We start from the raw sequence: 72,089 nt of genomic DNA, 5'->3' as shown, positions 1-72,089 counted from the left end.
ACAAATTTAATTGGTCCTTAGGGGACCTAGGACCTCTAAGGACATATAATAGAATGAAATGCATCAAAAGGGGTCATAGGTTATCCTATGATCCCTTTTGACCTATTCAAACAAATGGAATAAGTCCCTAGGGGTCCTAGGACCCCTATGGACATGTGTTGTCATGAAATGCATTGAAAGGGGTCATAGATTATCTTATTACCCCTTCCAACACATTCAAACAAATAAAATAGGTCCCTAGGGGTTCTAGGACCCTAAAAGACATGTTATCATGAAAAATGTTGAAAGGGGTCATAGGGCACTCTATGACCCCTTTCGATTCATTTGAATACATGATATATGCTCCTATTGGTCCTAGGACCCTTGGAAACATATGCTATCGTTTAATGGGTCAAAATAGGTCATAGGTTACCCTAGGGCCCCTTTCAACTCATTTAAACACATGATTTATGGCCCTAGAGCTCCTAGGACCCCTAAGAACACATATTGTCATATAATGTGTTGAAAGTGGTCATGGGGTACTCTATGACCCCTTTCGATTCATTTGAACATGTGATATATTTTCTTAGGGGTTCTAGGACCCCTATAAATGTATGTTATCATTTAATAGGTCAAAAGGGGTCATAGGGAACCCTATGACTCCTTTTGGCCCATTCAAACACATGGTGTATGTCCCTAGGGGACCTAGGACCCCTAGGGACATACACAATATTTTCTAGAATGTATGTTGTCATGTAATAGGTCAAAAGGGTCATAAGATACTCTATGACCCCTTTTGACCCATTGGAACACAACATATATTTCTATAAGGGTCCTAGGACCCCTAGGAATATATGTTATCATGTAATAGGTTGAAAGGGGTCATAGGATACTCCATAACCCCTTTCTACCCATTGAAACACAAGATGTATATCCCTGGGCATCCTTTGACCCTTGGGAAGATATGTTGTCATATAATGGGTCATAGGGTATTCCATGACCTATTTGGAATCATTGGAACACATGTATGTCCCTAGTAAGAACCCTAGGAACATACATTATCATATAGTTTATTAACTTAGGTTACTAATATATATAATATCTAATAATAATATATATGATATATGATTAGGGTATCCCATGACCCATTTGGACTCATGGGAACACATCTATGTCCCTAGGGGGACCCCTAGGAACATAAATCATCATATAGTTTAGTAACTTAGGTTAGTAATATATACAATATATAATAATAATATATATGATATATACTTATATACTTATATAATAATATATAATAAGTATAAGTAATAACTATATATAAAATAATTATATAATAAATTATTATTATTAATAATTAATCCTATATAATAAATTTTAATAACTATATATAATAATTGGTCCCCCCCCCCCCCAATTATGCTATAGCTATATTATACTAGGACTTGATATAACTTTTAAATTGGTCCCCCCTTTTAGTTTGGTAAAAAAAAAGCAATATTTATCTTAAAAATTGGTCCCCACTCCCTTTACATTTGAATTTGGTTCCATGATTTAGGAACATAGATTGGGTACCCATTCTCAAATCAGATACTCATTCCCAAATTGGATACCCATTCTCAAATCAGATACTCGTTCTCAAATCAGATACCCGATTAGGCAAGGTATTACATTTTTGGTTTGGTACTAGGATGGGTGGGAAAAAAGTCAAAGTGCATTTTGAAACACTTTTAGGCATTTCAAAACTACATGTTTTTCACATCGCCACTTTTTAGCACACCATGATCATGTACATACCCTGCTATAATTCGACATTAACTTGCTTTTGATGCTCAACACATACTATGTTTATTGGCACCCACTATCAGATCACTTGACATGAACTAAAGTCTACTTAGCTTGGCACTATCTACAATTCACTTGGCATACACTAAAATTCAACTTTGCTCGGCTCCAATTGATTTTATGCTTGGCTTACACTATCATTGCTCGACACCTACTATGCAAATTGTTAAGCTTAGTAGACTTAATTCATTTTACTTGTTCTTCTGAAATTAATCAATGTATCCATCCTTTGCAACCTTAAGTAGATAATCAATCCACTACATTATCACTATCTCAACTTATCTTTATACTTCTTTTACATATCATAACTCAACCTTTCCATTAGGTGCTCTTGTTACCTCATTTGATCAAATCCTCTTCATCAATCAAACAAATGATAGTACTTTGATCAACTAAGAAATTGTCTCTCCAACAAATAGCAAGTTTGACATTAGTGACAAAACAATAATTGAAACACATTCTCATACTTGTATCAATCTTTGATCAACAATCTCCCTCTTTGGCATTGATGGAAAACCATTACCAAAAACAATATCAAAAACAATTCTCCCTTTATCAGCAACTTCAATCTTCTATATAGGTTACAAAACTTTGTTCTGAACAACAAAAATCAATTCTTCCTCTCGACTGTCTTCAACTGTCATTTTGTAGGACTTCTCCCTCTATCTGATATTCAAACATCTGTATATTTAGGGACTACTCTTTTCTTTTCTTTTTATTTTTCCCTCTTAGATTATTTCTCTATTTCTCCTTTTTTTTGTTCTTTGAGCAGTTTTGTTCTTTGAGTTGGTAGTACTTCATTTAGCTCTCTTCATTCTCCCTATAGATATTCCTTTGTTACTTCATCTCCCTTTGTTGGTAGTACTTCATTCTCCCTCTTTGACAATAATGCTAAAGACTTGTCATCTTATTCATGCAGATGTTTGACAATATTAGGTTCTCCCTCTGTCACCTTACTTGTGACTAATCTTTGTTCTAGCTCTTGATTACTTTAGGCAGCCCCTAAAGTAAATTCCACTACATCAATGTGTAACATATGTCATTCATCTTAGTTGATGCAGGGCACATCTCCAATTTCTTAAACATCTTTCGATAGGGGTATCACCCCTAGTTTACCTCTTAGATACTCATGAACATCCTTAGGTAAATTTTTTGTGAATATATTAGCAATCCGTTCTTTTGTATTCACATATTCCATCTTCATTTCTTTGTCTTGAACCATATCTCTCAAGTAATGATACTTGATAGCTATATGTTTAGTCTTTGTGTGCATCACAAGGTTCTTAGATATATCTATAGCAATTGTGTTATCACAGTAAAGTGTAATGGGTTATGTGATTTCCTCCTTCATTCCTTTGAGTAGCTATTTGATCCTTACAATGTTTGTACAATTTACTGCAGCAACAACATATTCAGCTTCAATTGTAGATTGAGATAGGTAATTTTGCTTCTTACTAGTCCAAGTAACTAGTCTCTTTCTTAATAAAAATGCTCCTTCAATTGTGCTTTTTCTGTCATCAACATTTCTAGCCCAATCAACATCTGTATAGGCTATCAATTCAAATTTCTCATTTTTCTTGGAGTATAGACCAAAATCTCATGTTCCTTTCAAATAATTCATTATTCTTTTAACAACCATCAAATGATTCTCCTTATGATTTGCAGAGAATCTTGCAACAATCCCAACAACTAACACAACGTTAGGCCTACTATGCACTACATATTGCAATTTTCCAATCATAGACCTAAACAAAGTTTAGTTCACATCAATAGAATCATCATTCTTCAATAGTTTGTGTCCTTTCACCATAAGTGTAATAATATATTTGAATCTTCTTATGCAATTTTTTTGAATATTTCCTTTGCATACTTAGATTGAGTGATGTAAATACCATATTGCATTTGATATGCTTGCAAGCCAACAAAGAATTTAATTTCTCCAAACATGGACATTTCAAATTCTTGCTTCATTTGATAAGCAATTGTCTTGCAAAGAACACTTTCTCCTCCAAATATGATATCATCAACAAAAAATTTAGCTAGTAAAATACCTTTACCACCTTCAGTCTTTAAGTATAAATTGTTGTTGTTATTAGTTCTCTCAAAAACCAATTTTCACAAGATAAGTATGAAGTCTTTCATACCATGCTCTAGGTGCTTGCTTTAAACCATATAAATCTTTTTGCAATCTACATACCATGTTCTTGTTGTTAGTATCAAAAAATCCTTTTGGTTGCTCAACGTAAACCTCTTCCTCTACTATACCATTCAAAAATGCAGACTTCACATCCATTTGGTAAACTTTGAAATAGTATGCAGAGTAAGCAAGTAGACTTCTTACTCCTTCCAGTCTTGCAACAAGGGAAAATATTTCTCCATAGTGTATTCCTTCTTCTTGAGCATACCCTTTGCAAACTAGCCTTTCCTTATTTCTTGTAACTTCACCATTTTCATCTAACTTGTTCTTGAACACCTGCTTGGTACCAATAACATTCTTGTTCTTTGGTCTAGGTACAAGTAACCAAGTTTTGTCCTTCTCTATTTGCTCAACCTCTTCTTTTATGGCTTTACTCCAGTCATCATTCTCTAGTGCATCCCTAACTATCTTAGGTTCATACATGCTCAACACACATGTATCATTTCTTATTTTATTTCTTGTCATAGATCTGGTCTCTTTATCTCCAACAATCTGTGTAGTCGGGTGATGTCTTTTGATAGACTTTGACAATCTTGGTTTTGCTATGTTTTCTTCAATAGGTCTTTCAACTTTAGTATCAATGTGAGATTCTCTATGAGGTAATTCAACATATATTTCATGTGTATTGATCTCATTGTCAGAATGTATCTCAACTTCATTCTGCAACTTGATTGTAACTTGGTTCCTAGATGCAACTCGACATTCACTACCTATGACTCGACAACCACTGAGACCTGTTTTTTATTTGCAACTTGATTCACAAGAAAATCCTCAATCATGTCATCATAGAAGTATACAAATATTTATAATCTTTAGGTTCTTTTTCTGATTTGGCTTCATGTACTTCTGTGTATTCATCAAATTTCACATTTTCACTTTCCACAACTATGTTAGTGTTAGAATTTAAACACTTATAAGCTTTGCTCCTTGTGGAATAGCCTAGGAATATAACTTCTTCACTTTTAGCATCAAGTTTTCCATTTCTATTATCCTTAAGAATATAACACTTGCTTCTAAATACCTTAAAATATTTTACATTAGGTGAGTATCCATACCATAATTCAAAAGGTATTGAATAAGTACCTTTCTTGACTCGTACACGGTTTAGGTATAGATAGCTATACTTATGACCTCTCTCCAGTATTTCAAATAAAATTTCTTTTCCATCATCAATGTTCTAGCACAATCCATTACAATTTTTTTTCTCCTTTCAACAATCCCATTTTGTGGAGGGGTTCTAGGTGCATAAGTTTGTATTTTGGTTCCTCTATCATTACAAAACTTTTCAAACTCATTTGATGTAAATTCTCCACCTCTGTGAGATCTTAGAAATTTCAAGCTTTTTTTTAGTTTCCTTTTCCACTCTATCCAAGTACCGTTAAACATTTGAAATGCATCAATTTTTTGTTTAAAAACATAACTATCATCACCGTAGAATAGTCATCAACAAATAGGATAATGAACTTGTCACCTTTATAACCTTGCAAATTGATTTTTCCACATAAATCAGTATGAACTAACTCAAGTATACCTTTTGAAGTATAAGTTTTACTTTTAAAACTTGACTTAGTCATCTTGCCTAACTGACATTGTTTACATACAACATTTTCTGGTTTCTTCAGTTTTGGCAAAACTCTTACTTTCTTCATCTTACTGATGCTAACCAAATTTTCAAAGTTAACATGACATAGCATTTTGTGCCACAACCACACATCATCAAACAGTACCACTACACAAGTAGCATCATTCATATCAAGATAGAATAGATTACCTCTAGTCTGATCACCAATGCTAATTAAATCTCCATTAGCATCATAAATCTTGGCTTTTCTTCTTTCAAATTCAACCTTACAACCAACACTATTTAGTTTTGAAACACTCAACAAAATGCAATCCTATAACATAATAAGCATTATCACAAATGATCTCATTTGTCAACTTAATTGATCATTTTCCTCTGATAAGACATGGTGAATCATTCCCAAATCTAACACTATTTCCATCATAATGCACAAGGGAATTGAATTGAATTTTATCTCCAATCATGTGTTTGGAACATCCACTATCAATGATCCATCTTTCACTCTTATTCACATTAGATACAAGTGGTTGTCTCATCTTCATTAGATTCATCTTTCATTTCAACATAGAAAACTTCATCCTCATGTTCATCAAATTCTTCATTTGATTATTTTTCAACAACATAACAAGATTTATTTCCTTTTTCCTTGTAGTTTTTTTTATTCTCATCTCTTCTTTTGAATTTGTCTCCACTTCTGTGGTTATTCTTTTCTAGACATCTAGCAGCAATATGACCAACTTCATTGCAATTAAAACATATGATAGGTATCTTACCTTTGTATTTTCTTTTGCCTCTATGAAATATCTTAGCCAACAATGCTTCAAGTTGATCAACATATTCTTCATCTATATAACTATCACTGCAAACATATTTTACATTTTTCTTCTTCTTCACACTAAATTCTTTTTGTGACAACTTGACTTTAAAAGAAGATTCAACATTTTCATATTTGAAATTATCAAAATTAGAGAGTTCAAAAGCAGTAAACCTACCTACCAAACCTTCAAGAGTTAGATCGTTGTTAGGTGCACATCTCAGCTCTTGTATAGTAGAAACTCTAATAGTATAGATGGGTAGCAATGTCCTCAATACTTTACTCAATATAGTATCATCATCAATCTTACCAGTAGATCCTCTTATGGCATTCACAACTTATTTTATTCTAAAAAAATACTGAGCAATATTCTCACCTTCTTCCATTTTCATATCATCAAACTTACCGCTGAGACTTTCAAATTTCTCTCTTAAAATATTTTTTTCTCCTCCATAGATGGTCTGAGGAGAATCCCACATCTTCTTTGTAGTGTCACAACCTTTGATTTCATCAAAACTAGAGTAACTTAGGGCAGATGCAATCTCCAACATTGTCTGATTGTGTTCTTTCTTCTTTTTCAGATCTTCAATAGAGAGGGCTCCAAAAAAGTCGACATGTTCAACAAAAATGGTATCATGTGCATGATCTCCAAGTCCTCCAAGGTGTAGCTTCATCAAACTTTTCCATGAAGGAAATTTTTTTCTATTAAGCTTGGGTACCTCTCTCTTAGGAATTTTGATCTTTGATTTATAGTACCTTGAAACTATCTCTCACAAGCAATTAGGATCTGATACCAATTATTGGAATAGTTTAGAATAACTGAGAGGGGGGGGTGAATTAGTTATCCAAGGTCCAAAACTACCAATTAAACTTTTTAGTGTTTAACAAAACTCATGCATATACCATCTTCTTATAAACCTTGCATGCATCCATTAGATCATTCATCACATAAAATTGTCGGTTATTGTCCTAGGTCAAAACGACTTTGCAAAGATGTAAACATGAAACATAACAAAATCATTCACACATATGACACAAGGATTTTATGTGGAAACCCAATTTGGGAAAAACCACTAGTAACATACTACTAATTCTCATTCTTCTAAAGTGATGCCTTGTGAAAGGCCAACCCTATAAAAGGTTACAATACACACTATTAAATGTGACCCGATTAAAGGATTTCAATCACCCTGTTAGGACTAAGCCTTTTTAGAGGACTTTAGGCCATTCCATTAGAATGCCACCTAGTTAAAGAATTTACAAATTACTATTAGGTAAATCTTAATCCAAAGGATTTTACCTAAACTAATATAATTATTAGAGAGTAAGAAAAAGGCTTGATCTAATAACAAAATACAACTCACTTTGTAGATTTATAGATCTATGTTCAGTCCTCCATTCTGCTTGGCTTGATTCACTTTAGCTATGATAGCTTGTTCACCCTTCAAGCATTCATCCTCTTAAGTTTTTCTACTTTTCCTACCAATTGTAGACTCTATAGTTTGGCCACCATATGAAACAACACCCTACACTCATTGTCTTTCTTGGGTTCTCGCACATGCCAACTATTGTTTCATGCCTTGTATCCCCTTATAAAGAGATTTTAGATATTTTGTTGCTCAACCAAAGTCATCCAATTTAATATAACCATCTTTTTATTTTAGCTTCCTCTAGAAACTTCCTTGATAATCTTCTTTAAATTCATCTCAAAATAGTTCATCTTGAATTTTGTGCCACTAGCTCATCAAGCTTATCTTCCATGCAGTTCACACAATCTAAGAAATCAAACTTATGGATTCATCAAATTCCCAATCTTTCTCATAATGTTGTGATGAAGTGTGCTCCCCTTAATTCCCTAAACCCATAACAGAAACAAAGAAACAACAAAAAATATGAGAACAAAATATGAACTTATTATTGCTGTAAATGCAGAATTACAAAATTCACAAGTATAGTATGCTAACCCACATGGGCACCTTCATTATTATAGTAATGTGCAAGACTAAGCTATAAACTACCACCCAAAGTTGTCCTAGACAATGTTCAGGCCTTTCTTAAATAGATAATTTTATGCCACCTAGGAAGGTTCTGGACAATGAAACTTAATACTAGGGCCGATAGACCCTAACAATACATATAGAGTTGGCTAAATACATCTTTGACAATTATTTTAGATATTTTAGGTAGCCCAACTTTGAAAGGCCATAACTCTCGAACTGTTGCTATGATTGGCTATTGTAACCACTTTTCAAAAATGCTAGCTCTTGATCTATAGGCTCGGAACCCCACAAGCGCCCTTCCATCAAGTTTTCAGACCTCATCCGAGCACTCTAAGGCCTCCAACAGTGAACCTAAATATTTTTTTACAAATTTTTCTACCAAAAATCCACAATAACTTCTCTGATACTTAAGCTAGAGCAATGAGATTTTTATGGTAGGCTTATAACTCTAAAATAAAACTTCATGTAGAAAATGAGAACTTTCCAAGCTTGTATGGAAAAATTACTAAAAATAGAAAGCTCCCATAAATAGTAACCACGCTGTCTACTAGTTCTTATTAAAATGGAAAAGACTGAAAATATAAAAAAAATTGGGTGATCCAAGATTGCTCTAACACCCAGGATGTTCTTGCATCATGTTTTCACTCGGCATTAAAACTTTCTTCTAATGCTCAGCACATACTGCATTGCTCGACATCCACTATCAAATCACTTGGCATGAAATAAAGTTTACTTAGCTCACCAGTATCTACAATTCACTCAACATACATTGAAATTCAATTTTTCTTAGATCCAACTAATTTTCTACTTGGCTTACACTAACATTGCTTGGCACCTACTATGCAGATTGTTAAGCTTGGTAGACTCCATTCACTTTACTTTTTTCTTCTGAACTTAATCAGTGTATCCATCCTTTGCAACCCTAAGTAGATAATTAATGCACCGTGTTATCACTATCTCAACTGATCTTTATACTTCTTTTTACATATCATAACTCAACCTTTTCTCTAGATGCTCTTGTTACCTCATTTGATCAAATCATCTTCATCAATCAAACAAATGATAGTACTATGATCAACTAAGCAATAGTCTCTCTATCAAATATCAGGCTTGACATCAGTGACAATAAAAAATTGAAATACATTCTCATACTTGTATCAATCTTTGATCAACACAGTCATGGTGGAGAATTGAGATTGATTATTTTATGCTAAAAGGTTAGACACATTGAGAGTTAGTTTATAGGTTCATGGATGTAATCATGGTGCCTTAGATTTTGGCATGATGTGATTGGATATATAGGTACATCCTTGATGGTCATTGGTTTGGATTTCTGATTTAGTTATGGTGGTATATCTTCTTGGTTGAGAATCATGGTTATTTGGTTTCTTTTAAGGAGCTCATAATGTGTACTTTGAGTTCTTTGATGGTTTGATGCCTTGGTTGATTCTCATGGTTAGAGGATGGATTTTTCATCATGATGTTATAGACAGATTGGATACATGGTTTAGTGGGAGCTTGTGGTAGTGATGGAGTGAAAATATAGGATTAGCTCCTGGTTTGGTTTATATCTTCTTAGGTTTGGAGATCTTGGTTTCACTTGGTACTAATACTTTGGTTGTATGAGTGTAGACCTGGAGGATCTTCATGTAGGAGATGGATGTTATGTTTCCACGGGTGACTCAGTACCACGGTTGAGTGGGATTTCATGGCATTAATATATTTATTAAGTGTTTGCAGATGTTGGAGGTTCGCCTTAGATCTTTTTGCTGTAGAAGTGTCTTAGAAATTTGCATGGTGCACTTGTTATCTTCATGGTGTATGGAGATGGTTCTTCATGGTATGTGGAGATGGTTTTCTTCATAGTGTGTGGAGATGGTTTCATCTTGATAACTCATGGGGTTCTTAGTAAAGGTGTGATTTATGCTTTCATTTGACATATTATCCTTAGTGTTAGGATGGTTTCATTTTTATGTCATGGTATACTCTTGATACATGTTTAGAGTTTTTTGACATGTTATAGTATGTTCATATGGAGCATGTTATCTCTTTGGTTGAGATGGTTAGATCATGTTGTCATGTTTATGTTCCTAAGGCCATTGTTGGAATTTTGACATTGATCTTGGTTTAGTTTCTTTGTATTGAGTACATTGATCATTTGTTGGACACTTCATGATATATTGCTATGTTGTATTTGGAGTTGGAATGGATTTATTATTTATAGGTGCTCATGGATACTTAGAGATGTATTTTTTGGGAGAGCTTATGGTTTTAGTAGGAAGTTTGAGGGGCATTCACCTGATATGGTTGAGAAGAGATTTTTCTTAGAAAATTCTTGATTGGAGACCTAGATATCTTAATGAGCATTCTCATTCCCCACTCTTGGTCTTCAACATTTTTCTACTTGAGAGGTATAGCCCATTGTTTCTCTCAGGTGCATTATGTTTATGCTTGTCTTTCATGGATATGGATCTTGAGCTATGATACATGAGTAAGTTTTGGAGGGTTCATTTGAGAGATGGTTTAGTGTTGGTTATCTCCATTTGCATATGTTGTTATGCCAGTTAAGTTTGGGAGATGGTTTTATATTGGGCATATTCCTTGGATTAGGAATGGCTATTCCTTGGTTTAGGAATAGTTTATGAGTTTTATTTTCTTATGAGAGGCTTACATCCATGATTAGTTATATGGTATGGTTTGGGTGTTGTTGAGGCTTCTTGGTTGGGGTTTTATGGAGGAGATCATACTTGCATAGTTTACACCTAGAGGTGTGTACAGAAGAACATGTTACATGTTATGATTTGCATAATTTCTCTTTGGTCTTGGTTATCTTCCTAGATGTTTGGCTTTTCTTACATTGGATTTGAGATTGGTTAGAGATTGTGATCACTAGTTTTTTCTCATGTATGTCATTTGAGAGATGACATGGTTATTTCTCTATCTTTTTCCTCTGTTGGTTGTGGAAAACTTGGGAGAGCATTGGAGATTGGTTATGAGAGTTGTTCTTGCAGGTTATTGGTTAATGTATTGTGGATGTCCTTGATACTACATGGATTCACTTCTTTGAGATGGTGTGAGTGGATTGGTTATAAATTTGGCATTATCTTTTGTAGTGAGAGCTTCTTGGTATATATGTGGCAAGTATTGCTCTTGAGGCTCGTGATTGCAAGTTACATATTGGATATGTTGATGATGTGAGATTCACTTGGTATACCTTTGAAGGTATGGATAGTTGAATGGGTTGGAACTTGTTGTGGATGCAATTTCAGCTATGGATATTTTGGCAACTATAGATACATATGATTACCTTTGGATCAAGTTTTTGTGCTTGGCATTTCAGTTAGTACACAATTTTATGATCTTCTAATGTGACAGGTTGGGGGGTTTTGTTCTTTGGATGACTTCTATATATGTTTGGTGGCAGTGCCATAATATGAGGTGAGATTATTCATGTTTGAGATGCTGGATACTTTGATTTTGTTGCAAGTACTAGGATAGATCACTTGGTGTACTTTTGATCCATGATGGTGGATGTACTAGGAGGGATTGTTTCCTTATTCATTTATGTGGTTATAGATTGACCTTATGCAATGTATACAACAAGTGGGAGATTGTTGAAATAATGAGTGTTGCACACATTGAATAATATTGTTATATCATTTTGTTTTATTTTGTTATGTAATGTTGCACCTAGATGGACATGCAACATGTAAAGATTCCCATGGGATATACTTGATGAGTTGTATTGTAACATTGTGATAATATTTGATGTAATTTTTTAATATTGGAGAAAAGAAATTAAATATCTAATATTAAATGTGGGGTTAGTGGGTTAGGTAGCACATAGTTTTAGCACATGGTTTATGTAATACCACTTGGTGGTTTTGTGAGACTTGCTACTAGATAAGAAGCGATAAGGGTAGTTGCAGAGACAAGATAGAAAGGGAAAAATGACAAGAGTCAAGCAGGAAAAGGCTTGAAAGTTTAGCCAAGGGAGTATTTGTGAAGGTTGGAAGCATGGCATGGGATGTGTGGATTCATGCTTGTTTACATGGATTGCTTGGTAGTGGCTATGACTTTGAAGGCTTCCATGGTTGTATTGCAATGGTATTTTTGCTGAATAATACATAGTGATGAATGCTTTCGAAGGCTAGGTTTTTTGTTGGTATGTTGTCTATTCTCTTGCATGTGGATTTCTAATTACATATTTATTGCAGATCTATTATGGGATATGTTGGCCTGGTTCTTCACTCTATATATTTTTGCTACACTCTATAGTGAAAAAACCATTAGTCCTATGTTTTAAAATTATGAAATGTGTCAAAAAACCATAAGTGAAGTTACTAAAATCTTGTCATAACCTTGTCACGTGCCCTAGTTTTTCAAAATTTCAAAAAGTAGGTTTTATAAAAAATTATGTAGGATGATTGTTACCCTGAGGTATCATTTTTATCCTTTTCCCATTTTTATTTTAAGTTATTTTTTCAAAATTTAGAAACCCTTCATTGTATACCTTTCCCTAACCATGGTTTCACCTTTGTTATTTCCTTAATACTCTGCAAAATATTTTAACCACTACAGTTTACCTCTATTGACCATTGATCTTTAGAAGATCAATGATGAGCACATGCCCTTATTGAAAATTTTCTTGACTTTTAGCAAATGTAGTCAAGCAGTTATGTGCCAGATAGTACTTCATGACTCTGAGCTCTTTAATGCACCGCAAAGAACTGGAGGATGTCAAAACTTTTCAAACTTGTTAGAGCACATTGGAATTTCCAAAAATTTCATTGGTTGAGCTGATTAGTGGGGTGATCTTTTGGTATCATATCATTGAGTTGTTGATCTTGGGAAGATCTATGGTAGACATATTACCACTTCATAAAGATGTGCAAACTTTAAATAATGCAGTAAAGTGCCCACTTTCCACATGTACTCAGTGATGTCATGCCTTTTAGTTTAAAAGGGTGTTACATTAGTTGGCAACTATCAAAACACACTAGATAAAGTATATCATTATATTGGTTGACTTTTCTAACTGGGTTGTAGAAAAGGTAAAATGTATCACACCATTGATCTTAGAAAGATCAACAAAAGGCACTCGACCGCAATATGAAAATGACTGAACTTTAACTAATGTGGTAAAGTGCTTGCTTGCCATGTGGACAAGTGGGGCTGGTTACTTAGAAGGTTGCCTAGTCATGCTAGGGTGGAGGAGCATGGTGATATAGAAAAAATTATTGGTGGGATGGTCCATGTATTTTTCAAGCTGGATAGTGATTGTAATAGTGGGCCTGTAATTTTGAAGCCTAAATTATAAACTTAGAAGGATTTTTCATGATTGTCGATCTTTGGAAGATCAATGATCAATGCTTCACCACTTTGTGAAAGTGCTCAAACTTTATGAAATGGGAGAATACACCTTGTTGATGTGTGGAAATTTCTAAAAGGGAGTTAATGCAGCTTTTTTTATTTTAAACCAAGTCATCTAGTGCTGGATGATCAACAATTAAATTTCAAACTTCATGGTATGGCACAAAACTTTGACTGTTAGAGCATTAATTCTTATCAATGCCACTTTTTGTGAGCTTAATGTTAAAATGAGTTACATAAAGAAAAGGGAAAGAAAAGGCGGGTAAGTCATTTGAACTTCTGAAAATTAAGAAATTGTAATTACATTAGGGTAAACTGCAAAAAATGCCTCCACACAAGAATTTTTCTAGAAAGGTAGATTACTTAAAGAGAGCAGTTCATGATGATTTTCTGAAACAATTGCCACAATCAATAAATGAATTGGCTAAGGGTACAGAACTTATTCCAAAAAGCCCTAGGTTACTACTTAGTGAGGGTTTCTATGACAAAGCAAATTGGTTAAGGGATGTAGAAGTGTCTATGGGAGGATTACAACCTTTTAGGAAATCGTTTGCAGAAAGGAAATTGGATACTCCAGTAAGAAATGTTTGGGAATTTGACATAGATAGATTGATTGTCCTTGGAGTCTTCTTCAATGATGATCTACTGGCAGACATGGCAAAGAAGTATGATCCAATTACTAGAGTGGTAAAGAATCATGTAGGAGATAACCTTTTTAAGGTTTCAACTTAACTAATTAGAGAGGTTTTCAAGCTAAACCCTAATCACACTATTCATGAGAAAATTAACATGGAAGACCTCCAAGACAAATATGATGCACAAAGGATTATCTAAGAGGAGGGCCATTATAGCAGCATTTTGTTAAAATTGGATCATTTCCCTTAGCCACACAAAATACCCCCAAGCCCTTATTGAAAAAGTACTTTAACCCTAGGGCACAAGCCTTGTACTTTTCTCTTTGCAACATTTTTGGTATGGATGAACAAAATCACATTCTAGGCTCTATTGTCCTTATTATTGCTCAAACTCTTCAAAATGGAATGAGTTCAATCCTTGAATTTGCTTCTTTTGTGGCTGAAGAAATTCATAATGGCTTGATTGGAATAGCAAAGGCTAAAGTTGACAAGCCCTTTTGTTGGTATTCTATGTTAATGTATATATGCTTATATAAAGGAGTTACTTTTTTCTCCAAGGAGATGAAATTGGAATTAGAAAGAGATGGAGACAAACTTCCTATTCAGTTATGGAGTGAAGACATGACATGAGAGGTAACTGATGCCAGCTTTGTCAAATTTGATAGATACATTGCCTCTAGGCTCATAATTTTGTTAGTAGGGGATAGCCCTAGAATAGGTGTCTCTATTAGAGTTGATAAGACCTAAGTACCATGCTAAAGGATTGTTGGTGAGCCACAATTGGAGTGATATTTTTCCCTATGTCATCTCTACTATTTTCAAAGTTTATGGATTTTTGGGAAAATCACATGTGTTATACCTTTGAAAGTAGGGATTGTTGAATTGTTATGGCAAATAGGATCAGTTGAGGAGAGGGATTTTCTAGGAAAAACTAAAGGTACTTTCTTTCCAATGATTACTATTATTCATAATTTTGTGTTTGTTAAAAAGGGCTAGAGAAACCTGGGGAAATTTTTAGATAAATATAAGATGGCTCAATCTCATGCCCACTTTATAGACCTAGAGGGATTTTATGACCTCCTTAGAGAAAGGAGTAAGGCTAAGGTTCAGATGCAAACTATATATTTTCCTAAGGACATAATCAAAAATAAGTTCTCTTTAAAAGGACAAGAGGTTAGAAAAGAAAAGTGGATAGTTTATAGTAAAGTCTTGGATTTTACAAATGCTTTTGAGCCACAATATGATCCCTTAGCAAATAAAAAATATTGGGGCATGAAGATAGAAATGTTAATGAATAACTTTGTTGGGATCATGCAAACATTGAATGAGAAGAAATAAATCATAACAAAAGCATACCCAGACAAGGCTAATGAGGTGTAGAGAAGGCTAGCGAGTAGAATGATTGTAACCCAGGGCAATATATATTGCAAAAAAAGAGTCAGGTATGTAGTGGCCTAGAATATACAATATGTTCCCCCATACAAGAGGCCAAGGTCTGAAAGCCCATCTAACACAAATGCTCCCAAGAAGTAGAAATTGGAGCAAGGATCATCTTCCCATGTTGAAGAATATCCACCCACCTAAACTCCACTCAGAATAGATGATGAAGCATCTTTGAGAGAATAGTTGAGGCGAATTGGAGGGGAAAGAGATGTTGTGGTCACAATTATAGACATTGAAAGAGGAGCACCTAAAGAGCCTCCTATGCCATCTTTTGACCTTACTATTGGAGATTATAGAGGTAAGGAAATAGACCCTGTGATAGCATAGGTTGCCCAAAAATTTGTTGATGATGAAAATTTTGTAAAGACTAGAGCTTTTGCCCACTTCTTATGAAGAAAAAATATTGGTAATTTTGAAAATAAAAATAAATTGATAAAAGAAAAGCAACCTAATAAGTTGGACTCTAAAATTGAAGAAGAAGTTAAGGCTAATTTCATGGAGGAATTTGCACAATTAACCCCTAAAGGGGGAAGGCAATTATTGAAAGACTCAGGAGTTTTAATCTTGCCTAAATGGGACATAGAAAATGCTATGATTTTTTATTCTATTGGGAAGGAAAATGATACTTAGTTTAAGACTAAAGATGAAATCCTGTAGGTACATAAAGGATTAAAATACAACAATGATCACCAGACATTGGTGATATGGTTTATTGAAAAGAGGGATACAACTAGGCTACAGGAAGTTTCAAGTGTTGAGCATACTGGTAGCCTCATGTTGTGCACAGTAGATGAGGTTGATAGTGGAAAGGTATCTAAAATGACTACGGAAATGATGGATTTTGGGGTGGTGGTGGCTAAAAAGGATAAAAACAAGTTCTTGGAGCTCAATGTCAAGTTTGAAGAAATATTGAAAGCATATGAAGAGAGAGGGAATATGATACATTAGTTTGAAACTTGGGTAACCCATATGGATAAGTAACTAGGGAAGAGAAAAGTGGGAGAGTCAAGCCAGGCTCGAATTACTTATCCTCACCCCCCAGTTGAACCATTCAAGTCAACTCCCTTGGTAGAATTACCTAATACTCCACAAAGGACTGAATTCTATACTACTGAAGAATTTGAGGAAGAAAAGAATAAACTCTGGGCCTTACATGTTGAGTTGAATGATTTAAATATGAAGATAAAATCAGGAAAACAATCTTGTATTTGATAGATAAGATTGAATGGACAACATTCCATGAACAATTGACAAAAATAATGGAAATGTGGAAAGAAATAAAAGGTGGTAAGGATGCTTTAAAGCCTATTGTTAGTAAATGGGGTAGTAGAGATAAGGACACCACCCTCTTATATGTTTCAATTATTACTTTATCTTGTGAATAGATAGAGAAAACCTTTTATATGACTAATGATCTATCTAACTTTGATGAAAAAAGGGTTGTAGTCCAAAGAAGGATAATAAATTATTTTTCAAAATATCTTGCTAAGAAATTTGAACCCTTTCCCCATGCACTTAGAGAAATAGATGAATTGAACGAAAAGGAGGAGTCGAGTAAAGAATTAGATGACTTGTTGTGTCTCAGAATAAATGGAATTATGAGTGAAAAGGGGCATGTGCTATGGGCAATGCCAGTGGAAGAAATTGTTAAAGTGAAATTATTTTATAATTCTAGATTAAAGAGGAATTTTTTGAGATTAATAAATTAGGAGATCATGTGATCAAGAAGCAATGAGAGGTTTTAAGTTTGGATTGGCTAGATGACACAATTTTCAATAAATGGATGGGGGATTTTGTGCAATCAAAGTAGATAGTGATTGGAGAAACTGATCAAGAAGAAATGGACCAAGATGAGGTGCAACTAACTAACACATCAGTTCAAGAAGAAGAAGACAAAGAAGAACAATCAGCTACAGTGATAAGCACAATGGTTCAAAATGATGAGATGGTAACTGAAGAATTGTATATAACTATTATTTTAATAGCACATGATGATGTGGATGGGGAGCCTAAAGTTAAAGTGAAATTAAAAAAATCAAAGCCAGGTTCATCACAATCAGTTCCATTGGCTACATCTTCCAAGGAGCTACAACAACATCAAAGCCAATCATGAAATCCTCAGCAATGAAAAGTGTAACAGAAAGTGGTCCTCACAAAAGAATATTTATGATGTAAAGTTTTTTCTACTACACAATTTTTGGCCTTTTATGATAGTAACAATGTAAATATCTTTCTGTCTTAAGGACAACTGTTAGTATTCTCTATGCCTAAAGATTGTTGCATCTCACACTAATTATCAACTCCAGATAATTATCATTCAAGACTATGTAATATGGTTAATACACCAATATTTAAAAATCTCTCTTCTTTGTGCCATTTAAAAAAAAAAAACTCTATAAATGTTTATTTCCAAAAAAAATTCATTGGATAAGTAGTAAGAGAGCCATACAAAATAAAATTTTGGTAGTTTTCATTGAGTTGGGGCATAGTTTGTTGGGAAACTATTCTTAGGAAATTTCTATTTATTTTTAGATGGAGATTTCATTTTAGAAATTTTTTGATAACATTTTTTTGCATTTTTTTAATTGTTTGACCATTTGTGTTTACCAATGTTTCCTCTTTGAGAACAAATATAAAGAAAGATATATCTTGTGGAAAAATCTCATGGTTGTTAAGAGTACATGATGTGATACTTATGATAATTTACAACTTAAATGAGAACATAACGATTTTCTTTTTTGATTTTATAAGATTTAGTTTTGGAGATATTTTTTTTACAATGCTTTATTACTTTTTCTTTTCTATAGAGTATTATGTTTAAATTATTTTTTGAGGATCAAATATTTCATAAGGAATACCATTTGCTATACCTTCCACTATGATTATTGAGAGCAATTTTAGGGTGATATTTGTATTGAATACTATTCACTTAATACCCTAATGATGTGGTGAAAAAGTTATTAATTGTGGAGATTTATTTATTATTTAATGAATATAGAAATGGTAAATAACTACTAAAAAATTAAATGAAATAATATTTTATGAGCTTGTACTTCACATTTTCCCTTTTCTATGCATATCAATGAAATTGTGTGATTTGCAAATATTTGTGATAAATGAATGTGGGTAGAAAATAGATATAGTAATCTAGTAGAATGTTACATCATTGTCAGAATATGATAAAGTTTTGTTATATTATAATGGTATAAGAGATTTTTTTCATCTTATGAATTTTTAAGCTATTAATGAGGACAAATAACAACGAACTATATAAACCTTGTCTCATTCCTCTAAATATTTAATGAATTTATGCATATGTGATATCCATAAATCTATATAATCTATTGATTTGAATGTAATTTTATGTGTTTCTATTATTAATTTATTTATCACACTAAGATACATATACATGGACAATATATTTAATCATGTACATGAATTTAATTATAAAGCTATATGAAACAAAACAAAAAAATTACAAAACAAACATCACTGTATAACAAACATCACTATATTTATTTGAAAGTATTTTCCACCATCCAACTACATATCACCAATAGTAATATTATGTTGGGTGGTCCTTTTATTTAATACTATGAGGACATAGAGGCCAGGAAAAAGACTGGAGGAAGAGAGAAATGAGGATACTATATAATAAGAAGTGGTGATGAGAGATGAAGAGATTGAAGATCACTAGGCACACTTGACAGAGGAGACAGCGAGGTTATATTTGTTAGTTTGTGAATAGATGAAGGATACGGAGCCTCCACCCTTTATTGGATTGCCATTGTTGACCAGACAGTCACCATTGCTCAAACGCCTGAAAATATTTGGATCTACTTGTTCTGCAGAGCTGAAATCTCCACGACACGTGGATTTGTGAAATTGAACATTGTGTGGGGCAAGCATTAACTATATTCACAGACCATTGAGGAAGTCCATTTCCAGGAAAGCCAGCGGCCTACTGACTTAATGATATGTCCTCTTTCCTACAACCACTCTGCCCTGCACACATGCACATACACACAATCAATTTTATTCATTTTATAATTATTCAGTTTTAAAAATTAAAAGTTATATATGATCACTTAATCACAATCAATCTACAAGCCAGTATGATAATAAAAAAACAAAGCTTAAACTTATAGAAACATATTTGCATAGGTAATATTCCGACCTGCGACAGCATTGAAGAATATGCAGAGGGCAAAGAATGTGATCAAGAACGTCTCATTGTTATTAATGCTGTTCTCTGCTCTTTTGAACTTTGCAGTGAGTATAAATATAAGCAATCACCTCAACCGCTATTTATATATGAATCCACCACCTTAACAGCATAAATTTAGTGGGGTTGTTAATGTTGACAGTCTCTACCATTCAATGTAACGCAAACCACAGATTTTGACAATGCATGTAATTTGTTGGGTGTGTATTTCTCATAAGACCATTCTTTATAGTCCACCAAATACCAAGACTGGAATGATTGAAAGGCCTGCAACTGACTCAATTTAGACTTAATTCACATTCTTGGAATCATTGCATTCAAAGCACCTCAAAAAACCTTTTTACTCGATGATTTTCGATTTTGGAAACAAAGGGAATCTACTATTTCTGATTTTTTGCTGAGTAAATAGAAACAACAATTCAAGAACAGATCGACTAGTGGGTATTGCTAAATTCTCACTTTCCAATTTTCTTAGCTTTTATATATATTTAATACTATATATACATAAAATATTTCAAATGGCGTTTAGGGTTTTTGCAAGTGTGACGTGTTTGATGGTTAGAAATGATGCACGACTTTGCATGTATAATATTATTGTAATGTTCTTCTTTGTGTTTGTTGCTTCTGGGCTGTTCGTCTTCTGTGAAACAGTTTCTAGGCTTGAATTTATGCCAACTTTTGTCAAATTCGGTGGTAAGTCGTTTTGCATAATTTTTTTCCCCCTTTTCTACGATGCCCTCCAATCGCGTTTTTCTATCATTACCATCTTATCTGAATAAAACTGTGTCAAAGGTTAAAGTTTCGTGTTAGCAATGTTTCCTCAGAATAACATCTTATCACGACCAAAACAATTGTACAGTTTTCATCTTTTTTGTGTGGGAGACAATGGAAAGAATCTTATAAAACGTTTAATAGAAGCATAGACAACTTGGCCCTTCAGAATATTCATGGAAGAAGAGACCAGGCAATAAAATAATTTTTGTGAGCCATTTGTTATATTATATATAAAAATAGAAGTTCAAATTTATTTTCTCCAATCAGACAAAAACAAATTTGGTTCGTTCTTTGTGAAAGATTATGAGAAACTCTAGAAATCCAATATAATAACAATAATAAGCATGTGTAGAGCCAAAGACTTGTCACTCAAAAGAGCATATAGAGAGCTTTTAAATTTAGTCGAATAGTTGCTTTGTTTAACTCAAACTTGTGTTTTTTTGTGGTACAAATCCATCTTTGTCAATATATGACTATTGGAACACAATAATGTATTTTGGTACTAAGTGGAAGCCTGGGTGGGTGTTCTATCTTCAACAGAGGGAAGGGTCTTTCTTTTTATTGAGGGCCTTTTTACCCTTTTCAAAATCCATTATCATAGAGAGTTGAAGAACAAGCCACTCCTCTATTGGCAAACAATTCATACTAATAATCTTCTATGTAAACAATTATATCGATATGTAAACTGAGCATACAATCACGAGCAAGGCAAGTCAATATGATCATCTACGCTTGTGTATCAGTTTCTTTTTATTATAAACTTATGCACCCAACCCATATTTGATTATAGGCATTGCATATTTGCCGGAGGCGCCATCTTTAGCAGTTGGGTGAGTGGAATCTCTTATTAGTCCCTGCCGTTTAAGGCGCGGACTATAGTTTTCGAAGCACTATTTTGTATTAGTTTTGGTTTTGGACTCCGTGCAAAGTGAATAATACATGCTACATACTAAGTTCGACATAATATTGTTTATTAACCTCAATTTTGTGTTACAAAGTTTTTAAGAAATATTGTCTATGTTGGAGGAAATCTACCTTTGTGGCTACCAAGATCAACTTGTTCCTTCGCTCATGTCTCAAGTTTGGTGAGATCGGTTTCTCCTTGGTAGACCTATTGTGGGCCTCATTTTTCCTTCTACTCCTTGGCTTTGGGTGAGGTATTCATTGAACCTTATCTTCTTATGTTTTGTTTAGCCTTTTGGAGCATGGAGTTTTTGGGTCTTTGTAGGGGTCCTCTTTTGGTGGTTGTCTTTATTGGACACCTCAATGCCTAGATCTTCTCCTCCTTGGTTTGAGGGTGCAAATTATACTGTGTCTCCCATATTTTTTAGTACATATGCCCTTTCATGTGTGGAGTTTTTTGGTTTTACGGTTGTTCTATGTTCTAGTTTGAGGTTGTTGGGTGTCTTATCTTCTCAAGCATGTGTATTTGGTTTGCACTAGTTTCCTATTTTTCTCATGATCCTACATCTCATTATTTAGTGGCTTTTAGTTCCTTGCCTCATTTTTATGGTGTTCTAGTCATCTCTTTATGGTTGTGGCTTCATTAAAAGCCTTTTTTGTATCTTCTCATGAGTTCATTTCTACTTGTTTCTTTATAAAGAAGTAATATTAAATTTGGTTGGGTTCAAGCCCTCTTCCAATTTATCTAACTTGAACATCAACTTCCCCTTCACACTTCAATTTAATTTCCCATTATTGAATTTATGTTATATTTTCCCTTTTTGGCTGTGTGCACCAAGTTGGTGTACAAAAAATTGGACATCCTCAGAAAAAAGAAAAGAAATATTCTCAATAGCCCTTGAAAACTCGATCAGGTTATTTAAAAGTGAAACACTAGCCAGGCTTGGTATCCAAGCCTGGCCATTATACTTTAAGAAACCCAATCAAGTTATTAAATAATATAATTCAAAAACTTGATTGGGTTTTGTAAAACCCAATCCAGCTTTTTGAATTACCTAAGTTAATAATCCAATTGGGTTTTACAAAACCTAATCGGGTTTTGTAAACTATATATTGTGACTATTGTCCATATTTGAGGGCATTTTTATACCCTCAAATGACAGTAGCAGCATGGCTTGCAGAGGACAACACCAAAACCCAATCGAGTTTAGCATAAAAAATGGTTTTTGATTGCATTTCCATACATGGCGCCCCAAAAATGAGGTAAGCCTTAATTCTATTCATCATTTATGTATTTTTTAATCAAATTTTGTAATGTGGTTTTGTAATTTTTAAGTTTTGTAACTATTTTTTTAATTTTTTCAATATAGATGCATCAAGGAATCCAAGAAAATGAGAGAGAGAGGAAGGACCACCTCCTACACAATCAAACCCTCCACCTGTCATGACACAACCACAAAATACACCACCTGTTATGCCATAACCACAAAACCCTCCACCCGTAGTGACACAACCACAAAACCCTCCACTCAACGTTTCCATTCAACAACCATTGCCTCCTATAAACCCTTCATCCATACAATTACATTATTTAACAACTAGACACGAGGACCTCATAAACCACTTCTCACAAAATAGTGCTAAAATTACCCAAATGGTCAATAGGTTGCGGTGATCTACACTTTCTCACTACTCAACCCCAGCGAATACACTTGAAAATATGGCCCAAAATGAAAATGAGGTATCTAAAGAGGTTATGAAATGGGGTACATGGAGGGATAGATACATGTCATGCATTTTATGTCAATGGGTTATCATATCAACAAGTGAAAGATAAAGAAATAAAGAAAGGTACTATATGTTCTCTTTTCACTGATCCTATGTCTAGCAACTCCCTATTACACACAACCAAAACTTTTCCTATTCATTAGTGCACTCATGCTAGGATGACATCATGTTTTTGGGATAGGTGGTATATCGTATTTGACCTACCACCATGTAATAATTATGAGGTACCTCTATATTTTTTGAGAAAGCTATATTGTGAGTTCATCCTTGGCAAGAAACCAAATTAAATTGACATCTGTCATTTCCAAGGTAGAGGGAGAGGCTCTTCATAGGATAGACCTCAGGCTCATAAAATGGCACCACAAGATGAGAGGAGACATACAACATGAAAAACCATGCCTCATGTTGTGCTCCCATCAATTTTAAATGAGTCTATTGATTTACAGACTCTTCATGTGGTTGCATCATTGACAAATGTTATTGTTCAGCATGGCTCATAGGTAGGTGGTTTTCCTTCACCTATGGCACCCCAACCATCATTAGATGCACCTTTAGGGTCATCATAGCATGAAACAGCTCCATCATCATCACCTATGGCACTAGGGTCATTACAACATGTGACAACTCCATCATCATCACCTATGGCACCTCGGTCATCACAACCTATGATAGCTCCATCGACATCACTTGCACCACTAGTGGCATCCCTGCTTGTGTCACCTACACCACTAGTGCTATCTCTACTTATGTCACCTACACCACTAGTGTCATCCTCACTTGTGCCACCTGCATCATGATCACGTGCATCAATATAGTCCTTGGGGCCCAATCAACATTTTTTTTTTAGCTATCAGTACATGTGTGATGGGATAGATATGGAGGCATCTGAGGATGGAGTTTCATCTCATCCATGTGTATATTGTGGCCATACTTTTTATTCATATGGAGGTGGGAATTTCACACTCATAGATGATTCAATGGTGATAGTTTTTGGTGAAAGGGATACACAAGTTTGTTTGTTTGAGTTGTGACATGATATTATTTAATTACCTAAATATTGTAAAAGTAAAAAATAAATAAATTTATAGATCACTCTAGATTGATATGTGAACAATATGCAATGTAGGGTGTAGCAAGCAATATGAGAACACCACAGAGTACTCATTCTACTAGAGGTCTGAGGCTAGGAGCAAGAACACTCGAGGTAAAGTTTTTAAAATATTCTTAAAAGTAAAATAATACATTGGCTTTGAAATATTGTTTCTTAATTGGTATGACACTAACAAGCTGCTTATAGATCTGCTTCCATCTCCTACCATCATTGAAACCCTCTCATTCATCAAATCTATCTAATTCCCATCCACATCTCTTATTCCTAGCATTACCCAAACCCCATCTAATGAACCTCATGAGTTTTGACATGATATTATTTAATCACCTAAATATTGTAAAACTAAATTTTTATTTTATTTTATAAAGCACTTTAGACTAATATGTTCAAACAACATGCAATGCAGGGTGCAACAAGTAGTATGAGAACACCACATAATACTCATTCTACTAGAGATGAGAGGCTAATAGCAAGAACACCCGAGGTAAAGTTTTTATGTGTTCTTAAAAGTACAATAATACATTGGCTTTTAAATTTCTTTTTAATTGGTATTTTCAAAAGTACAATAATACCTTTTCATCTCCTACCATAATTGAAATCCTCCCAAATTCATCAAATCCATCCAATTCCCATCCACATATCTTGCTCCTAGCATACCCAAGCTTCATATAATTAACCTCATGAGTTCATCCTCCATATATCCATTTGCATCGAAGAACCTCCATATCACATAGGGTGTCTTGTATGAGTGTGGAGATCATGAATCTCCACTTTTATTTCTTAACAAGGTGCCAAAAGTTCATTTGCATATCTCTTTTCCTTCTTGGTCTCTTTGTTTCTAATTTATGCCTTGTAATCTTTTTGAGCCCCAATATTTCCTATCTTTCAACTATCCTTCCACTATCATCCTTCAAGTCCTTCTTGTGTCTTCTTGCCCTCCTATGATCTTCTTGTTGTTATTCTATCTTCTTTCCATTTACAACATTATCTCATATTTATAACAATACTCTTTACTATTTTATAGCGCTTGTTGAGGGATAAAATTTCTCAAATTGATGATGTCATGCTATCTCTTTGGCCTTGAGAACTATGTGGTATCATAGCTTGGACACCTATCAAGTTTATAATTTGAGTTGAACTCATGATGTGTCTTATTGATTATTCTTATGTTATATTTGTTTCTTCTTTAGGGTACTCCACATAGCTCAAGGTCTGGAGGAAAGGGAAGGAAATCAGCAAGAACACTAAAACAAAAAAAAGGTATTAAATACAAGTTTATGTTTTGAAATTTCTTATAATTTAATGTATATACATGTACTCAATATTGATAAATACATGTTTACTTGTTTATTGTATATATATAGAAACAATTTAGTTTTGTAGAGTCGATGAATGCACTAATACTGTCGATGTTGTGGCAATGGAAGAGGTAAAATTTCATATTTTCCTTCTCATAAATTTTAGGTTATAGTATGCATTTGTTCTAAATACATATTAAATAGTTGTATTTATAAACGAGTACGTATTTTTTTTACAATTTTATAACAATTATCAACACTTTTTCTTATTAACATGTGTTATTTATCTATTACCTATTACAACACTCTTTGAGATTTCATGCAAATCCTTTCCCATTTTATTTTGTTAGGAGTCCTAAGCATCAAAGATGGGGTCAAACACAATCTATAAAGGCTAGAGGTATGCATTTAAAGTCTTAGTTGAACCCTCTTGTGATCTCAATTTGGGTTGCTTGTGTGTGTGATAGAAATCTCTAATGCCTACTCTACAATTCTAACATTTTATTGCTTACCATGCATGTTGTGCCTCATAGCAGCATTGATTCATCAGTGGTGGTGCCTCCTAATAGCACGAGAGATCCAACTTAGGTTGCAGCATATTTTTAATTTTTTTACTCTATTTGGAATCCTTAATTCTACTCTATAATGCTAACATTTTATCACTTACCATACAGGTTGTGTCTTATACCAAAACTAATTTATTATTGGTTGTACCTCCTACTAGCATGAGAGATCTAGCTCAGGTTGTAGTACATTTTTTATTTTTTATTTGAATTGGAATCCCTAATGCCTACTCTACAATTCTAACGTTTTATCACTTACCATATAGGTTGTGCCTCATACCAGCATTGATTCATTAGTGGTTTTACCTCTTGCTAGCATAGGTGGTCTAGCTTAGGCTACAATACATTTTTTTCTTTTTTTACTCTATTTGGAATCCCTAATGCCACTCTATAATGCTAACATTTTATCACTTACCATATAGGTTGTGCCTACACTAGCACTGCTTCATTAGTGTTTGTACCTCATGCTAGCAAGGGAGATCTAGCTCAGGTTGTAGTACATTTTTTTTTTTAACTCTATTTGGAATCCCCAAGGCCACTCTATAATGCTAACATTTTGTCACTTACCATACAAGTTGTGCCTCATACCAGCATGATTCATTAGTGGTTGTGCCTCCCATGAGCATTGATTCATTGATAATTGTGTCTCCCATCATCATTCTACCTTGTCATTTTGTTAGGAGTCCCACCCATTGATGAAGGAGCCCATTACTGTTATCATCTATTCCAACTATGGGACAAAGGGATGAGGTAATGAACAACTCAACTATCCACAAGTTAGAACCCAATTTCTAGTTATTTTTATATTACTTATAGATAAGATATAATTTGATAGTGTATTTTAAATTTTCTTTTGCAAACACCTAGCGAGCCACAAACTGCATCAAAGAGGCTCAATTTTGATGATGTTGCATAGTCATAGATATTGATAGTGATATACATATGTAGTTGTGGTCATCACATGAAATTGACATTTGACTTTTGTATTGTATATATTTGAGATTTGTATTGTGCACATTCAACATTTCTATTGTACACATTTGACATTTCTCGGGTATTCAATTTTTGTATTGTATATATTCGAGATTTGTATTCTGCTCATTTGACATTTCTATTGTACACATTCGGCATTTGACAGGTATTCAAATTTTGTATTCTACCGATGAGACATAACATAATATTTTTTTTATTTTGATATACATTAAACTTGTACATATCCATCCAACTTGTTCAATGTGTGCATACAAACTTGTATTTCAGCTTACTATCTTGCAATTGATCAAACACATGAACATTCATTATTTTATACAAAAAATGTAACATCTTTATTAAATTCATTATAACATGTATTCATATGTCACTTCCTTTGATGTAATAAGATATGAAAAGTAAAAATATGTCATGATTTTTGTATTTGTGTCAAAGATTGTAGCCCTATAGTGCTTAGAGACCCTTAGGGATGCTTCTATTCAATGTGGTCGATATCGTTGGTGGGACATTGTGGTTGAAATGAGGTTGGTCCTAGCCTAAACCTGACCAATCATAGCTAACAAAGTAGATGATTCAATCCTAGGACCAACAATTTTAAATATACACAACCTTTCTCATTTTAACTGAGCAACATCACAACTTTTGGCAATAGGCAAGATGTAGATGCCAAATCCAAATAAAGTTGAATCTCTAAAAACTAAGATAGGTTGTTGTAGGCCTAGATAACATGATCCTATAGTACCTAACAATTTATCAATACCTTGTACGAGCTTATAGAAATATCAAATCAAATATTGTAGCCAGATGGTGCTTACAGACCCTAAGGGATGCTTCTGTTCAATGTGGCCAATACTGTTAAAGGGACATTATTGCTGAAATGAGGTTGGTCCTAGCCTAAACCCAACCAACCAAAGCTAATAGAGTAGACAATTAGATCCTAAGACCAATGGTTTGAAACATACACAACCTTGCTCATTTTAACTAAGCAACATTATAACTTTTGGCAATAGGCAAGATACGGATGCCAAATCAAAAAAAATGAATCTCTAAAAACTAAGATAGGTTGTTGTAGGCATAGATAACACAATCCTCTAGCACCTAATAGTTTGTCAATACCTTGCACAAGCTCAGAGAAATGCCTGAAAAAAAAATCACAACTCGATGGTGTTTAGAGACCCCCAAGGATGCTTCCGTTCAGTGTGGTTGATACCATTGGAGGGATGTTATGGCCGAAATGAGGTTGGTCCCAAACTAAACCTAACCAACCAGAGATAATAGAGAAACTAAGGTATTATGTTACTTAATAGGTCCTAGAAACCTTAACTATGATATGAGAATAGTCCTAGATGGACAAATTTGACCAAAAGATGTCAAAAGAAAAAATTTCTCAAAAATTGCAAAGTTGCTTGAGCAACTTTTGCAATTTTGACAAAAGGTTGCAAATGAAGGTTTGGAAATTTTTAACTACCCATTATCGAGTATATGAGCATGGGGAACATATTTTGGAAGGTTAGAAGGTTTCCAATCAGATTCCACACCTACTGGAGAGATTGAGGGGTGTTGGGTTGGTTGGTTTGAAGGCAACCATAAAGCATGTGGCATGGTTGAATTCATGGATATGGAGATGAGGAAGAGAATTGAGGTTGTAGAGTCTAGTCAGGGTATGAAATGATGAAATTGACCATTGATAGTTCTATAGTTATGGTTGTGGATCTAGAGTTTATTCTTTTGGAAGGAAGAGTAAGGTGTTGTTACAAAACAAAAATATATATTAGCATTCTCCTAAGAAGATTTTGAAAATCCTCCACTAGCCTCTATATCATGATCTCCAACACATATACACTTTTCTAGGTCATTTGGTCATTTCCCAACCAACTCTTACACTTGGTTTTGCATTCTTGAAAACTTTGCAAGAAATTGAAAAAATTGCACTTTGCAACTTTTTAACAACTTTTTGCTGATGCAATGCAAGGTAGGAGAATCCCTAAAGGAGATGTCCTAGCCCCCAACTATACAACCATGCAGTGGAAACACAATAACAGCAAGCAACAATGCAAGATCTGATACCAAATCATAATAATATATTCATAAAATATAACTGATTACATGCAATGTGCTAGGATGTAAGGCCTTCCCGGTTACGGCCAAATACAAAGCAAGTAATAATTCTGCAAGATCCCTCAAGATCCAATCCCAAACCCTAGCTAGTCCAGATCCACACTCTGGTAGAAACCCACAAGGAAGATCTCAACTTGTGCTCGCAAGCCAACCAAGCTATCTCCTTATTTTCCAAGCCACAGCTACTAGCTCTGCTCCAACTTCATCCAAGTGTAAACTACCTCACATTCAATGCTCTATTCACACATTCAAAACTCCATCACAATCCTGTTGTAAATTGCCTCACATTCGGCGCTCTGTTCACAGACTCAGGAAAACTCACTCTTTAGCTACTTCCCACACCCACTCCTCTTCTGAGTGAATGAATAATTCTAAAGACTTCCCCACAACCCCTAATTATACCAATCTAAGCCACAAGTTGGCCCAAAACACATATTAAATGCAAATACATAAATTAAATGCCAAAGTCAACCTCCTACAACAATTAAATTTGCAAAATTGATGTCTTAGTAAAATTGTAATATCTCATAGCTCCAAATGAATTAGAACTTGACCTTTGAGCTATAGGTAGAAATCTAGGCCCTCTCCAATATTTGAAATTTTCATCCTTTAACTCATCATGGAAAATTAGTTATACAGCCTAAAATAGACACCAAATTCTCAAACCATGTCGAGCAACCAAAGATCATGTCGAGCTCCATAGACCATGCTGAGTTCCAAAGACCATATCGAGCAACCAAGGACCATGTCGAGCTCCAAGACCATGCCAAGATCCCTAGACCATGTTGAGATCTGTAGACCATGCTGATCTCCAATCCTTCTTTGACCAAGTACTAGTCCAAACACCCTCTAAATCAACTATCGAGCCTCCTCCCATGAACTCCAAAGTAGTCACCAAGTAAATCCAAGATGCTCTTGCAGAAGACTCCCCAGGTAAATAGAAAAGTGTATCCCACACTTTGATGCCCAAAGAAAGAGAAACAACCAACTTAATCTTCACCAAAGGTTTCCACTCCAACAGGGATAAGAAAACCAATCTACACATCATCCACATCAACATCATTCTTTCAAACACCAGAATCTCATCCAACCAATCATCATGCTCACTCTTAGGAACAAACTAAACATAATGCTTCATCAAAAAACCCCCATCCATATCAACAATTAGTGAATCCATACCAGTAGCAACCAACCCCACATCAGTGACAATATGAAGATCTCCATCAACACATGCCAAACTCTCAACACCAACCATCTCATTGCTCACAACAAGATGCTCTGCAACATACAAGACACCACCAACAGCAACCAGATCATCCATGACCAAGCACTCTACAATTTCCATGTTAGACTCAACCAATTGATCATTAAAACCAACCTCTATCCTAGCATCAACAAGGTTAGGAATATCTTCAACAACAACTTCTAGTTGTCCTGTAGGTTCTATATCAGACTCCACAAACTGATCAACAAAACCAAACTCTTCCAGCTCGAACTTGTTATGCCATCTTCTCTCACAAACAATTCTCTTAATTGGCCAAATGACTCTCTTCCGGATTAGTAGACTCCAACTCCACAAATAGCTACAAAATTCCTTCCTTACCCCATCCTTAACATGATCAGCTAAGCTAGCTTCAAATTGAGCAGTCATCTCAGAAAACCTCCTCTCCACCACATCACAGAGATTTGCCAGCATCTCAGGGTCCAATCCTCTTAGAGCCACCTCCCAAGATCTTTGAAAACCCTCTGCAACAAATCCTTCCCACGCTCCTTGTGACAGCCTTGAATTATTTGCAAGTTATATCACAACTTGCCACCTTGCCTAAACAATCAAGAACCACATCACAAGTCTAGGACCATGGTTCTATAATTCACAAACTCTCTATGATCATGCTCAACAAGATCAAACTTCCATCTTCGCATCCATCGATCAATTTACATGTCCTCCCAAGGTCCTGGTGTAAACTACCTTAGCTTCAGTGATCTGTCTACACACTCAAGAACAACCTTCACTCTGATACCACTTGATGTAGTGCAAGGTAGGAGAATCCCCAAAGGAGATGTCCTAGCCCCTAGCTATACAACCATGCAGCGAAAACACAATAACAGGAAGCAACAATGCAAGATCTGATACCAAATCACAATAATATATTCATAAAATATAACTGATTACATGCAATGTGCTAGGATGTAAGGCCTTCCTAGTTACAGCCAAATACAAAGTAAGTAATAGTTTTGTAAGATCCCTCAAGATCCAATCCCAAACCCTAGCTAGTCCAGATCCACACTCTGGTAGAAACCCACAAGGAAGATCTCAACTTGTGCTCGCAAGCCCACCAAGATATCTCCTTATTTTCCAAGCCATAGCTACTAGCTCTACTCCAACTTCATCCAAGTGTAAACTACCTCACATTCGATGCTATGTTCACACATTCACAACTCCATCACAATCCTGCTATAAACTGCCTCACATTCGACGCTATGTTCACAGACTTAGGAAAACTCGCTCTTCAGCTACTTCCCACATCCATTCCTCTTCTGAGTGAATGAATAATTCTAAAGACTTCCCCAAAACCCCTACTTATACCAATCTAAGCCACACGTCAGCCCAAAACACATACTAAATGCAAATACATAAATTAAATGCCAAAGTTAGCCTCCTACAACAATTAAATTCCCAAAATCAATGTCTTAGTAAAATTGCAATATCTCCTAGCTCTAAATGAATTAGAACTCGAGCTTTGAACCATAGGTAGAAATATAGGCCCTCTTAAATCTCTAAAATTTTCATCTTTTGAATCATTGTGGAAAATTAGTTATATAGCCTAAAATGAACACCAAATTCTTAGACCATGTCGAGCAACCAAAGACCATCCCGAGCTCCATAGACCATGCCGAGTTCCAAAGACCATGTCGAGCAACCAAAGACCATGCCAAGCTCCCAAGACCATGTCGAGCTACATAGACCATGCCAAGCTCTCTAGACCATGTTGAGCTCCATAGACCATGCCAAGCTCCCTAGACCATGCCAAGCTTCAATCCTTCTTTGACCAAGTACCAATCCAAACATCCTCCAAAGCAACTACTGAGCCTCCTCCCATGAACTCCAAAGTAGTCACCAAGTAAATCCAAGATGCTCCTACATCATTTGCACTAATATGAAATTTTTCTCTTCTCATTCTTTATATAGGGTGGTTGGGTGGTTAGTCATCTTTTACAACTCCTCTTCAATGATTTGCAACTTTCTTTCCAAAAGTTTCTCAAGCAAATTTTGAAAGTTGCAAAGTTGCACAATGCAACTTTAACATTTTTTTTTACAATTTTTCACCAATTTTGTCAAATGACCTTCCTATCACCTCAAAATCAACCACAAACTTTACCTATGGTAAAAAAATTAACCCTAACTCTTTGTAGACTCTATTGACCTCATGATGACATCATCATCATGCCTTGTGCCAATCAGTAGGTTGTTTTAAGCCTAAAAAGGGATGACAGTGTGACAACAAGGACACAGTCCAAAATAAACCCTATCCAAGATTTGCATATGTTGTAGAGAAGCCCAATGGGTGTCCAAATCTATAATTTATTTTCCTAATTTTTGGGGAAATTTGGGAGAAAAATGCAAGAGAACAACCATCTAAATCCATATAAGTTGAAAATAATTGAATATTTTTTAAGGATATCATCAAACTAACAAAAAAGAGTTCAACATAAAAATTTATAACAATAATGCACAATATTTACATCTTTGATTGGTTTTATATACAAAATCTAGCATCTAAATATGCACATGTTTGACCTCTGTTATCGAACTTTTATACAAAATATGGCATCTAAATATGCAAATGTTACATTGCTTCTCTTTGTTTAATACAAAATTTGGAATCTAAATATTCATATGTGACATCTCTTATCATATTTTTATACAAAATATGGCATATAAATATGCACATGTTACATGTCTTATCAATTTTATATACAAAATTTGGCATCTAAAAATGCACATGTGACATCTCTTATCAGATTTATATACAAAGTTTGTCATCTACATATGCACATCATTGTGAATTTGCAACATTTTGCATAACATATATTGAAAATTTTCAAAATTATTCTACCATATGTAAAATGATTCAGTTATATAGCACACAACTAATCTAGGGAACCTTCTAGATCAAATCTAACCCTTATTTTATCATGTATTGCCTCATGATCAAATTCACATACTTACCACAACTTCTTATTAAGAGGCATACCATGATACGATATCAATTGAATATTTGTTGCAACAATAAGGTTAGAGTAATGAAGAAAGTGTATGTGTGTCTCAAAATCCTCAAATAACCACGTGGTAGAATTCTTGATATGGTACCTACATTTAATTGTAAATATAATTTAAATTCAAAATTGATACATTATACATGACAAATTGACTTCAAGAGATCTTCATGGAAGGGGACAAAAATATACTACCTTCTAAGCCATGTTCCTACCACAATGATGGGTCTGATTGGGTACTCAATATCCTCACCATCAATAATTGTAGCTATCATTTTCTTTTTGGGCTCAATACACTAACATAGAAAGTAATATTTTCCTTCATCATTATTCTCATATGCCATAACTACATATACATGACCTACATTATATAGAAGGATAAGGTAATGGAAAAATTGAAAGTAATCTATTTTAACCAAGTATTAAATTGATAACTTAGTACCTGGTTCAACTAGGTCAGATACATGTTCAAAATCTATTGATGCTTCACCCTGGTTGAGTTGTAGTGTTGTAGTAAGTTGATATGAATCAATTAGATGCAAAGGTCTACAAGAGAATTGATCAACCCATTCTTTTGATTCATATTCATCCAATAAATTATGTATACATGAAAATAAAAAGAATGCAAGCTTTCTAGTATGAATAGCTAGTGACATTGCATTTGAACTTTGAAATGAATGCATCTCACTTGATCCTGTAAGTGTACAACAATATTGCGAATTTTCAATGTTAGGTTCATGTATCAAACAAAAATATCTCAAAACCATAGACTTACCTGTATTACCTCATCTCATCATAGAATTACACTATTTGACAATTATTTCAATATTTTTTAATATTTTGCTTTCATACTTTAATTCCTTTTTACTAAGTGCTCTTTTCATAGATGCTCCAATACCATCATTCTCTCCCTTTCCATGTCCCACCTCAATGAAATTCAAAAAATATTGCACTCCACTTGTCACATACATCCTATTCAACCAATAGAACATCCTTGCATTCTTGAATTATGCAATACAATTGTCTGACCATATAATGTGTTGATTGTATCTTTCATCTCTTTCCCTCAAATTGTCATCAAAAACTCTAAAACATCCTTGTAGAAACTCTGATGAATGAGTTCGATCATCACTAATATAGAAGTGATACTCTCTTAAGACTTTTTTGTAATCCTCTGTACTATAATGTGCATGAATAAATGCTATGTGTACAAAAATTGACACTTGTATAGAGTTGTAATACATTGGTTGCACTTTATTTTGAGGTTTTAGTGTATAGTTTTCAGTGAAGTCAACAACCAACACAATCATACCCAAAGGAAAAGTGACCTTACACAACTTGAATTTCCCATCTAACCATCTAGCTCTATGTGTATGACCTATGTAGTCATAAACTATTTTCTCTTGAAACAATTTCATAAAATTAGCTACACATACATTACTTTTCACTAATTCACACCTCTTTAATTCTTTTCCATCTTTAACACCATATATAACTTACTTGTACCTTCCAAGAGAAACTAGTGTCTTACCAATTTCATGTGTGTTATCTAGATGTAAGCATCTATACAACTTTTTCAAACCACCACATTGAGGGAAAAAATCTTTCAAACACATGGTCTTATAATAAATGCACCCATCATCTCATTCACATAGTACACTTGTAATATTTTTTTCTTAGTGACTTAGGAGGTAATTGTAGACCACATTCCTACAATATCTCATTAGTATGCAAAGTACAACATATATAACAATAAACATCATAATGCATAGAAAACTCAACATGAACCCTGCAACAACATGCAGTGTGTTTATGATTTATCTTAACATAGAATGGTTTTGTCATCTCAAAAAACCTTTGGATGATTTTAATTTGAGGAAATATTTGAGGAAACATTTTATAAAATTGTGTTTGAGTCATATCCAAAAAATGTTTTGCATGTGGCTTATGGCTTGTTTTTCCAATTTGTCTTTTGACAACATCTTTTTGGTTTGGTGAAGCCCTTGTGTTGTCATGCCAAAAGTTTTCTATTAATGTTCTTAGTACATCAAAAATAACTTTATCCCTATGTGGGAGCCTACCTTGGAATGACCAAAAAGAATTCTTATTAGACTTCTCAATTTTCTCTCGCCTCACTAAGGTTTTGAGTAACATTCTTCTACTTATCCTTAATGATTTACTTGTTTTTCTTACCATACAAGTTTTTGTCATTTCCTTTCCATTATGGTTGATGTGAGGACCTATCGACTTGTATTAACATCTTTAGTACATGCTTTTGAACTAATGGATTGGTATGCATCAAAGAGATTTCTAACAATGCTTCTTTCACTACTATTTTAAAATGTTCTTAGCCCCAAAATTCTCATTATCTCTCTAAATTTCAGATTTTCAACCATTTCAACAACAAGTTGGCATCTTCCACTATGATTTAAATTTTCAAAATATTTATTCCAAATATTTTAAAAAATTCTCCTACAATTTCTTTCTAACATTTTATCATGAATTGGCTCCAAAATATTTTCATCAATGTCAATTAGAAACTTTGGTTTTCTATGAATTATTCTAGGAGATATTGGTGTATGTACATGCTCTATATTTTCATTGCTTACATCATGTACATTCATCATTTCAACATGAGATGTCACATTAGGGTCATTAGGTCACATAAGTGTATTTGTCATAATCATTTCAATTGGGGTATGTTGATCATTTTTGTTTGTCAAATTAGGTACATTTACGACATCAATAACAATAGGTAGATTTTCATCACTGGTACATTGGAGGCATTTGATGATGTACCTTCACATAATCTCCTCATACACTTCCTTATTTTTTCCTTTGCTACCTCTCATTTTTTAATCATTCCTCTCTTGTTCTTTCTTATGATTGTAGATGCAAATTACTCTACAAACAATAACATGAATAAAATAAACAATAAAATATAATTCTAAACAAATTTGCATGATTATTTTATGCTCAATCATAAGATACTAAAATAAAATAATATGTTGGCATATGAAAAATGAAAAAAAAATAGCATTTCCAAGCACAAAAAACTTTACACTTGCATACCTGGTATAGAAATAAATGTGAAATAGTAGAAGAATCTGGTGGACCACACTAAAATAGCATAATAATCATTGACATGTTATTTTATTTATAGTTTTCAATAACCTAATCAAGTTGTGTATAACTTGATCAGGTTTTGTATAACCCGATCAAGTTATTGAGTTCTAATTGCATTATCCATATGGACAAATAACCCAATTAGGTTTTTATAGCCAAGTCAAGTTTTGTATAACCCAATGAGGTTCTATATTACTACACCACAAAGGTAGATTAAAGGAGGGAGGGAGGGAGAGAGAGAGAGAGAGAGAGAGAGAGAGAGAGAGAGAGAGAGAGAGAGAGAGAGAGAGAGAGAGAGAGAGAGAGAGAGAGAGAGAGAGAGGAGGGGGGTGAGGCTAGGATAAAGGGATAGAAGGGGATATGAAGAGGGAGAGGGAATAAGAGAGAGTTAGAGTGAATGTGTGTGTGACAGAGAGAGAGATTATGAGATAGGATGAAGATAAAGAATTAGATAGAGAGAGATTACAAGATAGGATAAAGAGAAAGAATTAGAGAGAGAGAAATGTAGGATGGAGAAAGGATTAGGGGATAGGAAAAAGAGAGAGAGGGGATAGGAGAAAGATAGAGAGAGGATATGAGTGTGTGTGTGTGTGTGTGTGTGTGTGTGAGAGAGAGAGAGAGAGATATTAGGGGATACAATAGAAAGAGAGAGAGAGATGGAGAGAATGTGAGAGAGAGATAAGACAATAGGAAAAAGAGAGAATGTGTGTGTGTGTGTGTGTGTGTGTGTGTGTGAGAGAGAGAGAGAGAGAGGATGGGATGGGAATGAGAGAACAATTAGAGGATATAATAGAAAGAGTGAGAGAGAGAACAAGATAGGAGAAAGAGAGGGGGCAATAGGGAAGGGATAGAGAGAGAGGGAGGGAGAGAGAAGATGGGAGGGAGAGAGATCATGAGAGATTAAGGGATATGATAGAAAGAGTAAGAGAGAGGTGGAGAGAATGAGTGAGAGAAAGAGATAGGAGAACGAGAGATGAGATATGAGAGTGAGAGAGAGATTAGGGATATGATAGAAAGAGTGAGAGAGAGAGAGAGAAGGGGATAGGACAAAGAGAGAATGAGAGAGAGCTCAAGAGAGGATGGGATGGAGAGAAGAAATAGAGGATATGATAGAAAGAGTGGAAGAGATAAGGGGATATGATAGAGAGAGAGAGAGAGAGAGAGAGAGAGAGAGAGAGTAGACAAATTTCCCCAAGTATCTGCATATCACCTGAGTAAGCTATCAAACCTGAGTATCAACATTGAGCTGACTTGATAATTATTTGTGAAACTATTGTAGCCAACCTAATGTAAGTTACTATTTGGATTATTATATATGGAGGAAATCTTGTTTCATCTAAATCATCATGGAATTATATTATTCATTATTATAAGTGAATGTGGATAATGGAAGAGAAGATTGATTAGGAGGCTATCGAGTCATACAAAGGAAAATAAGAGACTTGTCTATCATAATCAAGTGATCATTATATTATTAAAAGGATCTTCATCAACAAAAAAATTTGTGAAGCACATATCAACCTATTGATTCATCCTAACAAGTTTATCAGTCTCAAATCCTCTAACTAGGTGGACATAACGATCCTTGTAGGATCTCTTAACTAAGTGCATACTTCATTATATCATATAAACCCTTTCAAAAGGTGGACCTAGCAGTCCTACATACTCTTAATCAAGTAAATCACCAGAAGTTATCAATTGTAAGCCCTAATAGACCAACTTTATTGCTAGAGTAGTGAAGCATTATGGGTGTGATTCCCACCCCAGTTTTACCTTCTCCTTGGAGGGTTTCTAGGTTACCCAATATTGTGTCAAAGTGTTATGGTGTTGTTTCTTTTATTTTTTTATGTTCCATGCATGTAATTAGATTATATAAAGTGGGAGAAAGAAGTTTTAAGTGGTTCCTGATTCACCCCAACCCCACCCCCCCCCACCCCCCGCCTCCCACCCACCCTACCCATTTGAGTCACTCAGTCATCATTACATTTCCAACACTAATACCATGAATCAATAATACCTTTCGAGGAATGATTGAGTGGGCTCCCAATGGAACTTTTTTCTCAACAATTATATGATAAAGCTTGAATTTTGGTGCCTTGTAGATTGCATTCTTTAACAACATCTTTGAACCCTTCTTCACTTGTGTGCTAGAGTTGGATGCCATTTTTATTAGTGAAAAAAAGTGTTCCATTGATAGATAACCTCTCTGAAATGCACTTTTGCAAATTTACAACACAATAATTCTCTCTTGATTGCTTGGGGGTTCAATAAATTTCTCTACTCAAACTAGTCTCTAAAATTGCGATAAAACAATGAACTTTCAATTTCATCTTTTATAGAAATTTTAACTTTTATCGCCTAATAAATGCTCCATACTTGGTAGGTGAAATGACTCAACAAGGTCTTTAATCTTAAGCTTGGCACAAGTTGTTCATCATGTAGCTCAGTTAGAAATGGTTTCTAACTTGGCTTTTATTGGTGATGCTTGATAGCTTGGTTACAACTGAACTTTAACTCAGTTAAAACATAGTTCCCTTACTTGACCTTGTGCATCTGAGTATGCATGTTTGACTATTATTTCTTTCTTATCTGGAACTAATGTAGGATCTTCATTGGATTTCTAATTCTACCCATCTCCTTGAATGCTTGGCTAGATTTGGATGCTTCACCCAACTCATTGGTTTGGATTATAATAGCTTCATTTTCTTTCCTTGTGTTTTCTTCTAATTTCCTTACCCATTTCTAATTCATCTGAGCTTTGATCTCTTCAATCTATGTTTTCCCTTTGTTTTCTTTACCAAAATTTGTTGTAGCATGATTCATACATTTTCTTGTCAAATGATCTATCTTTTTGTATACATAATATTTGATATTAGTATGTCTTTTCCTAAAGTGGGTCCTTGCACAATTCACTCCAATGTGGTTGTATTCTCTACATAGATGACATTTTTCCCCATGTTTTGTAGTCCCAACCAATAAATTCTCTTTACCTGGTTCTATTTTGTTCATTATTTGGACTCCATTAATTTGATCAACACTCAAAAGATTTATGACCATGCTTGTGACATGTGAAATAGTTTCCTTCAAACTTTGATTTGGTTCTACATTCATTTTCCTTGTGACCATTTCTTTTGCAATTATAGAAATGACCTTTGAACTTTGGTTGCATAGTCTTACTCTAGCACTCTTGATGTATGAACTATTTTTCTACAATTGTTAGATGTAGGCCTTTCTTTCTTCTATACTTCTTTTTTTGATGATTCTCCTTGATTAGTATACCCTAAGTTTGAGGAAGCAAAGGTGTGTGGAATCGCTTCCTACAATAATTTTGAGAGGATGATTATGCAAATTCAACTAACTATTGTAGAGATATCAAGAAATGCATAGTAACATAGTCAAAATAATAATGAGCACATAACATAATGATTACTATGGGGAAACCCTTCCTAGAGAAAACCCCACCCTCCAAAACCCACACAATATATTCTCAAATCAAAAGGATTATAATACACTTGCAATGCAAGTTCTTATAAGAGTGCATCACCACAACTCGAACTCAGACTCAAACTTAGAGAGACTCCTTCTAGCACCCAATAATTTAAATAGAACTCAATGATACAAACACCTCCTCAAGCCCTCCTTTTATAGTGATTTGCAACTTGGAAACCATTTGTGGTCTTACAAAACCATGGGCAAAATAACCATGCCACATGTTACCCACTTGTCATTTGTAACTCCAAGAACAGAATTTTCGTCCATAATTTTGTCCTCTAGTTTAGACCCCCATAAAAGTCATATAATGAGTTGTTTATACTCTAAAAATAGCCCTCCTATATTGTTCTAGGGACAAGGCACATTTTTAGCAACTCATAAACCTTTTTTCCAACTCATAAACATGTGGAAAACTACCACAAACAAATTCTAGAATTTTTTGGAAAAAGCTTGCAAGGTTGAGACACAATTCTTTACATTCTCCCACTTGTCAAACACCTTGCAAGAGTCAGCAGATCCAAAGTGTCATGGACTTAATTTCTAGGGGTCGAGAGGCCCATAGACTCTAAACACCATCTGAATTTCTTTATGCTCACGAGCTTAGTTAATGCATCAATAACATTCACCAAAGTCTCCACCTTCTCCAGCTTCACCTTGTCATCCTTGACCATATCTCTCACAAAATGATATTTTACATCAATGTGCTTGGTCCTGGCATGAAATGTTGGGTTCTTCACTAGGAAGATTGCACTTTGACTATCACTATAAATTATCACTACACCCTGTTTGAGCTCTAAATTTGAACATAGTCTCTTTATCTAGATAGCTTCCTTGTAGGCATTAGTAGCTTCCATATACTCTACCTCTATAGTGGACAAAGCAACCACGACTTTTCGCTTGCTCATCCAACTAATTGCACCATTGAATAATGTAAACACATATGAACTAGTGGATCTTCTTCTATCAACATTGTCATCCCAATCTAAATCCACATACCCTTGAATATATAAGAAACACTCATTTCGTATTCTATGGAAACATATAGATTACCCTGAGGTACCCCATAAGTATCTAAAAACTCTTTTTATTGCATCCCAATGTGCTATTCCTAGATTAGACTTGTAACAGGAAAGTACTCCCACTACTTGGGAAATGTTTAGTCTTGTATAGACAATAGCATACATCAAACTTCCAATAGCACTCTAATATGGTACTCGACTCATCTCTTGCATCTCCAATGGGGATATAGGACATTGTGAGCTAGAAAGATTTTTTCCCATAGTAACAAGAACACTCAATTGTCTAAAATCCTACATATTGAATCTTCTCAAAATATTACCAACATACTTACTCTGGCCTAGCCAAAGTTTTTTGTTTTTCCTATCTCTTATAATCTCCATTCCTATAATTCACCTTGTTGCACCAAGACCTTTCATTTCAAACTTTGTTGAGAGCTAAGATTTTAATTCTACAATCAAACCTTTTCCTTTTCCAATAAACAACATGTCATCAACATATAAGGCAATAACTAGGAAATAATCAGCATTAGACTTATAGTATATACAATGATCAGGTTTTGATTACACAAATCCTAAACTCAATACATATGTATCAAAATTCTAGTATCACATCCTAGGACTTTGTTTCAAACCATACAAGAATTTCTTCAATTTATAGACCAAATGAATTTTACCTTTCACCACAAAGTGCTCTGACTGTGTCATATAAATTTATTCCTCCAAATCTCCATGAAGTAAAGTTGTCTTCACATCCATTTGTTCAACTTCTAGATCATAATCTACTATAATAGAAATTAAAAATTGAATGGGTGTCATTTTTGCTAGAGGAGAAAAAATCACACCATAATCAATTCCTGCAACCTAGGAGTAACCTTTTGCAACCAATCATTCTTTATACTTCTCAATGCTACCATCTAAACCCATCTTCCTTTTGAACACCCATTTTTAGTCAATAGGCTTCCATCCTTCAAGAAATGCTACAAGGTCCCATGTGTCATTCCTCTCAAGAGCTTTCATCTCTTCTTCCATGGCTATTTTCTAGGACTCTGAATCATTCATACCAAGAGCCTCTTCTATAGATTTTGGTTCATCAATATTAGCATTCAAAGAAAATATACACCTCCAATCATCAAGAGAATATCCATACCTTTTTGGTGCTTTCCTCTGTCTGCTAGACCTTCAAACAAGATCTAGTTCAAGTTTAGTTTTGAGTTCATGATAAGGTTCTCCCTCTTCCTCCGATGATTCAAAACTCATAGAGCTCTATTCAACATCTTTTCTTTCTAAGGGCCTCGATTCAACTTTCTTAGGTGTAATAGGAAGTTGAATCACATCTTTCTTTTCTTCCATTTATTATGGTTGTATTGTAATAGAAGAAGGCTTAATTTCTCTAAAAATACCACTTCTAGAATAAAATACCTTTTGTGCAATAGAATTCCAAAGCTTGTATCATTTCACACCATAACTATATCTAATGAAGATACATTTGACAAATTTATTGCCCAATTTTGTCTACTCCTTTCACACATGAGCATATACCTCACAACCAAAAACTCTCAAATGTCTAAGTGAAGTCTTGTGGCCCAACCATGCTTCCATTGTATCTTATCAACAAGAGTTGATGTAGGAGACCTATTTATCAGGTAGCAGGTAGTGGCTATAGCTTCAACCCAAAAAAATTGTTCCAAACCAGCTCTACTCAGCATACTCCTAGCCTTCTCCATCAAGGTCTTGTCCATTCTTTTTGCAACTCCATTCATTGTGGAAAATATGGAGTTGTCTTCTCTCTTTTAATACCATAATATTTACAAAATGTGTCAAAGTCATCAGAGTAATATTCACTGCCATTATTGGTTCTCAAACACTTTATCTTCTTTCTAGTATGCAACTCAACCATTGCTTTAAATTCTTTGAAACAACTAAAAACTTCAAATTTACTCCTAAGGAAATAAACTCATGTTCTTCTACTAAAATTATTAATGAAAGAAACATAATAAAATAATCTACTAATAGAAGGAACATCAACTAGACCAAATGAATCTAAATGGATTAGATCCAAAATACATGAGGACATATTAGAACTTGAGTAAAATTGAATGCGGTTTTGTTTACCATAGATACAATGCTCACAAAAATCAAACTCGAGATTGCAGTCATTCAACCCATCAACAAGGTTTTTATTTTTTAAGGTTTGTAGAGCCTTCTCACCTATGTGGTCGAGTCTCTAGTGCCATAACATAGTCTTCTCTATAGGTAACTTTGATTTAGTAGATAGAGCACCCTTGGGTACCCAAAAACCATGACCATCTATTGAAAGAGAAACCCTCTCCTTCTCCAACAAAGTAGTCCTCTTCACAATCTTATCAAAAGTAATACTGCACTCAACCGTGCATGCATCAAGCTTGTACAATGTACCCAATCTACTTCCTTTTGCTATTACCATAGCACCTCTCACCATTTTCACACCTACTTTAGAAAATTGTACATGCACACTAACATCTATTGGTTTTCTAATAAATAAAAAATTCTGCACTAATCCCAAGATAAGCAAGACACCATCAAATCTTCTAATTCTTCCATCAAAAATTTTCACATGAATGTGTCCATGACCAACAATATCAAGAATTGAGTTATCACTGAAATACACCTTACCACCATCAAAATTTTCATACTTATTAAACCAATTTCTATTAGGAGTCATGTGAATGATGCACCTAAGTCTATCAACCATGCATTGTCACCTGCATGAGTGGCCAAGGCTGTGATGAGAACATCTCCATCTTCCTTCTCAAACTCAGAATCAAAATCTTGCTACTTCTTCTTCTTTTTCTTTTCCTCTTTGTAGTACTTTCAAACATGTCCAAGTTTGCCACAATTTCAGCAGATCACCTTGGATTTACTAGAGGATTTTGACTTCCCCTTATATTTGGACTTAGAACAGTCATGCTTCTTTTTGTTCTTGCATCTTTCTTTTGGTCTTCCTCGAACACTCATAGCTTCTTTGGCATTCAGAGAGACCTTCCTTCTCATCTCCTTAGAAAGTAGAGAACCAACAATGTCTTCCATCTTCAAGACAACTAAAGTGCTCCTTATGGCCATGAAAATGCTTTTTGATGAGTCTAGCAATGAACATAACAAGATTTAGCACCTTTCTTCTTCATCCATCGACACCCCAACTGAGGTGAACTAAGTTGCCAACATATTAAAACTTTCAAGATGCTCATAAATGTGTCCACCTTCTTCCATTCTCAAGGAATACAACTTCTTCCTCAAAAAAATATTGTTCATAAGTGATTTCTCTTGAAAGATCTCACTTAGCTTCTTCCAAAGCTTCTTCGCAGTAGGTTCTTTGTGGACATTAATTAGAATCAAGTCTACAAGACACAATCTAATGAGACCTTTAGCTTTTATGTCTGTCACATCATACTATGTGGCTAAAGTCAGATATGCAAGCCTGTGTTTATTCTCATCAATCACATCCCATAAATCCTAATCAATCAATAAATCTTCCATCTTTAGCTTCCACATCTCAAAGTTTGTGCTAGAAAACTTCTCTACATCAATCCTCCCTAATATTCTTGCCATCTTTGCAATCCTGCAGCACAAAAATTACAAACTTTGCACAAGCTCCCACTCAAACTTTGATTAGCTCAAAAAACCTTGTACCTAACAAATAGAGCCAAAATTGACTAGGCTCTAATAGCACTTGTAAGGAAGCAAATTTGCATAGAATCACTTCCTAAACTAAGCTTAAGAGGATGATTATGCAAATTCAAGTAATTATTGTAGAGATCTCAAGAAATGCATAATAGCAAAGTCAAAATAACAATGAACGCATAACACAATGATTAGTATGGGGAAACCCTTCTAGGAGAAAGACCCCACCTCCAAAGCTCGCATAATGTATTCTCAAATCAACAAGATTACAACTTGCAATGAAAGTTCTTATAGGAGTGCATCACCACAACTCAAACTCAAACTCGGTCTCAAAGAGACTCCTTCTAATACCTAGTCTTGCAAACAGAACTTGATGATACAAACACCTCCCCAAGCCCTCTTTTTTTAGTGATTTACAACTTGAAAACCATTTGTGATCTTACAAAACCATGGGCAAAACAATCATGCCACATGTTACCCACTTGTCATTTGTAACTCCAAGAATAGCATTTTGTCCATAATTTTGTCCTCTAGTTTAGATCCCCATAAAAGTCATATAATGAGTTGTTTATGTTAGAAATAGGGATTACTAAGAGTGGAGATGAATCAATAATCTACAAACTTGTGTCACCAACTGGATATTATTACTTACCTTAAACCATGCATAACAAAGCAATAAAGTAATGTTGAATAGTAATAGTAATAATACACAAAGATAACTCATGATACAATATTTTGTTAACTAGGGAAACCCTGGCCAAGGGAAAACCCTAGTGGGGATGATATCCACTAGATAATTTATTGATATATATGTTCCTTGTTAGAGGATGGACCCTATTAGGAGTCAATGAGAAAATTTAGTATAACCAGTCCCTGTTAGGAGACTTTGAATCCCTGTTAGGAGATTCCATCTACGCTAGGAGTTGTAGTATAATGTATGCAAGAAGAGTCCACTTTCAAAACATGCAATTTCAACTATAAGAAGAGCTCACTACTCAAACAAGTAATTTACTATTATTTTCCTTCCTTTTTTTATCTTTGATCTTCATCTTGATCTCAGATCACTAGATAAAACTTTGCATATATCACTTTCACAAAAGTTTGCTCACTTCGCAATCTTACAAGATAGCACTAATACACCAAGATTGCATACTTCTTATCACAAGAAGTCCTTTACATAAATACATTCCTTTACATAAAATATTTGTGGGTCAACTAAGACCATAATTGACTTTTCCAAGTTAGAGTAAACATCTAGGATGTCATCCCTAATTGGACAAGTAATTGTTTTACAATAAAAATAATTCTTTCCTTCAATTCCACTATCTTGCTTCATCAAAACATGATTAACTCTATTTTTTATAGTCCACACAAACTTTTGAGGTTATACAGATCATCACCAACATGTATACTATCTCCATATAACTTTTCTTAACAAAATATGTAATCTACAACATGTTATAAACAAAACAATACACTATTGTTAACCAAATTCTATACTTTGACAATTTTTTGATAGTCAAATACTAAGTATCTTTATTTTTGAGGTTTTTGTTGGTGATTTTTGCCTTCTCGCCAGAATCACCACATTTGAATTCAACATAGTAACATTCACAAGTTTTAAATATTCAAATATTCAAAAGGGGCACATAATAATTTATGCTAACCTTATGATATTTCTTCCTTGTGCATTTTAATCTTTCTACGGGCTTGCAAGTCCCCATCGTCGGATCAAGGAAGATCAATGGTTGGTGTTATCTCACTGTGGGAAGTTGCATGTTGTTTTTCCATAGCAAAATAGCGCCTTTTGGCCATGTGTCTAGTGGGTCCTCCCTTTCCTTGTTGCTTTTCCGGCACTGAGTTTTGATAGATCCCAGGAGGGTGCTATGGTGCTATCAAAAAATTTGTGTTCCTTTCCATTAGCAACATAGCACCCAGACGGAAAGTGTTACTGTGGTGACATCAGAAGGAAGGTGGGTCCCAAACATGCCCCGTCGGATATCGGTGATGAAATTAGGAAATCAGCGGTGGGACCCTAGGCAACTTCAAAGGATGATTGTGCTTGGAACGAGGCTTTGATTCATCACCAGCTAGGCAATTCGTTGATGTTAGCAGTTACCTGGACCCACGGCCCTTTCAAATGCATGAAGATTTCCTCACCCTCGGGTTAGTCTGGATCGACAGTGGGCACTATCTCGCTATGGAAAGCTGTGAGGATATTATCCATAGTGACATAGCGCCTCGATGACGCGTGGGATAGATGATTTCATGGGCCTGCCCTTCTCCAAAGTAATATTACGGCTCATCCTCAATGGAAATTTTTAGGTGGGTCATAGTACAGTGGTGATATTTCATTGGTCCACTTAGCCAACAGTAGGTGTTATCTCGCTATGGAAAGCTATGAGGATATTACCCATAGTGACATAGTGCCATTGTGCCACATGTTTAGTGGGGCTAGGTCACGCCAAGATGAAGATGCCAAGTTGTGCCAGGTGGTTGCCAAGTGTTTTGTGGGCCCAAAATTTTTGAGGAGGCAAGCGTAGTATTATGAGGATCTTCTGCGATCATTGATCTCGTGGAGATCAATGATCGACGCTTTCCCGTGAGATGAAACTATGAGGACTTGTCAGAAAGGTTGGCATGTGGCCAATTTCTTTTTGGTTGGTATACTAATAGGTTGGATCCATCTTACTCGCTGCCAGATCTCATAAAATCAACGGCATGCACTATCTCACTATGGAAAACTGCGAGGATATTACCCATAGTGACATAGCACCCTGGTGATGCATGGCAGGGTGGGGTCGAGTGTTATGAAATTGTAGGGATGGTACTAGATTGGAACAAGTCAGATGCCAAGTGTGCTAATGTTGGTTCGTGGGCCTAGAAGTTTTAAGGGCAGAGTGCAGTAATACAGTGAGTCTTCATGATCGTTAGATCAGTCTAGATCCACGGTGGGCGCTATCTCGCTATGGGAAATTTCTCGGGGGATACGCATAGTGACATAGCACCTTGATGACATGTGTCCCAGTGGGTCTGGTGGAGGCAGTAATGGTTAGATGCACCGGCAATTAATGTGACCATCACAATTGGAGTTTGAGGAATTGGCATAGTTAGTAAAGAAAGATTGGTCAACCTCGAGAAGACCTTGTGGGGTGGCAAAGTGAAAAGAGATCGTTGGTCCATGTGGCTCATTCTAGTGCCAAGGTTATGTTGACCTACTAACCATGCTAGTTTGTGAACTGGGAAAAAGGTATACTGAGTTTTTTTGCATAATCTGATCTTATGATTGATTCCAACCACCCTGGAGTAAATACGAAACAAAGAGGAACACTCTACCCCTCGATCCAACCTATCTACCTAGTCAAAGCACAGTTATGGTGTCGTTTCTATCTTCTCAAGTAATTATTTGACATAGAGGATTAGATATCATTGCATCTGGATCCATATCCAGTTCAGATTTTCTCCATGATTGTTCTTAGCAGAGCCTTGATGGCAGTGGTTGCAGGATAGTTTTGGAGGGAAAATCTCAGTTATGCCTGAACTATAAAGGAAATTTTTGTGAATTTTGTAAGGGTCAACCTTTCTCTATTTTCTCTATTACTGCTCTACAAATTCTTAGTGTAAATTCCCCTGTGCCTCTGAACTACATGATTTTCTATCTTATCTCCTTTAGCCATTGGTATGAAAGTGCAAGAATTCTTTGCCTCTTACTGGTGTTTTATAGAGATCTATGATCTACATGACTCTATCTCCTTGGCCTATGAATGATAATATAAGTGAATCTCTCTTTCCTTGTGTCATCCCTCTTGGTCTTCTGATCTACATGTGATTATTAGATTTAAGCAAGTTTGGATGTGTATATCCTTAGTTTCACTCTGGTTCAATAGTGCATATATGGGCAGAGTTTGGTCCAAACACTCTATTTTGGTGCATTACCTCTTTAGATTAGATTAGGTAGATTTTCTTTCATGCTCTCCTTCTCCCTTTTCATCTCCAAGAATAGTTAGGTGTGCCCTGATAGTAAGAGGAAGTCGGCCTTCTCCACAAACTCAACCTCACAGTTCAAGTCCCATAGCTTGGAGGTTGTTTCCATGTTTCACTAGGTTGTCCTCATGCATAGGCTTTGGACAAGGGTGCAAACCTCACTGACAACAGTTTTTGGCACGCCTGGTGGGACAACTTTTCAAAAAAATTCAAGCCTACTGGTGTCAAAAGGGAAGATTTCAAGATCAATATCAAGGAGATAGTACGGGCTTCAGTGTTTAAGCCTTCAAGAGGCTCATTCTTCAAAGTACTTGGCAACTCTGAGCTTCAAATACATATCTATTTCCAGACCAAAGTTGCAGTGATTTATGCCCAGAGCTGAAACAAGGGCATCTTCCAGAGGTAAGTTTATGTATCAAGAGCTTTCATTTTCAAACTCTAGAAGAAGGAAGACTAGAATATCTTTATCACCGGTTAGAAGTGCAATAGTAACAAATACACCTACAAGATCTATCTCTACTCCTCCTCCTGTTAGATCTTAGCCTAGACTACCATCAATACATATCAATAGATCACTTGTCTATATGGCATTGCCTAGAGCTCATACTTTTGCCACCTTTAATGGTGGGAGCCCTCTCCTATTAGCCCAAAGACATGACATACCAGTAGTTGCCCTCAAAAGTATACTAGAGTTTACTAGTGAAACTTCCATCTCTCCCTTAGAACACATTAAAGAGGTTGCAAATGTCTGCAATATCCATGGTATTATAGAGGATGATGTTTCAGTTAGGCTCCTAGCCTCATCCTTGAAAGAAAAAGCACTACAATGGTATAGAGGTTTAGCTCATGGTTCTATAACAGATTGGGATGGATTAGGAGCAGGATTGTGCAAACATTTTGAGTATAAAAGTGACTATTTGTCACTTTTAGAGTAGTTGACTACTATAAAAAGAGCCCCCCATGAATGTATGACTGATTTTAATTATAGATTTCAAAAGACATGGGATAGAATACCTACTTCAGTGAAGCCTACCCCTTGTAATGCCTTCTTGCATTACCTTAGAGCTTTTAACAGTGATATTGCCACAACAATCCAAACTATGGGAGGAGATACCTTACCTAATGCTTATGAAATAGCAATAAAATTAGAGAACATCCTAATACAAGGAGGTAAGCTAGCTCTAAGGCCTCCTATGTCTTTCTTCCCTGATCTTCCAAATAATCAACTAGCAATGGCTCCTCTTCCCACAACTTCTACATCACAATCCCTTGTCCTAGTCCCTCAAGCTTCCACATCCTCAAATGGGATAGATGAAATCAAAGAGATGATGCAATCTCTAATGCAGAACATGGATAAAAGAGAAAAGAACCTAGAGAAAAGATTGCAAGATTATGGGAAGAAGCTCTAGGAAGATAACTCCTTTATGATGCAAAAAGTAAGCAACAGGGTGGTGACTTTAGAAAGACAGCAAGCTCAAGTTAGTAAGCCTCATCAACTGCAATATCAAACCCCAAGCAGTGGTAGGCCTCCAAATCCTAATCATTGGAACAATGCTTTTGATCAGAGTAGGCAGGCTGGCCATGCTTCAACCTCAAATGTAAACCAAAGTAGGGCCATAGTCCCTCAAAACAATATGGCTCAAGATCAATATTTTTCTCCCTCCTATAACTACTCCTACACCTATTGTATGTGTCAAAAGGCTAAATCTTTTATGGCTTTGATAGTCTAAGAACCTATAGCAAAACAATCATACAAGGAAGACCAATTTAAAGATGCCTCAGATATGCAAAGACAAGGTGATTGCTCTTTTATGAATCATCAGATGGAGGAGCATTGTAATGTAAACTAGTATTCCATTGCTCATAACACTAAAAGCAAAAGAAGAGCTATGGAAGATGCTATCCCTCCTCCCAAGTAGGCCTCAACTTCAAATGCAATATCTCATGAGCAAGAAGCAAATAATCAATCAGGTGCCTTTCAGCAACAAAGGAAAAATCATGGTTTAAAAGATACAAGTGATCCTCAGATTATTCCATCTCAACCTCATACAATTGCAGCTCCCAAAGCTTCTACCAAAGAACCTACTATGCCATTTAGTGTGGTAGAGAAAATGAAGAAGACAAATGTGAACATCTCTATGTGGGATGATATTGCTACTATACCTATGCAAAAGAGGTTACTACAACAAGAATTGGAAAGAATTGAACCAAAGGATCAACCACCTAGTATGGAAAGTGCCACAAGCCTAGTACAACCATCAAGGGAGGTAGAAACAAGTAAAAAGGTTAGACCTCCTCCATTCTATGTTTCTCTAATTATAGGGGGCAAACTAGTCCATAATTGCATGATTGATTCAGGGGCAAGCAGTTTAGTGATGCCTAAGTGTGTTGCTAATGCTTTAGGAATGAAATATGAGCCTATTGTTAGGGATGCATTACAGTTGGATGGTAGTACTATCAAGACTGTAGGGATCCTTAGGAATGTGGAGATGGCCTTACATGCATCCCCTAGTTGTACTATAACCCAAGATATCTCTGTTGCTGAGGTCAAGCCATACTTTGCCATCTATCTGTCAAGAGACTTTACTACCCAAATAGGTGGTTTCATATCTTCTGATTGATCATATATATCTTTTAAAATGAGATATGGAGCCAATGCTTCAATTAGAGCAGAGCCTCAAGCCCTCCATCATACTGAATCTTACACCCCTAATTCCATCAACATGAATTGCCCTATCCTAGAGATGGATGAGAATGACATAGTGAATGAGCCCACCACTTCCCTAGCAGAGATACCTAATTTTTTCTTGGATGAATGGGATAATGTGTATCAATTTGACCCTATGTCAGAAACCCTTGAGACAAGTCACAGTAATATTGTATATTGGAGAAAGATGCTCTAGTTCCCAATCTTGTGGTTACTAAAGAAGATATGAGTGGGATATGGAGTATGTACTTTGATGGATCAAGGAATAAGGTTGGGTCAGGGGCTAGTGTGATGTTAATTTCTCCTATGCAAGTAAGGTACTACTTCTCCTTTAGGCTCCAATTCAGTTGCACTAATAATGTGACTGAGTATGAATCCTTGATTCAAGGTCTCCTACTTGCTCAAAACATAAGAATTCAAGCCTTAAGGGTGTATGGAGATAGTGAGTTGGTGGTTAATCAAGTGAGAAATCAGAATACCACCAAGAATGGTTTGCTCAAGTCTTATAAAAATTGGGTATGGGATTTTCTTGAAGGTTTTAATGCATTTAATATTCAAAGCATCCCTAGAAAAGAAAATAGGCATGCTAATAGACTTGCAGCAATAGGTGCATCTTATGATGTGCCAGGGAATCTTGAGGAGGAGGAGAAGCAATAAATTAGAGTGGTAGTAAGGCCTTCTATCCTTGATAACAACATCCATTGGCAAGTGTTTAAGTCTGATGAGAAAATTGTGAGCTTATTGCAGAATGAGGCAAACATTTTAGAGAGAAATCAGTCAAGACTGTAGGATCAGTATGGTGACCAAATCATTAACCTCAGCTCCAAAGAATTGCCTAAGGGTCTCATTACCTTAGAGAGTGTTTTTAATCCTGATGACCAAGCAAGAGGTAGGGCCATGAACCTAGCTATTGATGAAGATGACTACACTCCAGTCATGATTGCCGATGGAAAGTCTTTAAACATGGGGAAGGTATGTTCTGAAATTGAACAAGAAAATTTTATTAATATATGTCAAGAATTTAATGATGTATTTTCTTGGACATATGATGACTTAAAGGGCTTTGACCCAAGGTTGTTTCAGCATACCATAGATTTAATTAATGATGTAAAACCAACAAGACAAAAATAGAGGCCGGTGAATCCCAAGATTGAACCCCTAATGAGAAAAGAGCTATCCAAGTTGATTGAGGTCCACATTATTTTCTCTATCAAACACTCGTCATGGGTAGCAAACCTTGTCCCTGTTAGGAAGAAGAATGGAGAAATTAGATTGTGTGTGGACTTTAGGGACCTTAACCAAGCTTCCCTTAAAGATCACCATCCTCTCCCTTCTATGGAGCATATTTTGTCCAAGTTCAGTGGTTCAAAGAGATTTTCATTTCTTGATGGATTTTCTGGCTACAATCAAGTGTTAGTTAAAGAGTTTGATAGGTACAAGATTACATTTACCACTAAATGGGGTACCTATGCTTATTATAAGATGCCATTTGGGCTAACCAATGCAGGTGCTACATTTTAGAAGGTAATGGAGATGGCTTTCAAAGGATTGATTGACAAGTTTTTCTTAGTTTACCTTGATGATATCACTATGTATTCAAAGGATGTAGAAGATCATTTTGATCATCTAAGATAGGTATTCTTAAGATGCAGAGAGTTTGGAGTTTCCCTTAACCCAAGCAAGTGTGTCTTTGCTACTAACCAAGGAAAATTATTAGGACATATTATATTTAAGGATGGCTTAACCATTGATCCAGAGAGAACAAAAGCAATACTTGCCCTCCCTCTTCCTAAACACAAGAAAGGGCTGCAAAATTTCCTAGGTAGGATAAAGTTTGTGAGAATATTTATTCCAAATCTTGCTACCATGGTGAAACCTCTTACAACTATGCTCAAGAAAGGTATGGTCTTTGCATGGACCAAGGAAGGGAAGGAAAGTTTTGAATAAATCAAGATAGCCATAGCCTCAGCCCCTACTCTCATGAATCCAAATTTTGAGAAAGATTTCATCCTTTATACCCTAGGTGGTGAGTCAAGCATTTCTTCTGTCCTGACTCAAAGAAATGATAAAGGTGACGAGCAGCCCATAGCTTTCTTTAGTGAAGGGTTTAAAGAATATAAGGATAAATACAACTATGTAAAGAAGCAAGCCCTTGCAGTCATCAGAGCTTTAAAGAAATTTAGACACCTCCTATCTCATAATAAGATTCATTTGTTAGTACCCCATGCCAGTGTGAAGGATTTCCTTTTGAGCAAAGATATTAGTGAGAAAAGAGCTGGCTGGATTACTAAAGTGATGGAATATGATATTGACATTCAGATTACCAAGCTGGTAAGAGGGAGGTGGTTGTGTAAACAAATGTAATCATCTTAAGAACCTGATCAAGAAGTTTCTATGATACTGATAGAGCAACAAGAGGTAAGAAATAGCGACCCAAGGAGTTGGTTGGATGATATGATGAATTTCTTATTAGGCAATGGATACCCTCAAGGATTAGATAGAACTAAAAGGAGATAGTATAGATTACAGTCAATTCCTTATGTCATAGTTGATGGTGTCCTCTTTAGAAAATATTTTAATGGAGCCCTATTAGGATGCCTTCATACAGACTAGGCTAAAAGAATGATCAAAGAACTTCACGATGGTCCTAATGGTGGTCATTTCTCAGCAAGGACAACTGCAATGAAGATCATGAGGGCTAGTTATTATTGGCCATCTCTATTTCATGATTGTCATAACTATGTGAGGAAGTATGAAAAATGTGCCTTCTTCTCTAGCAAATAGAAGCTTGTATCTCTTCCCCTTCATCCCATTTAGATGGACCAGCCTTTTGCCCAATGGAGATTGGATTTCATAGGCCCTATCAATCCTCCTTCTAATTCAGGTCAAATGTATTTTAGTTGCTATAGATTACTTCACCAGATGGATAGAGGCAGTTGCATTGAAGGATACCATTAAATCTTCAGTTGTTGAGTTCCTTGATGGAATTGTGACCAAGTTTGGTGCCCTTCAACCATTATTTCAAATAATGCAAAGTCTTTTGTTGGAGCTCAGATTTGTGCATGGGCAGTGGGTCATAATATCTATTTGAGCACATCCTCAAATTACTATCCTTGGGGTAATTGTTTGGTTGAGTCCTCCAATAAGAACCTGATCAGAATCATGAAAAGGAAAATAGAAGATAACTAGAGGTGTTGGCATAAAAAACTGAAGATTGCACTGTGGGCTGATAGAATAATGCCTAAAAGGTCAATAGGGAATTCACCATTTGTGTTAGTCTATGGCAGAGAAGCAAGGCTTCCAATTTCATTTGAGTTCCCATCCCTAGATCTAGCTCATCAGCTGGAGTTGATTGAAGATGATGCCATGACAATAAGAATGGCAGAGCTGATGGAGCTAGAAGAGAAGAGAAGTAAAGCCATGCAAACCCTAGAGGCACACCAGTAGCAAGTAAAAAAGAGTTTTGATAGGAAGGATAGGGTCAAAATCTTCAAGGAGAAAGATTTGGTTCTGAAATGGGATGCAGATAGGGCAAAACTAGGAAGGCACTCAAAGTTTGATGCATTGCGGAGTGGCCCCTATCAGATTATCAGTTGCAAATAGGCCAATGCTTTTTAGTTAAGCAGGCCTAGTGGTGAAATTTTTCCCATCCCAGTCAATGGGATTTATCTCAAACCATGCTTCTAATGAAGGTTGAAGGTTCCATGTATATAAGTAGAGTAGTTTCTTTTTTTCAGCTCTCCTATTTTCCAAGAAGTGCATGAGCACAACTATCTCTCTATGAGATAGCCAATTTTCTTGAAGTTTTGTGCTTGCAAAAAGGAGGTTGTGGTTTCTGGTTCCAGTTGTAGAGACAAGAGTTTCAAAGTTTTCCTCTTAGAGGTAGGGTTAGGGTTTCACAGTGTACATAGGATCCACATCTTTTTGACTCTATAGCCCAATGGATGCATGAGGTCACTAGTCTATGCATAGTTGGCTTGTGTCCCCTCTAAGTTGCCAGATTTGTTGGTCATTTTTTCCTTCCTGCTAGAATCACCACATTTGAATTCAACATAGTAACGTTCACAAGTTTTAAATATTCAAATATTCAAAAGGGGCACAGAATACTTTATGCCAACCTTATGATATTTCTTCCTTATGCATTTTAATGTTTCTACAGGCCCATAAGTCCCCATCATCAGATCGAGGAAGATCAATAGTTGGCGCTATCTCGCTATGGGAAGTTTCACGTTATTTTGCCATAGCGACATAGCACTTTTTGGCCGCATGTTCGATGGGTCCTCCCTTTCCTTGTTGTTTCTCCAGCGCTGAGTTTTGATAGATCCTTGAAGGGCACTATGGTGCTATCAAAAAATTTGTGTTCCTTGCCATTAGCGACATAGCGCCCAGATGAAAAGTGTTACTGCGATGACATCAGAAGGAAGGTGGATCCCAAACATGCCCTATTGGATATCGATGATGAAATTAGGAAATCAATGGTGGGACCCCAAGAAACTTGGAAGGATGATTGTGCTTGGAACGAGGCTTTGATTCATCACCAGCTGGGCAGTTCGTTGATGTCAGCAATTACCTAGACCCATGCCCCTTTCGAATGCATGAAGATTTCCTCACTCTTGGGTCAATCTGGATCGACGGTAGGTGTTATCTTGCTATGGAAAGCTGTGAGGATATTATCCATAATGACATAGCGCCTCGGCGACACGTGGCACAGATGACATCATGGGCCTACCCTTCTCCAAAGTAATATTACAGCTCATCCTCAGTGGTACTTGTCAAGTGGGTCATAGTACAGTGGTGATATTTCATTGGTCCACTCAGCCAACTCGATGTGCAGTTGTACAATTTTGTTGATCACCATAGATCTACAAAAAATTGATGGTAGTTGCTATCTCTCTATGGAAAGCTATGAGGATATTACCCATAGTGACATAGTGCCATTGTGCCACTTATTTAGTGGGGCCAGGTCATGCCAAGATGAAGATGCCAGGTGGTTGCCAAGTGTTTCATGGGCCAAAAATTTTTGAGGAGGAAAGCAAAATATTATGAGGATCTTTTGCGATTGTTGATCTCATGGAGATCAATGATCGAGACTTTCCTATGAGGTGAAACTATGAGGACTTGTTAGATAGGTTGGCATGTGGCCAATTTCTTATTGTTTCATATACTGATAGGTCAGATCCATCTTGCTCGCCGCCAGATCTCATAAAATCAACGGCAGGCGCTATCTCGCTATGGAAAGTTGTGAGAATATTACCCATAGTGACATAGTGCCTCAGCAACGTGTGGTAGGGTGGGGCTGAGTGTTATGAAACCACGAGGATGGTACTAGAATGGGCTGAGTTGAATGCCAAGTGTGCTAATGTTGGTTCGTGGGCCCAAATGTTTTAAGGGCAGAGCGCAATAATACGGCAAGTCTTCACGATCATTAGATCAGTCTGGATCCACGGTGGACGCTATCTCACTATGGGAAATTACTTGAGGGATATGCATAGCAACATAGAACCTTGATGACATGTGTCCCAGTGGGTCCAGTGGAGGTAGTAACAGTTAGATGCATCGGCAATTAATGTGACCATCGCAATTAGAGTTTGAGGAATTGGTGCAGTTAGTAAAGAAAGATTGGTCAACCTCGGGAAGACCTTGTGGGGTGGCAAAGTGAAAAGAGATCGTTGGTCCATGTGGCTCATTCTGGTGCCAAGGTTATGTTGACTTGCTAACCACACTGGTTCATGAACTGGGAACAAGGGATACCAAGGTTTTTTTGCATAATTTGATCTTATGATCAATTCCAACCACCCTGGAGTAAATACAAAACAAAGAGGAACACTCTACCCCCTGATCCAACCTATCTACTTGGTCAGAGCACAGTTATGGCATCATTTTTGTCTTCTCAAGGAATTATTTGACATAGAGGATCATATATCATTGCATCTAGATCTGTATCTAGATCAGATTTTCTCCATGATTGTTCTTGGCAGAGCCTTGATGGCAATGGTTGCAGGATAGTTTTGGAGGGAAAATCTCAGTTATGCCTAAACTATAAAGGCATTTTTTGTGAATTTTGTAAGGGTCAACCTTTCTTTTTTTTCTCTATTAATTCTCTACAAATTCTTAGTGTAAATTCCCCTATGCCTCTAAACTACATGATTTTATGTCTTATCTCCTTTAGCCATTGGTATGAAAGTGCAAGAATTCTTTGCCTCTTACTGGTGTTTTGTAGAGATCTATGATCTGCAAATCTCCTTGGCCTATGAATGATAATATAAGTGAATCTCTCTTTCCTTGTGTCATCCCTCTTAATCTTATGATCTACATGTGATTATTAGATTAAAGAAAGTCTAGATGTGTATATCCTTAGTTTCATTCTGGTTCAATAGTGTAGATATGGGCAGAGTTTGTTCCGAACACTCTATTTTGGTGCATCACCTCTTTAGATTAGATTAAGTAGATTTTCTTTCATGCTCTCCTTCTTCCTTTTCCTCTCCAAGAATAGTTAGGTGCACCCCGATAGTAAGAGGAAGCCAACCTTCTGCGGAGACTCAACCTCACAGTTCAAGTCCCATAGCTTGGAGGTTGTTTCCATGTTTCACTAGGTTGTCCTCATGCATAGGCTTTGGACAAGGGTGAAAACCTCAGTGACAACTATTTCCTATAAACATTTACATCATGTGTTTCCATTAATGACAATAATTACATATCACTATTATCCAATTGTCAACAATGCCCCCCTTTAGCATTGATGGCAACAAAATAGAAAAAATTGGTTGAGTGACAAAAAAAAAGTAAATAACACGATACATCTAATAGTTAAGTTTTTTTTTATATCCTCCCCCTTGCAATATACTTCATAATACACATGTATCTCTCCCCTTTGTATCTTTCCCAACAATGACATGTATACAATTTTCACATCAAAATCTCCCCCTTTGACATCAATGACAAAGGTTAAAATGTCAAGATTCAGTCCAAAACTGTCAAAAACTATTGTCTTCCCTTATGTTGATATTATCTTCATAAAATCATCAAAAATAATCTTCAAGCTATTCATACCTTTGTTCCATGTCTCTTTGGTAGACTCTGCTGATGTGAGAATTGCACATAATGCATATGATGCAATCTCAAGTGCATTGATATCTGAATACAAAAAGTTTGTATATGTGTCCTTGGCCTTAACACATTCTTCTAGCTACTTCTCAAAAAATGATATCTTTAGAGCAATGGATTCTCTAAAATCAATTGTTCTCTTAATATCTTCTCTTTTTGAAGTTCCACTTTCTTGATATTGTTGTGAACATTGGCAACTTGACTCTCAATATCATCAACTTTTCTAGATGGATGTTGGATTAAGCTAGATAAAGCCTCTAGCTCATTCATCTTTGCCTCTATTTGACTATCCAAATCCTTAGTCAGTTTGTATGATAAGGTACACTTAACATACAAAGCTTTCCCTTCCTATTGAAATTTCCAAAGTTCTTTTATGCATTTATCAAGATTGACTAAGTCATTCTTGATGTTCTTGTAGATGATGCTAAATAGGTTAGTATCATGGGAAATTTGAGCCTTTGCCTCTGCAACATTTAGCAATTAGTAAAATCTTCATCAAAATACTTTAGCATTGCATGTGCTCTTAGTTTTGGATCTAACTCAATATGTTGCATTGTCAAAGTATTGTGCAATCTATTAGTTACTTCAATTAGTGATCTCTGCAAACTCTTAATTATCTTATTCTTCTATAAAATTTTAGATAAAGATGAAATTAGATTAGTCTGATCATCATCATCAGTAGCCAAACTAGTAAGAGAGAGTAGAGTAGATGAGCTATATGGTTTAGTATTATCATCCTTTTTTTTCTTTGTTGCTTCATTAGCTTTCCTCTCTTCCTCTTCTTTCCTTTCCTTTTCCTCTCTTTATTTCTTCTCTTCTAACCTTTTCCTTTCTTCTTCCTCTATTTTCTTTTTCTTTACTTCTTCTACAATCCTTCTCTTATCTTCATCTTCCTTTCTTTTTCTATCTTCTACTTTTCAACTTCTATTAGCCTCTTCTCTTCCTCAATTTATTTCAACTTTTCCTCAACATCTTTGGTGTTTGGTACACTTGGTTCGGAACCACCAAATGGATTGGTGTCATCAATGTTAAGAGTAACATTGGTTTAATCAATCTTCATAGTGTCACCACTTACTAACACTTTCAAGGTTCTAGGAATTGGAGGAGATGTTGCCTATGACTCTGAAAACATCTTGCTGATAATTGCTACAATCTCATTTCTCAACTTATCCTTTTCACCAACAATAAATAAGAATGGCCCCAAAGTATTCCTTAGGTATGGTGTGAGGTTATTCAGCAATCTCTTAATCTCATCTTCATCATCAATCTTGCAAATTGTCCTTAGCATAGACTTCCAAAGTTCAAGGTCTTCTTCTCTTACTAGAGTCTTCTTTTCTATGAGTCTCTCATAGAATTTTTGATTCACTACTCCTTTGATATCCTTCATGCTTAGATCATTTGCAATGATATGTCTCATAGTAGATATATCAATTTGATATTTCTCAAAATTATTGTATAGATCATAAAAATTTTTCATCTAAAAAAAGTTTTCTTCATTTGCAATTGTTGTGTTTATCTTCTCAATCTTTGGCTTCCATGGTTGTTGAGCTTTTCCTGTTGCTTGTTTAGGTGGAGTCACCTTTTCATCTTGATTGGTTTCATGTTCCTCAACCTCTTCATCATCACTAGATTCAATTGTCAACAATGCTTTCTACCTCTTGCCAGGTTCTGTAGCCATCTATTTGACTCTCTTTATCCTTGTTGACACTGCTTCAACAAATATCTCTAATTTGATCTTGTGTTTATTGGGATGAACATTGAATACTATTGCATAAGGAATGCTCTGTCCCAAAGTTATCTCAGTAATTGAAACTGACAAGGGTTGTATGTTCAATACACCTTGTTTCATTGTCTGTCTCACAACCTTAGATTCAATTTTTTTCATTCCAACCTCAGATAATACCTTCTTCACGATTGACTCAACCTTCTTATGAGATGCCTTCTTCAAGGTTGCTTGATGAGAATGCTATGTAATCTCATCATATGTGCCAAATCTATACTGAGCTTTATCCTTGTCTAAATTCAATAACAAGTCAGCATAGCTAAATGCAACATCATCACTCAACTCATTGCTCAAAGGATCCAAAAATGTTTCCTGATGTTCTATTTCTTGAATATATGAATAGTCTATATCAACTAGAAAACATATGTCCTTCTTGAACCTATCCACAATTGTAGGTGAGATCCTAAATCTCTATTTCATCTCATTTTGGAATGTCCTCAGTATCAAATTACCACTATCCAATACCTTGTCTATAGGGTACCTTCTGCATACCTCTGTAACCTTTTCCATAGTGCATATGTCACTACTCATTATATCTATTACTGAAAAGTAAGGAAATCTCTTTAGTAGATGAAAGAATATGTGATTTATCAGTGATTGGAATCTAAATACACCATTCTTTGTTCTCTTAATCTTTTCAAGTTTTTCGAAGACTTTCATCCTCGGTACTTCACTCAAATAAACTTGGTCTTTTTTAACACATATATTGTAAGTTGCATAAATAAATCCTGCTAAAAGTTCATCTATCTTAGAACTTGCACAAACTAAATAAGCAATAATTTTGCTAAGAAATCTCACATCATCTTGCTTGATGGAGTTGATTACCATGGCTTTCTCATTCTATACTACCTTATTGTAACTTTCTACTTTCTTCTTAACCATATTTTCACCTATGGGTACACTGCCTTATTTTCTAAGACCAGTTACCTCATGAATTAGGTCGATAGAAATGTCTACTACAATATCTTGCATCCATAATTTTCCATCATGTATCCTACTCAATATGATTTGAGTCTATTCATCTGTATCTAGCTCCTAGTAGAAATGACACTTAAACAAATCAAATTCCTTAAAGTGATCAAATCTAGGCTTCATAGTCATGTCATGGTTAAAGTCTAGCTCCATATCCTTATTCATATATTCACTACCAATCAACTCAAACTTGCAATTCAAATAATTTTCTACATCTTCAAGGTAAACTATGTTGTTCAAAGTAATAGAAAATACAAAGTTAGGGTTTCCATCACTAGGTTTTATGAAAACTACCTTGAGCTTAGGTCTATCCTCATTCTCAACACTGTGAACAACTGACATATCCATGATCTTTAATAACAATATCTTTTACCAAACAAATTTTGTGGAAAAATTATAAAATACCTCTTTTCAAAAATAGGGTTTGCTACGAAATTTCTTTGACGAGTCTCTTGTGGATGTGCTTTGCTTTGAATGTGTTCACAATGAAGTATAATACAATTTTTTACTCCATTTATCCATCAACTTGAAAACTACATAATTGTGTACTTCACAAATATGAAAATGTTGTTATTTGCATTCTACAATTAGATAACTTCTCATGAAACTCATTTATCTAGCCTTCGAATTTCATCTAAGGTTTACTATAGCCTCCTTCCATCATGAAAACATCCTCAAGACTTCACATCATGAAATTCTTTGCAAAAATATACTTTTCATCTTCTGTTACAAAATTAACTTTTACTGTAGTACCAGTAACTTTGAATTTCATCATAACTTGTTTAGATGAACTCCAAATCATAAGCAAGCTTAAGTACCATATAAACATGATTGAATACACCTTTTCCCAACTTCACTACCTCTAATTTTGTCTCTAACTAAAGTTCTCAAATTTTGATGCTGTGAACAAGCTTAATTCAACTTGATTGAATCAAACTCAACAACTCACTTTGATCTTCCTATCTCATCATCTAATTTTTCTTTTCAGATATATGTTCCTTTCACAAATGCTTCATTAAGTTCTTCTTGAAGTTCACTCACAATGTTTCTTTGTTCTTTATTGCTAGATCCAAAGTTCCTTTCATGGTTCCTTCTATCATTCCTCTATTTTCAAAGTTTCTTCCATTGTTACTTCTATCTCTAAAGTTTTTGTCCATTTTGCAATACTTTTTTGTGTGTCCAAAGTTGTTGCATAATTGACATATAGGTGCTCTACTTCTAAGATTTTGTTGATCATCAAGTGCATGAAAATTCCAAGCAATTTGTCCTAAGTTATTACACTTATAACACATTATTTGTCTTCTATCACCATAAGATCTTCTTTCTCTCGATGTCCTTTCATTAGATCTTCCTCTATCTATAGGGTTAGTATTTCTAAACATTCTACTATTTCTTCTATCATTATCATACTTAAGGCTTCCTACAATCAATTGCATTATGACCCACACCATGACAATAATGACAATAAAATTCCTTAACATGATTAAATGACTTATTAGCACAATCTCTTTCCAGATGACCTATTTCATTACATAAAAAGCACTTACCTCTAAATTCACACCTAGTTGTCTTGGGAGTCTTCACTTGCTTTGGTTCATCCAAGATTTCAACTTCATTGATTTGCTCAATTTCTTTAGTGTTGAGATAATGGATGTTGCACACATTGCATAATATTTTTATATTTTATTATTTTATTTTATTATGTAATGTTGTGCCTAGATGGACGTGCAATTTGTAAAGATTTCCATGGAATATTTTTGATGAGTTGTATTGTAACATTGTGATAATATTTTGTATAATTATTTAATATTGAGAAAAAGAATTAAATGCCCAATATTAAATGTGGGGTCAGTGGGTTAGGTAGCACATGGTTTATGTAATACTATTTAGTCATTATGTGGGACTTGCTACTATATAAGCAGCCACAGGGGTAGTTGTTGTAGAGTAAGAGTGAGAAAGGCAAGAGTCGAGCTGGACAAGGCTTGACAAGTTAGCCAAGGGAGCATTTGTGAAGGTTGGAAGCATGGCATGGGATGTGTGGATTCATGCTTGTTCACATAGTTTTCTCGGTTGTGGCTATGGCCATGAAGGCTTCCATGGTTGTATGGCAATGGTATTTTTGCTGAATAATATATGGTGATGGATGCTTTTGGAGGCTGGGTTTTTTCCCTCAATGAGGATTTCCTAGGGTATATCTTGTGTCACAATTTTTTGTGGGTATGTTGTCTATTCTCTTGCATGTGGATTTTAATTCTATATTTATTTTAGATCTATTATGGGTTATGTGAAAATGGTTCTATTCTTTCTTGCCAAATTTCCTTACAAGTGGTATCAGAGCTATGGTTTTATTATTGTAACCCTAGATTGAATCCATGGGAATGCATAAGAGGATAAAAGAAAGGGCAAGATATATGAGTTGTTTATTGCAAATCTGAGGGTTTTGGGTTTGCTGTTATGATGGGATGTTAAAATATTTGGGCATGTGAAATTGTTGAAGAAAAGGGTTTTTTAGATGTTTCATTTGAATAAGGGTTTTTGGGGGGTAGCTTGCAGAAATGACCTCTTGGGTAAAAACAGACCTCACCATTGGATTTGGGTTGATGTTTCCATAAATTTTGATATATAATATGCCCTAGTTTGGCCATGTTTAGAGGAAATGAAAGAGTTTTTTGGTTTCAGCCCATAATGGCCATCAAATTTAATCCAGTTGGAATTTTAGTCACAAGAAAAAAAAAATTGAAAAATCACAGTGAAAATGGTAAAAAGAATGTCTTAGTAAAACGGTCATAACTTTCTCTCATAATATCAGATTTCAGAGTTCTTATAGGTGTTGGAAAGCTAATTCAGAGTACTACAACATGGGGTATAGGTTTGGTTCTATGATTTTGAAATTTTTTTAGGTTTTAAGAGCCCTAAATATGGATGTTTTTCATTTTGAGCACGAATTAGGGCATAACTTGAGCATACAGAGTCAGATTTTGGACTTCGAGTAGTCAACAGAAAGCTCTTGAAGAGCTCTACACATTGGTTTAGATTTGGTGTAGGTTTGGCATGATTTATTTGGTGATATATTAATGTAAATAGTTTATAGATATATTTTGACTATGGTAACATTGTGAGTTTATGGAACTGGAGATTTAAAATTTGATATCATTGTATACTTAGTTCATTATTTAGATTGGTCTCATGATGATATGGTTATCAGTGTTTGGCTTAGATATGTATGATGACTTGTTGGATCTACAAGTTCTACAGTGTTGTAAGTGGTCTATACTTACAAGTTGCATTTATAGCTTGGTTATGGGTTGTCTTTACCCATTGATCTTTCATTATTGATGCATATTTAGATTGGTGGCTTGGATTTGGGTTGTCTATGCCCTAAGTCACATGATTTGCTGATTTTATTCTTCATGTAGAAGGGATGAGATGTTGTTACAAGTATAGTGATGGTGGAGGATTGTGGTTGACTATTTTATGCTAACAGGTTGGACACATTGAGAGCCAAATGCTCGGTTCATGGATGTGATCATGGTACCATGGATTTTGGCATGACATGATTGGTTATACAGGTACATCCTTGATGATCACTAGTTTGGATTTCTGATTCAGTTATGGTGGTATATCTTCTTGGTTGAGGATCATGGTTATTTGATTTCTTTTGGAGAGCTCATGATGTGCACTTTGAGTTCTTTTATGGTTTGATGCCTTGGTTGATTCTCATGGTTAGAAGATGGTTTTTCATCATTATGCCATGGATAGCTTGGATACAGGGTTTAGTGGGAGCTTGTGACAGTGATGGGGTGATAGTGCAAAATTAGTTCCTAGTTAGGTTTGGATCTTCATGTAGGAGATGGATTTTATGATGCCATAGGTGACTTGGTACCACAGTTGAGAAGGAGTTCTTGGCATTGATATATTTATTGAGTGTTTGCAGATGTTGGAGGTTTATCTTAGATCTTGTTGTTGCAGAAGCATCTTTGACATTTGCATGGTGCACTTGGTTATCTTCATGGTGTGTGAAGATGGTTAGATCTTAAGCACTCATGGAGTTCTTGGTTATCTTCACAGTATGTGGAGATTGTTCTTCATGGTATGTGGAGATGGTTTTCTTCATGGTGTGTGGAGATGGTTGCATCTTGAGGACTTATGGGGTTCTTGGTAAAGGTACGATTTATGCTTTTATTTGGCATGTTATCCTTGGTGTGAGGATGGTTTCATTATTATGTCATGGTATACTCTTGATATGCATTTAGAGTTGTGACATGTTATAGTATGTTCATGTGGAGCATGTTATCTTTTTGGTTGAGATGGTTAGATCATGTTGTCATGTTTATGTTCCTAAGGCCATGGTTGGAACTTTGACATTGATCTTGGTTTAGTTTCTTGGTATTGAGTACACTAATCATAAGCTGGATACTTCATGATATTTCTATGTTGCATTTGGATTTGGCATGGATTGATTGGTTATAGGTGCTCATGGATACTTAGAGATGGTGGTGATGCTGATTTCTCTTGGATTAGAGAAGTATTTGCTGGGATGGTTGATGGTTTCAGTAGGAAGTTCGAGGGGCAGTCACCTGATATGGACTTGAGAAGAGATTGTTCTTAGATGAGTCTTGTTTGGAGACTTGGGTATCTTGATGAGCATTCTCATTCCCCACTCTTGGTCTACTCGACGGTTTGCTACTTGAGAGGTATAGCCCATTGTTTCTCTTAGTTGCATTAAATTTATGCTTGTCTTTCATGGATATGGATCTTGAGTTATGGTACATGAGTTAGTTCTGGAGGGTTCATTTGAGAGATGGTTTAGCATTTATTATCTCCATGTGCATATGTTGTTATGCTAGTTGAGTTTGGGAGATGGTTTTATATTGGGCATTTTCCTTGGATTAGGAATGGTTATACCTTGGTTTGGGAATGGTTTTATTGAGTTTGATCTTCTTGTGAGAGGCTTACATCCATGAGTGGTTATATGGTATGGTTTGGGTGTTGTTGAGGCTTCTTGTTGGGGTTTTATAGAGGAGATCATACTTGCATAGTTTACATCTAGAGGTGTGTGTAGAAGGACATGATACAGGTTATGATTTGCATGGTTTCTCCAGTCTTGGTTATCTTCCTGGATGTTCAGTTTTTGTTTACATTAGATTTGAGATTGGTTAGAGATTGTGATCATTGGTTTGTGTTCATGTATGTCATGTGAGAGATGACATGGTTATTACTTTATCTCTTTCCTTTGTTGGTTGTGGAGAACTTGGGAGAGCATTGAAGACTTGTTATGAGAGTTGTTCTTGCAGAATATTAGTTTATGTATTGCAAATGTCTTTGATACTACATGGATTCACTTCTTTGAGATGTTGTGAGTGGGTTGGTTATAGATTTGACATTATCTTTTACAGTGGGAGCTTCTTGGTATATATGTGGTAGGTATTGCTCTTGAGGCTTGTGATTGTAGGTTACAGACTAGATATGTCGATGATATGAGATTCACTTGGCATACCTTTGGAGGTATGGATAGTTGGATGGGTTTGGCACTTATTGTGGGTGCTATTTCAACTATGTATATTTTGACAACTATGGATACATGTGATTACCTTTGGATTAGATATTTGTGCTTGGAATTTTAGTTTGTACAGGATTTTATGATCTTCTAATGCAACAGGTTGGGTGGCTTTCTCTTTGGATGGCTTCTATGTATGTCCAGTGGCAGTGGCATAATAGGAGGTGAGATCATTCATGTTCAAGATGTTGGATACTTTGATTTTTTTGTGGGTACTAGGATGGAGCACTTGGTGTATTTTGATCCATGATAGTGGATGTGCTAGGAGGGATTGTTTCCATGTTCATTTATGTGGCTACAGATTGACCCTATGCAATGTATACAACAAGTGGGAGATTGTTGAGATAATGGGTGTTGCACACATTGCATAATATTGTTATATTTTATTATTTTATTTTATTATGTAATGTTGTGCCTAGATGGACGTGCAACGTGTAAAGATTCCCATGGAATATTCTTGATGAGTTGTATTGTAACATTGTGATAATATTTTATGTAATTATTTAATATTGAAAAAAAGAATTAAATGCCCAATATAAAATTTGGGGTCAGTGGGTTAGGTAGCACATGGTTTTAGCACATGATTTATGTAATACCACTTAGTGGCTATGTGGGACTTGCTACTATATAAGCAGCCACAAGGGTAGTTGTTGTAGAGTAAGAGTGAGAAAGGCAAGAGTCGAGTGGGACAAGGCTTGACAGGTTAGCCAAGAGAGCATTTGTGAAGGTTGGAAGCATGGCATGGGATGTGTGGATTCATGCTTGTTCACATAGTTTGCTTGATTGTGGCTATGACCATGAAGGCTTCCATGGTTGTGTGGCAATGGTATTTTTTCTGAATAATATATGGTGATGGATGCTTTTGGAGGTTGGATTTTTTCCCCCAATGAGGGTTTCCCAGGGTATATCTTGTGTCACAATTTTTTGTCGGTATGTTGTCTATTCTCTTGCATGTGGATTTTAATTCCATGTTTATTTTAGATCTATTATGAGTTATGTGGAAATGGTTATATTATTTCTTGCCAAGTTTCCTTACAATTAGGTTAATCAAAAGATTGACTGGATTCAATCTTATTATCAAATTTTTCTTTTTCTTTGAGATCTAATCTAATCTCGAGTTTCTTTGTAGAAATGTTAATCAGATAACTAAGACCAATCTTGTCATAAGAAGGTCTTAGTATAGACATAGAATCATCATTTTTTTCTCTACTATTGTTTGCACTATGTTAATTGACCTTTCACAATAGTATTGTACTTATGGAGTTCTTCATGATATTCTTTCAATGCTTCAAACTCAGATGTTTTCTTTCCCAAACTTGCTCTTAGATCTATATTTTTAGCCTTCAAATCAGATTCAACTTTTCTAGGATCATTTCTCAAAGTCAAATTTAGATTTGTAATCTTTAATTCATGCTTCAAGATCTTGCACTATGTCTTTAACTTTGAATATTCATCATTAGTAGTTCCTAATTTAGTAGATTCAAGCTTTGATTTTAGATGTTCAATCTTTTCCTTCAATTGACCAATGTATACTTTGGAGTCTTCATATCTATCCTTCAACTTGTCTCTTTCTTCAATAAGGAGATCAATTTGTTCAAGAGCTTCTTCGAGGTTCTTCATCAACTATTTCATATCCATAGGGATCTTACTTAAGTTGTTAAGCCTCTTCAACGTAATTGTGCTCTGATACCAATTGTTAGAAATAAGGATTACTAAGAGGTGGGGGTGAATCAGTAATATACATACTTTAGTCACCAATTTGATATTATTACTTACTTTAAATCATGCATAACAAAGCAATAAAGTAATGTTGAATAGTAACAATAACAATACACAAAGATAACTCATGACATCATATTTTGTTAACTAGGAAAACCCTAACCAAGGGAAAATCTCGATGGGGATGATACCCGCTAGATAATATACTAATATATATGTTCCTTTCTAGAGGAAGGACCTGGTGGTTTTAGATTGGTTTTGACAATTGAGTGTCAACACACTTAACCAACTTTCATATAGAAGTCGAGTATACTATATATGCCAAGCCATAGTATGTGTCAAGCTAGAATTCCAATAGGTTCCGAGTGACTTCAGGTGTTGAGTGAACCATATGAGCTAAGTGATTTGTAGGTGTCGAGTCACAGTTGATGACGAGCAAGCCAAAATACTACATCTTCCGAGTGAGCTAGAATGCTATATGTGTTGAGCAAACTAGAATCATACATGTGTCGAGCACCAGTAATCCAGTATGTGTTGAGTAAGACAGAATCAACATATGAGTTTGTGCCTTCACAAACTTAGATGCAAACCATTTTTGGATGAATCTTGAAGGATTTTAGAGATAAGTTTGAATCTTTTCTTTTACCTATGCAATCAGCATGCAACCAATAAAAAAAGTGGAGATTTCATGTAACCAATAGGATAAATCCAAGGATCTGAGTAGGAAAAAAATTAGTTCATGGATTCATTTCAAACCCTAAGTCTTCAAAGCCTTTATAAGAAGGCATAGAACCCATGATAAGTTGTTGTTGAGCAGATGAAAAAGCTAAAAAGAGTGAATTATAGAATAGGACAAGCAACAAGGGTTTCAAAGACTTAGTAATTGGATCAGCATTGCATACTCAGTTGATCAAAATAGAGCAAGGGTTACGAACATATATCAGATCAAGCAAGGATTAGATTAGAATGAGCAGATCAAGTGCCTGAATTTAGAAATTATAGATTATAAGCTATCAGATTCATTTAATCTAATACTCTCTAGCAATTGTATTAGAAGGAAAATCCTATATTGATAGGTTAGCTTAACAACTAGGTTGTAGATCCTTTGAAGAGGTGATAAAATCCTCTAATAGGGTGACACTTCAAGTAAAGTGTTTGTAAATCCTTTAACTAGGTCACTATTGACATAGTGTAAAGTCTTTAATAGGGTAGGCCTTTAATAGTTCAAACCATCAAAAGTGGTTAAACATTATTGTTGTAGTGATATTTTTTGGGTATCGTCCCCATCCCAGTTTTACCTTCTCATTTTGGAGGGATTTTGGGTTACCAAATTTGGTTGTTATGTGTTTTGATGCATGTGTTTACTTTATGCTTAACTAATATGTTTACATGCATGTAATTTATTTTTAGTTAAAAAATTTTAAGGTTAAAGTGTGATACTTCTGATTCATCCCCCCTCTTAGAAGTATTCTTCCCATTTGATTATTCCAATAATTAGTGTCAAAGCTGAGTTCTCACAAGAAGGAACCTTGCAGCTTGGAGAAAAGATCTAGAAATGGAAGTCTACAAAATTGGGAAGATTGTAGAGAATCAAGCAATTGACATACAACTTGCTTTACATGCTTTGGAAGAAGCTAGAGGAGAATTGAGAAAATCCTTAAAGAGAAGAAAAGAAATTGCCATAGCTGAGAATGACACACAGTACAAGGAGATTGACACCTTAAATCTATTTTCAAATGGAGATTCCAAAGAGTTTGATGCAACAATAGTAGAACTGATGGAGAAAAATAGAACTCAAGTAGATAAAATTAGAATACTCAAGATTGAACAAGAATCACAAGCCATGATGCTTTGTGAAGTAACTAAATAGAAGAAAAGAGCCATTGAAGAAAAAGCCATGCTAGAAGATGACAAGAGAAATATTAGAAATGGACTAGAGGAAAAGACAATTGAGTTTGAAAGAATCCCAAACGTGTAGCTAGACACCCTAAGCCAGATGATGAATGCACATCATGAGCTAAATATGAAAGACATTGAGATCTCTACACTAAAGATGCAAAATGAACAACTACAAAATGACCTAAAAAGAGAGAAGGAAGTTGTAGAAAGCTTCAACAAACCCAATGAGCCAATCAAGTACTTTGAGAAGCTACTAAAATCACCAAGGGCCAATAATGATACTTTAGAACTTGGTTACACCAGCACTGAACAAGGAGAATCATCCAAGACTATGAAAGAAAGGAGTAACAAAGGTAAGAACACTAAACCTACTTGTCATTTCTATGGTAAAAAGAGACATATTTCTAATGTATGTAGGAGCAAGAATGCCCATCAGTAGGATAAGCCTAAGAATGCAAGTTATTGTCATAAGTGCAAAAGCAAAGACATCAAGCACACAACTGCAAGACTAGGACTATTAGAACATCAAAATTTGGAGGTCTCTGCTACAATTGCAAGAAGTATGGAGATAGAGCATTTGAGTGTAGATCAAAGGCTATGTGGACATTGAATCATGCAACAAAAGAAGGTAACCATGGTCATCACTACAATTGGGACTATAACACCACGTATAGCTATCGCTACTGTTAGGAATATGGATACATTCCTAAAAATTGCATAAGGACACATTTCAGAGGGAACAACAGTAGATAGTTGAGCCAAACCACATGTTTCAATTGCTTGAAGATTGTTCATATTAGCAGGAATCACCCAACAATGTCAAAGGCACCCAAGTCAGAAGTGAACAAAGGAAAAGAGAAGGTGGATATAGAACATGTCAGAGGAGAAATGAACAAAACATGGCAAAGAAGAGATGGAGCTAGCACATCAAGTGGAGGGATCACTTCACCCAAGAGGTCAAGTGGTCACACCTCACCCAACTAAGAATGGATAGGTGTATGGAACTGATATACAAAGCTACATCATACATCAATCTCAAGACAAACAAGCACTGCAAAGAAGAAAATAGCATGAGAAAAGATGCAAAGTTAAAATTTCTACAAGTATTGTTGAGTTGTCCTTAGATGCCAAGTAAATTTCAATTCATGTTGAGT

The sequence above is a fragment of the Cupressus sempervirens genome, chromosome 10 (assembly GCF_028749045.1).
Source record: "Cupressus sempervirens isolate cs-2001-9-10 chromosome 10, ASM2874904v1, whole genome shotgun sequence".
NCBI lineage: Eukaryota > Viridiplantae > Streptophyta > Pinopsida > Cupressales > Cupressaceae > Cupressus > Cupressus sempervirens.
This window is presented reverse-complemented; position numbering follows the sequence as displayed.